The sequence below is a fragment of the Aegilops tauschii genome, chromosome 3 (genome assembly GCF_002575655.3).
Source record: "Aegilops tauschii subsp. strangulata cultivar AL8/78 chromosome 3, Aet v6.0, whole genome shotgun sequence".
Classification (NCBI taxonomy): domain Eukaryota; kingdom Viridiplantae; phylum Streptophyta; class Magnoliopsida; order Poales; family Poaceae; genus Aegilops; species Aegilops tauschii.
In genome coordinates this window covers 507,422,598-507,494,133 of record NC_053037.3, presented here as the reverse complement: position 1 = coordinate 507,494,133, position 71,536 = coordinate 507,422,598, and the positions used below count along the sequence as shown (strand labels likewise).

The following is a 71,536-nucleotide window of genomic DNA, read 5'->3' as shown; positions in this document are numbered from 1 at the left end:
TTCTTCTTTTTATATGCTCAATTGGGGATGGCTCTTGTGGCTGCTTATTGGAGGCAATTATGACATAAACGTGTTAATTATAAGGTAGAAAGGTTGAAGGGTCAAATTCAGATAAGAATAGCAACCTGTCACGGCCAGATATGATATTTGTTTAAACCAGCACAATTATCATTATTTGACATGGTAGAATATGTTGGCTCTTCAAGTTGAGTATAGAAACAGAAGAATGATTGAACTTACCCTACATTCCTTTTTTACCGGAATTTCCAGTACATGATTAGCATTAACATGATCACGATGAGCTTTACTGAATAAGAACAATAAATTGGAGTGTTCACATATTGTCATGGACCATACAGCTAGTACTGTTTCTGCTCTTATCCTCCCTCCAAACTCTTGAAGATTCTTTTGTGTGTGTCTCATTCCCAATCTCCTGATTGGAAATAAATAACATGTTACAACTGTTTTGCCACAAAAAAGAGAGTAAGTGCTACAATCTCAAGCAGTCAACTGGCCAACATAACTCAAGCTTTGTAGAAGCCATACATTACAATGTGTTGTACAGTTAAAAGCTAGTTGAGCGAGTTCATGGGCAGCCGCATTTGTTAATGGATATAGATCGAAGGAAACAAATGCAGTGCCTCTTAAACAAAGAAACAAAGCAGGGACACATCACTCACCTGGTCATCTGATCAAGCACTTATTTCAGTGGAGACACCCTCCCCGCGAATTTAGTCGGACCTGAGCACCCCGCGTGTGGACCACCCAGCCAGTCGCCGCTCACAAAGCAGTGCCTGCCTTGATCACCATGAAAACTGTAGCCTTAGTTGGTGGTTGTGTTCGGCTCCATGCTGCCACCCATCTATCTTTCTCCCAGAGCAAGTGCGTCGACCACATGTCCATTCAACTCGGCTCCCAAGAGGTCATGATGACACGCAGTAGAACTACTTGCGCACCATGATCTTTCAGCGTGTCCTGCACAAGCGGCTCCGCCCGTCGGCCGTGTACGGAGCACCTAAGGAGGAGGGTAGGCGGCATTTCGTCGAACTGATGGCGGGCGGTGGAACGGAGAGCCCAACTTCCAGGCCACCCTTTGCCTTTCTAGTTCTTGTTAGCAATCCGGCGACTCTAGTAGAGGCAGATTATCCTCTTCACCTCCAGCGACAGCGCAGGTAGTAGAGGTAGGCGACTGCGCCGCCACGTTCTTTGACCACCTGCACGCAGCCGCCAGCCAGTAGTGGAAATCCCGTCAGTATCCGCGGCGCATGGGGCGACAGGAGGAGGGATTTGACCGAACCGAACCTGCTGGAAGAGTGGGCGGCGTCGACGCCCTGCGCTATGACGACGAGGAGGCGCGTCGGCGTCGAAGAGGTGAGTCGAGGAGCGCCGGGATGGCGGCTGCGTCGTCGTAGAGGCGCGGGTCCGTGCCCGTCCGCTCCACCACCTACGAAGCTGCCGCGCCGCTCGCCTGCAAAACGAACATTCCTGACTCTCTCCGGCCGCGGCGGCGAGGGTGGTAGGCGGAGCGGATCTCGCCGGCCGTTGTGTCTCGCCCGGGAGACCGTTGGAGAAGCGCGCACGGGAGGTGCCCAGTTCACAAGCTGGGCCGGAATTTCCATTTCCCTCTTTCTGGGCTGCACTAACTAGGCTGGCAGAGGGCCTCGGCACCCATCCGTATGAGGCATTGGACCCCAGGACGCCGTCCCCTCAATTTTTTCTTTAATAATAACAAATGGACCCGGGACGCCGCTGTACACAGTACACTGCCTCTGCCTGTATCATTCGAGCTCTGTGTTTTGATTTCAAGAGAATCTAAATGGTTGATGAAATACGGGACGAGCAATATATGGCCGTCCCTACTCCAACTTCACCTAGAATTCCAATTTCCAAGCTAGCTTCATTTTGAACATATTGTTTTGTCAGAACTAGGGTAACATAGTTCAGTTGTACACCCTCCTTACTTGAAATGCATATCTACTACATGTAATATTCAGAGAGCTAGAAATATGGGGTCTTCTGGTGCATGAAAAGTAGAGTACTAGAAACAGATAGGACATAACCCAATTCCATAGACTTTTAAATGGCTTTGAAATACTTGCTGTCAGAATAAGCACAAGGTGTTCTTGGCTCCTCCTGCGTAGGAGGCTATACACCAGAGCACCAGAGCGTTGTTTCAGAGCAGGTTACAGTTGTGTCAGGTGTGACTCCCTTTCTCTAGAAACAAGAGACCATCTCCCCTTCCCGTCTCCATTTGCATTTGCTTGCTTGAACTGCATTTGTCCTGGCTGGACTTATCATCCATCCAACATTCGGAACATTCTTCCTCATCTCAGGCGCAGAATTGCCCTGCCCTTTCTTCATGGAAATTGTGATGCTTGTCTCTTGGGCAATCTAGACCACCATGAACGACTACATCATCAAGGGTACGCACTGTAATCTCTACATACGCTACGCAGGAGAAAATTCAAGGAGAAGATGAAATGGCTTGTTCACGACGGCAATCATGCTACAGATTGTGACCATTCTGCAGTAATGCCCAGAAATCCAACAACGAAAAAGTTACAAAAGCGAGTACAAGGGGTGAATCATAGACGCCAGGGCGCATTACAAAAAACAGATGAACATTCATAAGTCGGGCTGCAGCGTACAGTAGTTCCACAGACCCCCGGTAAGCAAATCTAAACCTATTTCTAGCCTAGAACAAATATATTGCAGAATTAACAAAGCTTATGGAGAACAACAGGGCACATCATATATTCAACGATTCAGTTGCAGTGCTAAATTTAGAAAAGAGGGAAAAGGTTGAGCTGACATTATCTACTGCAGATATTAAGAACCACATTGCACACAAGATATCATCAGACTTAACAGTGCAGCATCGGGTACATAACGTGTCCTAATTAAGATAGGAAACAGTAATTCCATCACAGAAGATACATCTAAGAGTCAAAAGTAATTCATAACTGCCATCGGATCAGAAGATGCAAAATTTGGCATGATATATTGCTCCCAAAACAATTTGTAACATAACACTTACTGGAGTAAGAATTTACAGCCCAAAAATGGCTAATCCTGCGGTAACATACGCATGCTCAGGTTCTTTTCCATTTGATCTGATAGTTCAATCCCACTTGTCTTTTACAGCTACATCAGGATCAAAATTGTAGTATCATACATAACTGCAATCCTAAGTCTAAGAATTTACAGCCCAATCTTCTGAACCAACTACAACTTGCTTGCATCACTAATCCCTCTATGATTCCTGAGGTTTTCATCACAGGGCCCCCAACCCAATCCTCTGGGCCCATGTGTATCCATGTCGGCAGGAGCTCTACTGAAGCACCATTTCTTCTTCAGAGAAGAAATCGAACATGTCCCACAATCGTGTCAGCAGTTCGGGCTGAGGTGAAGAAGAATTTTATTGAAAGTATCCGTCGTTCCAGGGATCACCTGTGATTAGAGTGTGACTCTCACCCAAGTCTGGTCTATGTTCCAAAGTTCCAGCAGCAAAAGAAAAACACCTGTCAAGCAAAACTGTGTAATCGTCTGAGTCTAGAAAAACAACTTAGAAAAGGGAACTGCGTATTGTGTCAGAAAGTTTAATGTGCGATAGTACTACATATTCTGTAAGATCGTTGTGGAGTAACGGCCAGAAATCCAACAATGAACAACGCCTGTATCCTCCAAACAACATATGATGTATGTTAAAGTGTCAGGCAAAAAACTACTGAATGTACAAGACCCATCTAGAAAACAGCAGCCACAAATTGTGTCAGGATTTTTATTTGGTAAACAAAACACATAGTTAAGTTCTGAGCACATGTAAGATACCAAGCACATCTTCAGTTCACTACAGCAATCGAGCTACAAAATTTGACCATTCTGCAGTAATGCCCAGAAATCCAACAACAAAGAAGTTACAAAAGTCCGGCTGCATTCAGAAAAAACAGATGAACATTCATAAGTCCGGCTGCATTCAGAAAAAAAAACAGATGAACATTCATAAGTCCGGCTGCAGCATACAGTAGTTCCACAGACCCCGGTAAGCAAATCTAAACCTGTTTCTAGCCTAGAACAGAGATATTGCAGAATTAACAAAGCTTACGGAGAACAACAGGACACGGCATGTATTCAACGATTCAGTAGCAGTGCTAAATTCAGAAAAGGAGAAACAAGGTTCAGCTGACATTTATCTACTGCAGAAATTAAGATCCACATTGCACAACACAAGATAGCATCAAACTTAACAGTGGAGGATTGGGTACACATCACGTCCTAGTTAAGATACCAAACAGTAATTCCATCACAGAAGACACAACCAAGAGTCAAAAGTAATTCTTAACTGCCATCGGGTGAGAAGCTACAAAATTTGGCATGATATATTGCTCCCAAAACTGAGCCATGATATAATGCCGTAGAGTATACGATATAGAGTAAAATGCTTATGGTTTGCTTTTAGCAAACAAAGTAAGCATAACAGTAAAGGTAATGACTAGTTTAGTGGTATGATGAGATCTTGAATAACTGAAGCAGTAGAGGCGCCGGAGGTGAACATCTTCAGAGATGGCCGTTTTATGCAAGAACTCTGTTAGGCGCACTGACTTCCATGGCAGGATCCCAGCAGGGCCGGTGCCACTGCCGTCATTGAGCAGGGCAAGGGCGCAGATAGCTCTTCCCAGGACTAGTTCATCTCTGGGTCCGCAAGAATATTCGCCAAGAAGTCGTCTTCCAGTTCCACCACGGGATTTGGTGCGGAAGGAGGGGGCGAGGCAAACAGGACGGGCGACGGCAGATTTGATGGAGGGGGCAACGACGGAAACAGGAGCTGCCGCCTGGCTGCGGGTGATTCGTCCATGGGGGCCTTGCTCTTCTTGGGCGCAGACGCGTGCAGAGATGGCGGAGAAAGCCGAGGGCCGTCGTCAGGCGTCTTCCTCTTGCGCGCGGACGCCGAGTTCTTGGAGGCGGACTTGAGGAACCGCGGGCTCTGGTAGATCTTGCAGAGGCAAAGAACCGGCCCCGGCTGGCCGCCGTCTTCTTGGCCGACGCTGAATTCCATCATGAGCCACTCCGGCGGCTTCTTGTCTTCCTTGGGATTGGGTGTGTAGGTGAACTTCTCGAAGCGGCCGACGGCGTGGCCCTCACCGTCGACGACGTCATTCCCTCGCTCTTGTTTCCATGTGCCCTTGCCTCCTCCGACGATCCGAGACTTGCGGCTATTCTGGGCGCTCTTGGGCTTCACGAGGCTGAAGAAGTACCAGTTCTTGCTCTCGCCTTGAGCCCTCGCCGGGCCTGGCAGGCGGCCGGAGACGAGGGAGGCCGGATCTGTGGCGTATACGTCTGCCTCGTGGAAGAACTGGCTGGTGGCGTCTGGCAGGGGCTGGCCGGAGATTCTTGGGCGGAGGTAGAAGGAGACGAGCTCGCTGTCGGTCGGGCAGAAGGCAAAGCCAGGCGCGGGCTCAGTAGGAGGCGGCGGCGACGCGATGGGTGGAGGCGAGGTGGGTGACGCGCCAGGGGTTAGGAGGGAGGCGGCCGCGACGCCATGGGCTAGGGTTTGCGGCGGCGGCGGGTGGTAGGGAGAGACGCGGCGGCCGGCTCCCTCCCATTCGAACCAAGGGTTCAGGAAGAAGGCGGGTTCGTCCTCGCTTGAGTAGAAGGAGGAAGAGCCGGGCAGCGGCGGCGACGCCATGGGGGCTAGAGTTTGAGGGAGAAGAGGAGGAGGGGAGGGGGACGCGCCGGAGGCAGGGAGAGGCGTCGGCGGCGGTTCCAGTTTTAAGGACGCGCGAGCTGTGTTGGGGGTTGGGGTCGGGGACTTGGCGCGTTTCCTCTGGTGGCCCTCCCCAACTTTTCAACCCAACGGTGGTAACCGGATTTGAAGCGAAATGTTTCCATTCCTTTTTGAGTTAGCTTTGAAGCGAACTTGGAAGGCCAAGTGCGCACGATTCTTGCTACTAGTCGGATTGAGCTTGGGACAATTTCCATTGTTGGAATGGGGGAGGGGGGGGGGGTCGGTGTTTTGATGAAGCTTTTGCCGTGCCGCGGCATGCTGCCATGGAGCTGCAATGGGAGCATCGTCGGGCCCGTCGGTGCTGCCATGGAGTGCTGCCATGTAGCTTGCCATAAGAAACCTCCCATGCTGCAAGGGGGCTAGCCTGCTGCGAACTGGTCGCCGGTAGTGCATCGGTGGCAGCACCAGCGAAGTGACGCAGGTCGCTGAGAACACTGATGTTGCAGTCACCGCCAGCCTCAGCAGACGCCGATGCCGGAAGAAAAGGGGGTCGAGGGCCGCTGCTGTTTGTGGCTGCAATGGAGGGATCAAGGGCGCTGATGTGCTACTTTTTTTAGAGAAATGATGAGAGACCGGCTTTATAGATAAAGCCCACAGATGAGAGTGACCGGTACAACCAACCCAAAAACTTAATAGAAAGAGTCCACGACAGTTAAAGGCTGCACATGCAGCATCACACAAATTGACGGCACGCAGGCCAACTACCTACGCACAAACGATACGAAACTAAGAGAACCCCAACAACAACCTAGGGCACCGGAGGGTTGATCCTGGTTAGAGATAGAAATTGTTGTTGTCCGAATATGCGAGATCAGCAGCTTCGTCGCATCCTTGTCTCACTCCTTAGGGCATTTCTAACTGAACCCCAATAAATAGAGGAGGATACGGTGGAGTAAACCCTTGTGGAGTATATTTACTCCACAAAGATTTGGCCGGACCTAGCCGGTCCCTATATTTAACGGAGTAAATGTTGTTTTTTCTAAACTTTGCAATTCTAATATACATTGCAACTACATATTAGCACACATATAGAAACTAAACATAAATTTAAATGTTCAAGCAAATCACGAATATAGTTTACAAACTGAATTTAAAGTTTACAAACTGAATTATTCAGATTTAAGCACACCGAATGGTCCAAATGTAGCAAATAGCATGTGATAGAACAACTAGGATTCGCTATGATATTGCCAGTGATGCTCAATAAGATCTTCTTGGAGCTGAGCATGAACTTGTCAGTTCTCAATCTTGCGATGCTCTTCAAGGAATGCCAAGTGAAGGAAATATGCCCTAGAGGCAATAATAAAGTTATTGTTTATTTCCTCATATCATGATAAATGTTTATTATTCATGCTAGAGTTGTATTAACAGGAAACATAATACATGTGTGAATACATAGACAAACATAGTGTCACTAGTATGCCTCTACTTGACTAGCTCGTTGATCAAAGATGGCTATGTTTCCTAGCCATAGACATGAGTTGTCATTTGATTAACGGGATCACATCATTAGGAGAATGATGTGATTGACTTGACCCATTCTGTTAGCTTAGCACTTGATCGTTTAGTATGTTGCTATTGCTTTCTTCATGACTTATACATGTTCCTATGACTATGAGATTATGCAACTCCCGTTTACCGGAGGAACACTTTGTGTGCTACCAAACGTCACAACGTAACTGTGTGATTATAAAGGTGCTTTACAGGTGTCTCCGAAGGTACTTGTTGGGTTGGCGTATTTCGAGATTAGGATTTGTCACTCCTATTATCGGAGAGGTATCTCTGGGCCCACTCGGTAATGCACATCACTATAAGCCTTGCAAGCATTGTAACTAATGAGTTAGTTGCGGGATGATGTATTACGGAACGAGTAAAGAGACTAGCCGGTAACAAGATTGAACTAGGTATTGGGATACCGACGATCGAATCTCGGGCAACTAACATACCGATGACAAAGGGAACAACGTATGTTGTTATGCGGTTTGACCGATAAAAATCTTCGTAGAATATGTGGGAGCTGTTGGGGAACGTAGCAGATATTTAAAATTTTCTACGTATCACCAAGATCAATCTATGGAGTCATCTAGCAACGAGAGAGAGGGGAGTGCATCTACATACCCTTGTAGATCGCGCGGAAGCGTTCAAGAGAACGGGGTTGATGGAGTCGTACTCGTCGTGATCCAAATCACCGATGATCCTAGCGCCGAACGGACGGCACCTCCGCGTTCAACACACATACGGAGCGGGGACGTCTCCTCCTTCTTGATCCAGCAAGGGGGAGGAGAAGTTGATGGAGATCCAGCAGCACGACGGCGTGGTGGTGGAAGTAGCGGGATCCCGGCAGGGCTTCGCCAAGCGCAAGCGGGGAGGAAGAGGTGTCACGGGAGGGAGGGAGGCGCCAGGGCTTGGGGTGCTGCTGCCATGCGCCTCCCCACTATATATAGGGGTGGAGGGGGCTGGTTTCTTGCCCTCCAAGTCCATTGGGGCGTTGGCAAAGGTGGGGGAAAGAAATCCCATCATTTCCCTTCCCCACCGATTGTTATCCCCCTTTTTTAGGGATCTTGATCTTATCCCTTCGGGATATGATCTTATTCCTTCTAAGGTGGGATCTTGGTGCGCCTTGACCAGGGGTGTGGGGCCTTGCCCCCACTACCCACGTTCATGTGGGTCCCCCCATGCAGGTGGGCCCCACTTCGGAACCTTCTAGAACCTTCCCGGTACAATACCGAAAAATCCCGAACATTTTCCGGTGGGCAAAATAGGACTTCCCATATATAAATCTTTACCTCCGGACCATTCCGGAACTCCTCGTGACGTCCGGGATCTCATCCGAGACTCCGAACAACTTTCGGTTAACCGCATACTAATATCTCTACAACTCTAGCGTCACCGAACCTTAAGTGTGTAGACCCTACGGGTTCAGGAGACATGCAGACATGACCGAGACGACTCTCCGGTCAATAACCAACAGCGGGATCTGGATACCCATGTTGGCTCCCACATGTTCCACGATGATCTCATCGGATGAACCACGATGTCGAGGATTCAATCAATCCCGTATACAATTCCCTTTGTCAATCGGTACGTTACTTGCCCGAGATTTGATCGTCGGTATCCCAGTACCTTGTTCAATCTCGTTACCGGCAAGTCACTTTACTCGTACCGTAACGCATGATCCCGTGGCTAACTCCTTAGTCACATTGAGCTCATTATGATGATGCATTACCGAGTGGGCCCAGAGATACCTCTCCGTCATACGGAGTGACAAATCCCGGTCTCGATTCGTGCCAACCCAACAGACACTTTCGGAGATACCTGTAGTGCACCTTTATAGCCACCCAGTTACGTTGTGACGTTTGGTACACCCAAAGCATTCCTACGGTATCCGAGAGTTGCACAATCTCATGGTCTAAGGAAATGATACTTGACATTAGAAAAGCTCTAGCAAACGAACTACACGATCTTGTGATATGCTTAGGATTGGGTCTTGTCCATCACATCATTCTCCTAATGATGTGATCCCGTTATCAATGACATCCAATGTCCATGGTCAGGAAACCATAACCATCTATTGATCAACGAGCTAGTCAACTAGAGGCTTACTAGGGACATGTTGTGGTCTATGTATTCACACATGTATTACGGTTTCCAGTTAATACAATTATAGCATGAACAACAGACAATTATCATGAGCAAGGAAATACAATAATAACCATTTTATTATTGCCTCTAGGGCATATTTCCAACAGTCTCCCACTTGCACTAGAGTCAATAATCTAGTTCACATCACCATGTGATTAACACTCAAAGTTCACATCGCCATGTGACTAATACCCAAGAGTTTACTAGAGTCAATAATCTAGTTCACATCACCATGTGATTAACACTCAATGAGTTCTAGGGTTTGATCATGTTATGCTTACGAGAGAGGTTTTAGTCAACGGGTCTGCAACATTCAGATCCATGTGTGCTTTACAAATCTCGATGTCATCTTGTAGATGCAGCTACCACGCGCTACTTGGAGCTATTCCAAATAACTGCTCTACTATACGAATCTGGTTCACTACTCAGAGTCATCCGGATTAGTGTCAAAGTTTGCATCGACGTAACCCTTTACGACGAACCCCCTTTCCACCTCCATAATCGAGAAAATTCCTTAGTCCACTAGATACTAAGGATAAGTTCGACCGCTGTCATGTGATCCCTTCCTGGATCACTATTGTACCCCTTGACTAACTCATGGCAAGGCACACTTCAGGTGCGGTACACAACATAGCATATTGTAGAGCCTATGTCTAAAGCATAGGGGGTGACCTTCGTCCTTTCTCTTTCTTCTGCCGTGGTCAGGTCTTGAGTCTTACTCAATACTCACACCTTGTAACACAGCCAAGAACTCCTTCTTTGCTGATCCATTTTGAACTCCTTCAAAATCTTGTCACGGTATGTATTCATTTGAAAGTACTATTAAGCGTTTTTGATCTATCCTTATAGATCTTGATGCTTAATGTTCAAGTAGCTTAATCCAGGTTTTCCATTAAAAACACATTTCAAATAACCCTGGATGCTTTCCAGAAATTCTACATCATTTCTGATCAACACATTTCAAACAACATATACTCATCAAAAATTCTATAGTGCTCCCACTCACTTCTTTGGAAATACAAGTTTCTCATGAACTTTGTATAAACCCAAAATCTTTGATCATCTCATCAAAGCGTTCATTCCAACTCCGAGATGCTTACTCCAATCCTTAGAAGGATTGCTGGAGCTTTGCATACTTGTTAGCATCTTTCAGGATTGACAAAACCTTCTGGTTGTATCACATACAACCTTTCCTCAAGAAAATCGTCGAGGAAACAATGTTTTGACATCCTATCTGCAAGATTTCATAAATAATGCAGTAACTGCTAATATAATTCTAACAGACTCTTAGCATCGCTACGAGTGAGAAAGTCTCATCGCAGTCAACTCCTTGAACTTGCCGGAAAACATCTTAACGACAAGTCGAGCTTTCTTAATGGTGACACTTACCATCATTGTCTGTCTTCCCTTTAAAATCCATCTGTACCCAACAGCCTTACCACCATCAAGTAGTTCTTTCAAAGTTTATACTTTGTTTTCATACATGGATCCTCTCGGATTTTATGGCCTCGAGCCATTCGTCGGAATCCGGGCCCACCATCGCTTCTCCATAGCTCGTAGGTTCATTGTTGTCTAGCAACATGACTTCTAAGACAGGATTACGTACCACTCTGAAGTAGTACGCATCCTTGTCGTCCTATGAGGTTTGGTAGTGACTTGATCTGAAGTTTCATGATCACTATCATAAGCTTCCACTTCAATTGGTGTAGGTGCCACAGGAACAACTTCCTGTGCCCTGCTACACATTAGTTGAAGTGACGGTTCAGTGACCTCATCAAGTCTCCACCATCCTCCCACTCAATTCTTTCGAGAGAAACTTTTCCTCGAGAAAGGACCCGTTTCTAGAAACAATCACTTTTGCTTCCAGATCTGAAATAGGAGGTATACCCAACTGTTTTGGGTATTCTATGAAGATGCATTTATCCGCTTTGGGTTCGAGCTTATCAGCCCGAAACTTTTTCACATAAGCGTCGCAGCCCCAAACTTTTAAGAAATGACAGCTTAGGTTTCTCTAAACCATAGTTCATACGGTGTCGTCTCAACGGAATTGCGTGGTGCCCTATTTAAAGTGAATGCGGTTGTCTCTAATGCCTAAGCCATAAAAGATAGTTGTAATTCGATAAGGGACATCATGATATGCACCATATCCAATAGGGTGCAGTTATGATGTTCGGACACACCATAACAATATGGTGTTCCAGGCGGTATTAGTCGTGAAACAATTTCCACAATTTCTTAATTGTGTGCCAAACTCGTAACTCAGATATTCATCTCTATGATCATATCACAGACATTTTATCCTCTTGCCACGACGATCTTCAACTTCACTCTGAAATTACTTGAACCTTTCAATAATTCAGACTTGTGTTTCATCAAGTAAATATTCTCAGCATCTACTCAAATCATCTGTGAAGTAAGAACATAACGATATCCACTGCGTGCCTCAACACTCATTGGACTGCACACATCAAATGTATTACTTCCAACAAGTTGCTCTCTTGTTCCATCTTACTGAAAACGAGGCCTTTCAGTCATCTTGCCCATGTGGTATGATTTGCATGTCTCAAGTGATTCGAAATCAAGTGAGTCCAAATGATCCATCTGTATGGACTTTCTTCATGCATATATACTAATAGACATGGTTCGCATGTCTCAATCTTTTCAAAAACGAGTGAGTCCAAAGATCCATCAACATGGAGCTTCTTCATGCGTTTTATACCAATATGACTCAAGTGGGAGTGGCACAAGTATGTGGTACTATCATTACTATCTTATATCTTTTGGCATGACCATGTGTATCACTATGATCGAGATTCAATAAACCATTCATTTTAGGTGCAAGACCATTGAAGGTATTATTCAAATAGACAGAGTAACCATTATTCTCCTTTAATGAATAACCGTATTGCGATAAACATAATCCAATCATGTCTATGCTTAACGCAAACACCAAATAACAATTATTCAGGTTTAACCCCAATCTCGATGGTAGAGGGAGCATGCGATGCTTGATCACATCAACCTTGGAAACACATATCGTCATCTCACCTTTAGCTAGTCTCCGTTTATTCCGCAGCTTTTATTTCGAGTTACTAACACTTAGCAACCGAACCGGTATCTAATACCCTAGTGCTACTAGGAGTACTAGTAAAGTACACATTAATATAATGTATATCCAATATACTTCTGTCGACCTTGCCAGCCTTCTCATCTACGAAGTATCTAGGGTAGTTCTGCTTCAGTGACCGTTCCCCTCATTTCAGAAGCACTTAGTCTCGGGTTTGGGTTCAACCTTGGGTTTCTTCACTAGAGCAGCAACTGATTTGCCGTTTCATGAAGTATCCCTTCTTGCCCTTCTAGAAACTAGTGGTTTTACTAACCATCAACAATTGATGCTCCTACTTGATTTCTACTTTCGCGGTGTCAAACATCTTGAGTTGCTCAAGGATCATCATGTCTATCCCTGATATGTTATAGTTCATCACGAAGCTCTAATAGCTTGGTGGCAGTGACTATGGAGAACCATCACTATCTCATCTGGAAGATTAACTCCCACTCGATTCAAGTGATTGTAGTACTCAGACAATCTGAGCACATGCTCAACGATTGAGCTTTTCTCCCTTAGTTTGCAGGCTTAAGAAACTTGTCAGAGGTCTCATACCTCTTGACGTGGGCACTAGTCTGAAATCCCAATTTCAGTCTTTGGAACATCTCATATGTTCTGCGACGTTTCAAAACCGTCTTTGGTGCCACAATTTTAAACCGTTCAACATTACACACTGAACTATCACGTAGTCATCAAAACGTGTATGTCAGATGTTCGCAACATCCACAAACAACGCTCGAGGTTCAGCACACCGAGCGGTGCATTAAGGACATAAGCCTTCTGTGCAGCAATGATGACAATCCTCAGTTTACGGACCCAGTCCGCATAATTGCTACTATCAACTTTCAACTAAATTTTCTCTAGGAACATATCTTAGGAGAACTAAAGCGTAAGCTACGACATTATTTGCAAAGACCTTTTGACTATGTTCATGATAATTAAGTTCATCTGATTATTTAATGAACTCCCACTTAGATAGACATCCCTCTAGTCATCTAAGTGATACATGATCCGAATCGACTAGGCCGTGTCCGATCATCACGTGAGACGGACTAGTCATCATCGGTGAACATCTCCATGTTGATCGTATCTACTATACGACTCATGTTCGACCTTTCGGTCTCTTGTGTTCCGAGGCCATGTCTGTACATGCTAGGCTCGTCAAGTCAACCTAAGTGTTTTGCTTGTGTTCCGAGGCCATGTCTGTACATGCTAGGCTCGTCAACACCTGTTGTATGCGAACGTTAGAATCTATCACACCCGATCATCACGTGGTGCTTCGAAACAACGAACCTTCGCAACGGTGCACAATTAGGGGGAACACATCTCTTGAAATTTTAGTGAGGGATCATCTTATTTATGCTACCGTCGTTCTAAGCAAATAAGATGTAAACATGACAAACATCACATGCAAATCATAAAGTGATATGATATGGCCAATATCATCTTGCGCCTTTGATCTCCATCTTCGAGGCGCGGCATGATCACCTTCGTCGCCGGCATGACACCATGATCTCCATCATCATGATCTCCATCATCGTGTCTTCATGAAGTTGTCTCGACAACTATTACTTCTACTACTATGGCTAACGGTTAGCAATAAAGTAAAGTAATTACATGGTATTTTCATTGACACGCAGGTCATACAATAAATTAAGACAACTCCTATGGCTCCTGCCGGTTGTCATACTCATCGACATGCAAGTCGTGATTCCTATTACAAGAACATGATCAATCTCATACATCACATATATAATTCATCACATCCTTTTGGCCATATCACATCACATAGCATACCCTGCAAAAACAAGTTAGACGTCTTCTAATTGTTGTTGCATGTTTTACGTGGCTGCTATGGGTTACTAGCAAGAACGTTTCTTACCTACGCAAAAGCCACAACGGTGATATGCCAATTGCTATTTACCCTTCATAAGGACCCTTTTCATCGAATCTGATCCAACTAAAGTGGGAGAGACAGACACCCGCTAGCCACCTTATGCATCAAGTGCATGTCAGTCGGTGGAACCTGTCTCACGTAAGAGTACATGTAAGGTCGGTCCGGGCCGCTTCATCCCACAATGCCGCCGAATCAAGATAAGACTAGTAACGGCAAGCAAATTGAACAAATCATCGCCCACAACTACTTTGTGTTCTACTCGTACATAGAATATACGCATAGACCTAGCTCATGATGCCACTGATGGGGAACGTAGCAGAAATTTACAATTTTCTACGTATCACCAAGATCAATCTATGGAGTCATCTAGCAACGAGAGAGAGGGGAGTGCATCTACATACCCTTGTAGATCGCGCGCGGAAGCATTCAAGAGAACGGGGTTGATGGAGTCGTACTCGTCGTGATCCAAATCACCGATGATCCTAGCGCCGAACGGACAGCACCTCCGCGTTCAACACACGTACGGAGCGGGGACGTCTCCTCCTTCTTGATCCAGAAAGGGGGGAGGAGAAGTTGATGGAGATCCAGCAGCACGACGGCGTGGTGGTGGAAGTAGCGGGATCCCGGCAGGGCTTCGCCAAGCGCAAGCGGGGAGGAAGAGGTGTCACGGGAGGGAGGGAGGCGCCAGGGCTTGGGGTGCTACTCCCATGCGCCTCCCCACTATATATAGGGGTGGAGGGGCCTGGTTTCTTGCCCTCCAAGTCCATTGGGGAGTTGGCAAAGGTGGGGGAAAGAAATCCCATCATTTCCCTTCCCCACCAATTGTTATCCCCCTTTTTTAGGGATCTTGATCTTATCCCTTCGGGATATGATCTTATTCCTTCTATGGTGGGATCTTGGTGCACCTTGACCAGGGGTGTGGGGCCTTGCCCCCACTACCCACGTTCATGTGGGTCCCCCCATGCAGGTGGGCCCCACTTTGGAACCTTCTAGAACCTTCCCGGTACAATACCGAAAAATCCCGAACATTTTCCGGTGGCCAAAATAGGACTTCCCATATATAAACCTTTACCTCCGGACCATTCCGGAACTCCTCGTGACGTCCGGGATCTCATCCGGGACTCCGAACAACTTTTGGTTAACCGCATACTAATATCTCTACAACTCTAGCGTCACCGAACCTTAAGTGTGTAGACCCTACGGGTTCAGGAGACATGCAGACATGACCGAGACGACTCTCCGGTCAATAACCAACAGCGGGATCTGGATACCCATGTTGGCTCCCACATGTTCCACGATGATCTCATCGGATGAACCACAATGTCGAGGATTCAATCAATCCCGTATACAATTCCCTTTGTCAATCGGTACGTTACTTGCCCGAGATTCGATCGTCGGTATCCCAGTACCTTGTTCAATCTCGTTACCGGCAAGTCACTTTACTCGTACCGTAACGCATGATCCCGTGGCTAACTCCTTAGTCACATTGAGCTCATTATGATGATGCATTACCGAGTGGGCCCAGAGATACCTCTCCGTCATACGGAGTGACAAATCCCGGTCTCGATTCGTGCCAACCCAACAGACACTTTCGGAGATACCTGTAGTGCACCTTTATAGCCACCCAGTTACGTTGTGACGTTTGGTACACCCAAAGCATTCCTACGGTATCCGAGAGTTGCACAATCTCATGGTCTAAGGAAATGATACTTGACATTAGAAAAGCTCTAGCAAACGAACTACACGATCTTGTGCTATGCTTAGGATTGGGTCTTGTCCATCACATCATTCTCCTAATGATGTGATCCCGTTATCAATGACATCCAATGTCCATGGTCAGGAAACCATAACCATCTATTGATCAACGAGCTAGTCAACTAGAGGCTTACTAGGTACATGTTGTGGTCTATGTATTCACACATGTATTACGGTTTCCATTTAATACAATTATAGCATGAACAACAGACAATTATCATGAGCAAGGAAATACAATAATAACCATTTTATTATTGCCTCCAGGGCATATTTCCAACAGGAGCCAATATGAGCATCCAGGTTCCGCTATTGGTTATTGACCGGAGACGTTTCTCGGTCATGTCTACATAGTTCTCGAACCCGTAGGGTCCGCACGCTTAAAGTTCGATGACGGTTATATTATGAGTTTATGTGTTTTGATGTACCGAAGGTTGTTCGGAGTCCCGGATGTGATCACGGACATGACGAGGAGTCTCGAAATGGTCGAGACATAAAGATCGATATATTGGACGACTATGTTTGGACACCGGAAAGGTTTCGGACATTTATCGGAGTACCGGGGGTTACCGGAACCCCCCCCCCCCAAACTAATGGGCCTTGTTGGGCCCTAGTGGAGAGAGAGAGGGGCCGGCCAGGGTAAGAGGCGCGCCCCCACCCCTTGAGTCCAAATAGGACAAGGAAGGGGGGGCGATGCCCCCCTTGCCTTTCCCCTCTCCCACTCCTTCCTTCCCCCTCCTTCTTGGACTAGGAAAGGGAGGGGCAAACCTACTTGGAGTAGGTTTCCCCCTCCTAGGGCGCGCCACCCCCTTGGCCGACCCTCTCATCCTCCCCCCTTTATATACGGAGGAGGGGGGCACCCCATAGACACAACAATTGATCTCTTGATCTCTTAGCCGTGTGCGGTGCCCCCCTCCACCATAATCCACCTCGATAATATCGTAGCGGTGCTTAGGCGAAGCCCTGCGTCGGTAGAACATCATCATCGTCACCACGCCGTCGTGCTGACGGAACTCTCCCACAAAGCTCGGTTGGATCGGAGTTCGAGGGACGTCATCGAGCTGAACGTGTGCTGAACTCGGAGGTGCCATGCGTTCGGTACTTGATCGGTCGGATCGTGAAGACGTACGACTACATCAACCACGTTGTGCTAACGCTTCCGCTTTTGGTCTACGAGGGTACGTGGACAACACTCTCCGCTCTCGTTGCTATGCATCTACATGATCTTGCGTGTGCGTAGGATTTTTTTTAAATTACTACGTTCCCCAACAGTGGCATCCGAGCCAGGTTTTATGCGTAGATGTTATATGCACGAGTAGAACACAAGTGAGTTGTGGGCGATACAAGTCATACTGCTTACCAGCATGTCACACTTTGGTTCGGCGGTATTGTTGGATGAAGCGGCCCGGACCGACATTACGCGTACGCTTACGCGAGACTGGTTCTACCGACGTGCTTTGCACATAGGTGGCTGGCGGGTGTCAGTTTCTTCAAATTTAGTTGAACCAAGTGTGGCTACGCCCGGTCCTTGAGAAGGTTAAAACAGCACTAAGTTGACAAACTATCGTTGTGGTTTTGATGCATAGGTAAGAACGGTTCTTGCTCAGCCCGTAGCAGCCACGTAAAACTTGCAACAACAAAGTAGAGGACGTCTAACTTGTTTTTGTAGGGCATGTTGTGATGTGATATGGTCAAGGCATGATGCTATATTTTATTGTATGAGATGATCATGTTTTGTAACCGAGTTATCGGCAACTGGTAGGAGCCATATGGTTGTCGCTTTATTGTATGCAATGCAAATGTCCTGTAATGCTTTACTTTATCACTAAGCGGTAGCGATAGTCGTAGAAGCATAAGTTGGCGAGACGACAACGATGCTGCGATGGAGATCAAGGTGTCGCGCCGGTGACGATGGTGATCATGACGGTGCTTCGGAGATGGAGATCACAAGCACAAGATGATGATGGCCATATCATATCACTTATATTGATTGCATGTGATGTTTATCTTTTATGCATCTTATCTTGCTTTGATTGACGGTAGCATTATAATATGATCTCTCACTAAATTATCAAGGTATAAGTGTTCTCCCTGAGTATGCATCGTTGCGAAAGTTCTTCGTACTGAGACACCACGTGATGATCGGGTGTGATAGGCTCTACGTTCAAATACAGCGGGTGCAAAATAGTTGCACACGCGGAATACTCAGGTTAAACTTGACGAGCCTAGCATATGCAAATATGGCCTCGGAACACTGAGACCGAAAGGTCGAGCGTGAATCATATAGTAGATATGATCAACATAGTGATGTTCACCATTGAAACTACTGTTGGAAATATGCCCTAGAGGCAATAATAAAATGGTTATTATTATATTTCCTTGTTCATGATAATTATCTATTGTTCATGCTATAATTGTGTTATCCGGAAATCGTAATACATGTGTGAACACATAGACCATAACATGTCCCTAGTGAGCCTCTAGTTGACTAGCTCGTTGATCAATAGATGGTTACGGTTTCCTGACCATGGACATTGGATGTCATTGATAACGGGATCACATCATTAGGAGAATGATGTGATGGACAAGACCCAATCCTAAGCATAGCTCTAGATCGTGTAGTTCGTTTGCTAAAGCTTTTCTAATGTCAAGTATCATTTCCTTAAACCATGAGATCGTGCAACTCCCGGATACCGTAAGGATGCTTTGGGTGTACCAAACGTCACAACGTAATTGGGTGACTATAAAGGTGCACTACAGGTATCTCTAAAAGTGTCTGTTGGGTTGGCACGGATCGAGACTGGGATTTGTCACTCCGTATGACGGAGAGGTATCTCTGGGCCCACTCGATAATGCATCATCATAATGAGCTCAATGTGACTAAGTAGTTAGTCATGGGATCATGCATTATGAAACGAGTAAAGTGACTTGCCGGTAACGAGATTGAACGAGGTATTGGGATACCGACGATCGAATCTCGGGCAAGTAACGTACCGATTGACAAAGGGAATTGTATACGGGATTGATTGAATCCTCGACATCGTGGTTCATCCGATGAGATTATCGTGGAGCATGTGGGACCAACATGGGTATCCAGATCCCGCTGTTGGTTATTGACCGGAGAGTTGTCTCGGTCATGTCTACGTGTCTCCCGAACCCGTAGGGTCTACACACTTAAGGTTCGGTGACGCTAGAGTTGTAGAGATATTAGTATGCGGTTAACCAAAAGTTGTGCGGAGTCCCGGATGAGATCCCGGACGTCACGAGGAGTTCCGGAATGGTCCGGAGGTAAAGATTTATATGTAGGAAGTCCAGTTTCGGCCACCAGGAGAGTTTCGGGGGTCACCAGTATTGTACCGGGACCACCGGAAGGGTCCCGGGGGTCCACCGGGTGGGGCCACCTATCCCGGAGGGCCCCATGGGCTGAAGTGGCCTGGGAACCAGCCCCTGGTGGGCTGGTGCGCCCCACCCAAGGGCCCAAGGCGCCTAGGGTTGGAAACCCTAGGGGGCCGTCGCCCCCCGAGGGGGCATGCGCCCCCTTGGTTGGAAACCCTAAGGGGGCCGTGCCCGCCGAGGGGGCGCCGCCCCGGGGCCGCCGCCCCCCCCCCTTCTAGATGGGATCTCGAAGGGGGCATGCACCCCCTAGCCCCTATATATAGTGGAGGGGAGGGAGGGCAGCCACACCCTAAGCCCTGGCGCCTCCCTCTCCCTCCCGTGACACCTCTTCCTCCTCAAGTAGTGCTTGGCGAAGCCCTGCTGGAATCCCGCTGCTTCCACCACCACACCGTCGTGCTGCTGGATCTCCATCAACTTCTCCTTCCCCCTTGTTGGATCAAGAAGGAGGAGACGTTTCCGCTCCGTACGTGTGTTGAACGCGGAGGTGCCGTCCGTTCGGCGCTAGGATCATCGGTGATTTGGATCACGACGAGTACGACTCCATCAACCCCGTTCTCTTGAACGCTTCCGCTCGCGATCTACAAGGGTATGTAGATGCACTCCTCTCTCTCTCTCTCTCTCGTTGCTAGATGACTCCATAGATTGATCTTGGTGATGCGTAGAAATTTTTTAATTTCTGCTACGATCCCCAACAGTGGCATCATGAGCTAGGTCTATGCGTAGTTTCTATGCACGAGTAGAACACAAGTTGTTGTGGGCGTCGATTTTGTCAATTTACTTGCCGTTACTAGTCTTATCTTGATTCAGCGGCATCGTGGGATGAAGCGGCCCGGACCGACCTTACACGTACGCTTACGTGAGACAGGTTCCACCGACTGACATGCACTAGTTGCATAAGGTGGCTAGCGGGTGTCTGTCTCTCCCACTTTAGTCGGATCGGATTCGATGAAAAGGGTCCTTATGAAGGGTAAATAGAAATTGGCATATCACGTTGTGGTTTTGGCGTAGGTAAGAAACGTTCTTGCTAGAAACCTATAGCAGCCACGTAAAAAAATTTGCAACAACAATTAGAGGATGTCTAACTTGTTTTTGCAGCAAGTGTCATGTGATGTGATATGGCCAGAAGGATGTGATGAATGATATATGTGATGTATGAGATTGATCATGTTCTTGTAATAGGAATCACGACTTGCATGTCGATGAGTATGACGACCGGCAGGAGCCATAGGAGTTGTCTTAATTTATTTATGACCTGCGTGTCAACTGAAACGTCATGTAATTACTTTACTTTATTGCTAACCGTTAGCTATAGTAGTAGAAGTAATAGTTGGCGAGACAACTTCATGAAGACACGATGATGAAGATCATGATGATGGAGATCATGGTGTCATGCCGGTGACGATGATGATCATGGTGCCCCGAAGATGGAGATCAAAAGGAGCAAAAATGATATTGGCCATATCATGTCACTATTTGATTGCATGTGATGTTTATCATGTTTTACATCTTATTTGCTTAGAACGACGGTAGCATAAATAAGATGATCTCTCGCTAAAATTTCAAGAATTGTGTTCCCCCTAACTGTGCACCGTTTCTAAAGTCCGTTGTTCCGAAGCACCACGTGATGATCGGGTGTGATAGGTCCTATCGTTCGCATACAACGGGTGTAAGCCGGATTTACACACGCAATACACTTGGGTTGACTTGACGAGCCTAGCATGTACAGACATGGCCTCGGAACACGGAAGACCGAAAGGTCGAACATGAGTCATATAGAAGATACGATCAACATGAAGATGTTCATCGATGATGACTAGTCCGTCTCACGTGATGATCGGACACGGCCTAGTTGACTCGGATCATGTATCACTTAGATGACTAGAGGGATGCCTGTCTGAGTGGGAGTTCATTAATAATTTGATTAGATGAACTTAATTATCATGAACTTAGTCTAAAATCTTTGCAATATGTCTTGTAGATCAAATGTCCCACGCTAATGTCAACCTCAACTTCAACGCATTCCTAGAGAAAACCAAGCTGAAAGACGATGGTAGCAACTATACGGACTGGGTTCGGAACTTGAGGATCATCCTCATAGCTGCCAAGAAAGCATATGTCCTTGAAGCACCGCTAGGTGAAGCACCCGTCTCAGCAAACCAAGACGTTATGAACGCTTGGCAAACACGTGTTGATGATTACTCCCTTGTTCAGTGCGGCATGCTTTACAGCTTAGAACCGGGGCTCCAAAAGCGTTTCGAGCAGCACGGAGCATATGAGATGTTCCAAGAGCTGAAAATGGTTTTCCAAGCTCATGCCCGGGTCGAGAGATATGAAGTCTCCGATAAGTTCTACAGTTGTAAGATGGAGGAGAATAGTTCCGTCAGCGAACACATACTCAAAATGTCTGGGTTGCACAACCGCTTGTCTCAGCTGGGAGTTAATCTCCCGGATGACGCGGTCGTTGACAGAATCCTTCAGTCGCTCCCACCTAGCTACAAGAGCTTTGTGATGAACTTCAATATGCAGGGGATGGAAAAGACCATTCCTGAGGTATATTCAATGCTGAAATCAACGGAGGTGGAGATCAAAAAGGAACATCAAGTATTGATGGTGAATAAAACCACTAAGTTCAAGAAAGGCAAGGGTAAGAAGAACTTCAAGAAAGACGGCAAGGGAGTTGCCGCGGCCGGTAAGCAAGCTACCGGGAAGAAGACAAAGAATGGACCCAAGCCTGAGATTGAGTGCTTTTATTGCAAGGGAAACGGTCACTAGAAGCGGAACTGCCCCAAGTATTTAGCGGATAAGAAGGCCGGCAATACCAAAGGTATATGTGATATACATGTTATTGATGTGTACCTAACCAGCGCTCGTAGTAGCTCCTGGGTATTTGATACCGGTGCGGTTGCTCATATTTGTAACTCAAAGCAGGAGCTGCGGAATAAGCGGAGACTGGCGAAGGACGAGTTGACGATGCGCGTCGGGAATGGTTCCAAGGTCGATGTGATCGCCGTCGGCACGCTACCTCTAAATTTACCTACGGGATTAGTTTTAAACCTCAATAATTGTTATTTAGTGCCAGCTTTGAGCATGAACATTGTATCTGGATCTCGTTTGATGCGAGATGGCTACTCATTTAAATCCGAGAATAATGGTTGTTCTATTTATATGAGAGATATGTTTTTTGGTCATGCCCCGCTGGTCAATGGTTTATTCTTAATGAATCTCGAACGTGATGTTACACATATTCATAGTGTGAATGCCAAGAAATGTAAGGTTGATAATGATAGTCCCACATACTTGTGGCACTGCCGCCTTGATCACATTGGTGTCAAACGCATGAAGAAACTCCATGCAGATGGACTTTTGGAGTCTCTTGATTATGAATCATTTGACACGTGCGAACCATGCCTCATGGGAAAAATGACCAAGACTCCGTTCTCCGGAACAATGGAGCGAGCAACCAACTTATTGGAAATCATACATACTGATGTGTGCGGTCCAATGAGCGTTGAGGCTCGCGGTGGCTATATTTATGTTCTCACCCTCACTGATGACTTGAGTAGATATGGGTATGTCTACTTAATGAAACACAAGTCTGAGACCTTTGAAAAGTTCAAGGAATTTCAGAGTGAGGTTGAAAATCAACGTGACAGGAAAATAAAGTTCTTACGATCCGATCATGGAGGGGAATATTTGAGTCACGAATTTGGCACACACTTAAGGAAATGTGGAATTGTTTCACAACTCACGCCGCCTGGAACACCTCAGCGTAATGGTGTGTCCAAACGTCGTAATCGCACTCTATTGGATATGGTGCGATCTATGATGTCTCTTACCGATCTACCGCTATCATTTTGGGGTTATGCTTTAGAGACTGCCGCATTCACTTTAAATAGGGCTCCGTCGAAATCTGTTGAGACGACACCGTATGAATTATGGTTTGGAAAGAAACCTAAGTCGTCGTTTCTTAAAGTTTGGGGATGCGATGCTTATGTCAAGAAACTTCAACCTGAAAAGCTCGAACCCAAGTCGGAAAAATGCGTCTTCATAGGATACCATAAGGAAACCATTGGGTATACCTTCTACCTCAGATCCGAAGGCAAGATCTTCGTTGCCAAGAACGGGTCCTTTCTGGAGAAAGAGTTTCTCTCGAAAGAAGTAAGTGGGAGGAAAGTGGAACTTGATGAGATGACCCCTCTCGAAACAGAAAGTAGCGCGGCACAAGAAAATGTTTCTGTGGTGCCTGCACCGACTAGAGAGGAAGTTAATGGTGACGATCATGATCAAGTTACCACTGAACTTCGTAGGTCCACAAGGACACGTTCCGCACCAGAGTGGTACGGCAACCCTGTCTTGGAAATCATGTTGTTGGACAACGATGAACCTTCGAACTATGAAGAAGCAATGGCGGGTCCAGATTCCAACAAATGGCTTGAAGCCATGCAATCCGAGATAGGATCCATGTATGAAAACAAAGTGTGGACTTTGACAGACTTGCCCGATGATCGGCGAGCGATAGAAAATAAATGGATCTTTAAGAAGAAGACGGATGCGGATGGAAATGTTACCATCTATAAAGCTCGACTTGTCACTAAGGGTTATCGAAAAGTTCAAGGAGTTGACTACGATGAGACCTTCTCACCCGTAGCGAAGCTGAAGTCCGTCCGAATCATGTTAGCAATTGCCGCATTCTACGATTATGAAATATGGCAAATGGACGTCAAAATGGCATTCCTTAACGACTTCCTTAAGGAAGAATTGTATATGATGCAGCCGGAAGGTTTTGTCGATCCTAAGAATGCTGACAAAGTATGCAAGCTCCAGCGCCCAATCTATGGGCTGGTGCAGGCATCTCGGAGTTGGAACATTCGCTTGATGAGATGATCAAAGCGTTTGGGTTTACACAGACTTATGGAGAAGCCTGTGTTTACAAGAAAGTGAGTGGGAGCTCTGTAGCATTTCTCATATTATATGTGGATGACATACTATTGATGGGAAATGATATATAATTCTTGGAAAGCATAAAGGCCTACTTGAATAAGTGTTTTTCAATGAAGGACCTTGGAGAAGCTGCTTAAATATTAGGCATCAAGATCTTTAGAGATAGATCGAGACGCCTCATAGGTCTTTCACAAAGCACATACCTTGACAAGATATTGAAGAAGTTCAATATGGATCAGTCCAAGAAGGGGTTCTTGCCTGTATTGCAAGGTGTGAAATTGAGCACGGCTCAATGCCCGACCACGGCAGAAGATAGAGAAAAGATGAGTGTCGTCCCCTATGCCTCGGCCATAGGGTCTATTATGTATGCCATGCTGTGTACCAGACCTGATGTAAACCTTGCCGTAAGTTTGGTAGGAAGGTACCAAAGTAATCCCGGCATGGAACACTGGACGGCGGTCAAGAACATCCTGAAGTACCTGAAAAGGACTAAGGATATGTTTCTCGTTTATGGAGGTGACGAAGAGCTCGTCGTAAAGGGTTACATCGATGCTAGCTTCGACACAGATCTGGATGACTCTAAGTCACAAACCGGATACGTGTATATTTTGAATGGTGGGGCAGTCAGCTGGTGCAGTTGCAAGCAAAGCGTCGTGGCGGGATCTACATGTGAAGCGGAGTACATGGCAGCCTCGGAGGCAGCACATGAAGCAATCTGGATGAAGGAATTCATTGCCGACCTAGGAGTTATTCCCAATGCATCGGGGCCGATGACTCTCTTCTGTGACAACACTGGAGCTATTACCCTTGCCAAGGAGCCCAGGTTTCACAAGAAGACCAGGCACATCAAGCATCGCTTCAACTCCATTCGTGAAAATGTTCAAAATGGAGACATAGATATTTGCAAAGTGCATACGGATTTGAATGTCGCAGATCCGTTGACTAAACCTCTTCCACGGGCGAAACATGATCAACACCAGAACTCTATGGGTGTACGCTTCATCACAATATAACTAGATTATTGACTCTAGTGCAAGTGGGAGACTGTTGGAAATATGCCCTAGAGGCAATAATAAAATGGTTATTATTATATTTCCTTGTTCATGATAATTATCTATTGTTCATGCTATAATTGTGTTATCCAGAAATCGTAATACATGTGTGCACACATAGACCATAACATGTCCCTAGTGAGCCTCTAGTTGACTAGCTCGTTGATCAATAGATGGTTACGGTTTCCTGACCATGGACATTGGATGTCATTGATAACGGGATCACATCATTAGGAGAATGATGTGATGGACAAGACCCAATCCTAAGCATAGCTCTAGATCGTGTAGTTCGTTTGCTAAAGCTTTTCTAATGTCAAGTATCATTTCCTTAGACCATGAGATCGCGCAACTCCCGGATACCGTAAGGATGCTTTGGGTGTACCAAACGTCACAACGTAACTGGGTGACTATAAAGGTGCACTATAGGTATCTCCGAAAGTGTCTGTTGGGTTGGCACGGATCGAGACTGGGATTTGTCACTCCGTATGACGGAGAGGTATCTCTAGGCCCACTCGGTAATGCATCATCATAATGAGCTCAATGTGACTAAGTAGTTAGTCACGGGATCATGCATTACAGAACGAGTAAAGTGACTTGCCGGTAACGAGATTGAACGAGGTATTGGGATACCGACGATCGAATCTCGGGCAAGTAACGTACAGATTGACAAAGGGAATTGTATACGGGATTGATTGAATCCTCGACATCGTGGTTCATCCGATGAGATTATCGTGGAGCATGTGGGAGCCAACATGGGTATCCAGATCCCGCTGTTGGTTATTGACCGGAGAGTTGTCTCGGTCATGTCTACGTGTCTCCCGAACCCGTAGGGTCTACACACTTAAGGTTCGGTGACGCTAGAGTTGTAGAGATATTAGTATGCGGTTAACCGAAAGTTGTGCGGAGTCCCGGATGAGATCCCGGACGTCACGAGGAGTTCCGGAATGGTCCGGAGGTAAAGATTTATATATAGGAAGTCCAGTTTCGGCCACCGGGAGAGTTTCGGGGGTCACCGGTATTGTACCGGGACCACCGGAAGGGTCCCGGGGGTCCACCGGGTGGGCCCACCTATCCCGGAGGGCCCCATGGGCTGAAGTGGCGTGGGAGCCAGCCCCTGGTGGGCTGGTGCGCCCCACCCAAGGGCCCAAGGCGCCTAGGGTTGGAAACCCTAGGGGGCCGTCGCCCCCCGAGGGGGCATGCGCCCCCTTGGTTGGAAACCCTAAGGGGGCCGTTGCCCCCCGAGGGGGCGCCGCCCCGGGGGCCGCCGCCCCCCTTCTAGATGAGATCTCCAAGGGGGCATGTGCCCGCCTAGCCCCTATATATAGTGAAGGGGAGGGAGGGCAGCCACACCCTAAGCCCTGGCGCCTCCCTCTCCCTCCCGTGACACCTCTTCCTCCTCAAGTAGCGCTTGGCGAAGCCCTGCTGGAATCCCGCTGTTTCCACCACCACGCCGTCGTGCTGCTGGATCTCCATCAACTTCTCCTTCCCCCTTGCTGGATCAAGAAGGAGGAGACGTTTCCGCTCCGTCCGTTCGGCGCTAGGATCATCGGTGATTTGGATCACGACGAGTACGAATCCATCAACCTCGTTCTCTTGAACGCTTCCGCTCGCGATCTACAAGGGTATGTAGATGCACTCCTCTCTCCCTCTCGTTGCTAGATGACTCCATAGATTGATCTTGGTGATGCGTAGAAATTTTTTAATTTCTGCTACGATCCCCAACAACTACTCCATCTCACGTGATGATCGGACATGGTTTAGTTGATTTGGATCACGTGATCACTTACATGATTAGAGAGATGTCTATCTAAGTGGGAGTTCTTAAGTAATATGATTAATTGAACTTAAATCATGAACTTAGTCCTGGTAGTATTAGCATATCTATGTTGTAGATCAATAGCTCGCGTTTAAGCTCCCTTGTTTTATTTTGATATATTCCTAGAGAAAACTAAGTTGAAAGATGTTAGTAGCAATGATGCGGACTTGGTCCGTGATATGAGAATTAACCTCATTGCTGCACAGAAGTATTATGTCCTTGATGCACCGCTAGGTGACAGAACTATTGCAGGAGCAGATGCAGACGTTATGAACGTTTTGACAAAAGCTCGGTATGATGACTACTTGATAGTTTAGTGCACCATGCTTTACGGCTTAGAACCGGGACTTCAAAAATGTTTTGAACGCCACGGAGCATATAAGATGTTCCAAGAGTTGAAATTGGTATTTCATACTCGTGCCCATGTCGAGAGGTATGAGACCTCTGACAGTACTTTGCCAATAAGATGGAGGAGAATAGCTCAACCAGTGAGCATGTGCTCAGATTGTCTGAGTACTACAATTACTTGAATCAAGTGGGAGTTAATCTTCCAGATAAGATAGTAATTGACAAAGTTCTCTAGTCACTATCACCAAGTTAATAGAACTTCGTGATAAACTATAATATGCAAGGGATGACGAAAGTAATTCCCGAGCTCTTTGCGATGCTGAGATCGGCGAAGGTAGAAATCAAGAAAAGAGCATCAAGTGTTGATGGTTAACAAGATCACTAGTTTCAAGAAAAGGGTAAAAGGGAAGATGGGGAACTTCAAAAAAGAACGGCAAGCAAGTTGTTGCTCCCGTGAAGAAGCCCAAAGCTAGACCCAAGCCTGAAACTGAGTGCTTCTACTGCAAAGGAAATGATCATTGAAAGTGGAACTGCCCTAGATACTTGGCGGATAAGAAGGATGACAAAGTGAACAAAGGTATATTTGATATACATGTTATTGATGTGTACTTTACTAGTGTTCATAGCAACCCCTCGGTATTTGGATACTGGTTCAGTTACTAAAGAGTAGTAAGTCGAAACGGGAGTTGCAGAATGAACAGAAACTAGTTAAGGGCGAGGTGACGATGTGTGTTGGAAGTAGTTCCAAGATTTATATGATCATCATCGTACACTCCCTATACTTTCGGGGTTAGTGTTGAACCTAAATAAGTGTTATTTGGTGTTTGCGTTGAGCATGAATATGATTTGATCATGTTTATTGCAATACGGTTATTCATTTAAGTTAGAGAATAATTGTTGTTCTGTTTACATGAATAAAACCTTATATAGTTACACACCCAATGAAAATGGTTCGTTGGATCTTGATCGTAGTGATACACATATTCATAATATTGAAGCCAAAAGATGCAAAGTTAATAATGACAGTGCAACTTATTTGTGGCACTGCCGTTTAGGTCATATTGGTGTAAAGCGCATGAAGAAACTCCATGCCGATGGGCTTTTGGAATCACTTGATTATGAATCACTTGATGCTTGCGATCCATGCCTCTTGGGCAAGATGACTAAAACGCTGTTCTCCGGAACAATGGAGTGAGCAACAGATTTGTTGGAAATCATACATACTGATGTATGTGGTCCGATGAATGTTGAGGCTCGCGGCGGGTATCGTTATTTTCTGACCTTCACAGATGATTTGAGCAGATATGGGTATATCTACTTGATGAAACATAAGTCTGAAACATTTGAAAAGTTCAAAGAATTTCAGAGTGAAGTGGAAAATCATCGTGACAAGAAAATAAAGTTTCTACGATCTGATTGCGGAGACAAATATTTGAGTTACGAGTTTGGTCTTCAATTAAAACAATGTGGAATAGTTTCACAAATTCGTGCCACCTGGAACACCACAGCATAATGGTGTGTCCGAACGTCATAACCATACTTTATTGGATATAGTGCAATCTATGATGTTTCTTAGGGATTTACCACTATAGTTTTGGGGTTATGCATTAGAGACAGCTGCATTCACGTTAAAAAGGGCACCATATAAATCCGTTGAGACGACACCGTATGAACTGTGGTTTGGCAAGAAACCAAAGTTGTCGTTTCTTAAAGTTTGGGGTTGCGATGCTTATAAGAAAAAGTTTCATCCTGATAAGCTCAAACCCAAATCGGAGAAATGTGTCTTCATAGGATACCCAAAGGAGACAGTTGGGTACACCTTATCACAGATCCGAAGGCAAGATATTCATTGCTAAGAATGGATCCTTTCTAGAGAAGGAGTTTCTCTCGAAAGAAGTGAGTGGGAGGAAAGTAGAACTTGATGAGGTAATTGTACCTGCTCCCTTATTGGAAAGTAGTTCATCATAGAAATCTGTTCCTGTGACTACTACACCAATTAGTGAGGAAGCTAATAATGATGATCGTGTAACTTCAGATCAAGTTACTACCGAACCTCATAGGTAAACCAGAGTGAGATCCGCACCAGAGTGGTACGGTAATCCTGTTCTGGAGGTCATGTTACTTGACCATGATGAACCTACGAACTATGAGGAAACGATGATGAGCCCAGATTCCGCGAAATGGCTTGAGGCCATGAAATCTGAGATGAGATCCATGTATGAGAACAAAGTGTGGACTTTGGTTGACTTGCCCGATGATCGGCAAGCCATAGAAAATAAATGGATCTTCAAGAGGAAGCCGGACGCTGATAGTAGTGTTACTATCTACAAAGCTAGACTTGTTGAAAAAGGTTTTTGACAAAGTTGAAGGTGTTGACTATGATGAGATTTTCTCACTCGTAGCGATGCTTAAGTCTGTACGAATCATGTTAGCAAATTGCCACATTTTATGAAATCTGGCAAATGGATGTCAAAATTATGTTCCTTAATGGATTTCTTAAAGAAGAGTTGTATACGATGCAACCAGAAGGTTTTGTCGATCCTAAAGGTGTTAACAAAATGTGCAAGCTCCAGCGATCCATCTATGGACTGGTGCAAGCATCTCAGAGTTGGAATATATGCTTTGATGAGTTGATCAAAGCATATAGTTTTATACAGACTTGCGGTGAAGCCTGTATTTACAAGAAAGTGAGTGGGAGCACTACAACATTTTTGATAAATATATGTGAATGACATATTGCTGATCGGAAATAATGTAGAATTTTCTGGAAAGCATAAAGGAGTATTTGAAAGGAGTTTTTTCAAAGAAAGACCTCGGTGAAGCTGCTTACATATTGAGCATCAAGATCTATAGAGATAGATCAAGACACTTGATAAGTTTTTTCAATGAGTACATACCTTGACAAGATTTTGAAATAGTTCAGAATGGAACAGTCAAAGAAAGAGTTCTTGCCTGTGTTACAAGGTGTGAAATTGAGTAAGACTCAAAGCCCGACCACGGCAGAAGATAGAAAGAGAATGAAAGTCATTCCCTATGTCTCAGCCATAGGTTCTATAAAGTATGCCATGCTGTGTACCAGATCTATTGTATACCCTACCACTGAGTTTTGCAAGGGAGTACAATAGTGATCTAGGAGTAGATCACTAGATAGCGGTCAAAATTATCCTTAGTGGAATAAGGATATGTTGTTCGATTATGGAGGTGACAAAAGGTTCGTCGTAAAGGGTTACGTCGATGCAAGTTTTTGACACTGATCCAGATGACTCTAAGTCTCAATCTGGATACATATTAAAAGTGGGAGCTATTAGCTAGAGTAGCTCCGTGCAGAGCATTGTGACATAGAAATTTGCAAAATACTTATGGATCTGAATTTTGGCAGACCCGTTGACTAAACTTCTCTCACAAGCAAAACATGATCACACCTTAGTACTCTTTGGGTATTAATCACATAGCGATGTGAACTAGATTACTGACTCTAGTAAACCCTTTGAGTGTTGGTCACATGGCGATGTGAACTATGGGTGTTAATCACATAGTGATGTGAACTATTGGTGTTAAATCACATGGCGATGTGAACTAGATTATTGACTCTAGTGCAAGTGGGAGACTGAAGGAAATATGCCCTAGAGGCAATAATAAAGTTAGTATTTATTTCCTCATATCATGATAAATGTTTATTATTCATGCTATAATTGTATTAATCGGAAACATAATACATGTGTGAATACATAGACAAACATAGTGTCACTAGTATGCCTCTACTTGACTAGCTCGTTGATCAAAGATGGCTATGTTTCCTAGCCATAGACATGAGTTGTCATTTGATTAACGGGATCACATCATTAGGAGAATGATGTGATTGACTTGACCCATTCCGTTAGCTTAGCACTTGATCGTTTAGTATGTTGCTATTGCTTTCTTCATGACTTATACATGTTCCTATGACTATGAGATTATGCAACTCCCGTTTACCGGAGGAACACTTTGTGTGCTACCAAACGTCACAACGTAACTGGGTGATTATAAAGGTGCTCTACAGGTTTCTCCGAAGGTACTTGTTGGGTTGGCGTATTTCGAGATTAGGATTTGTCACTCCTATTATCGGAGAGGTATCTCTGGGCCCACTCGGTAATGCACATCACTATAAGCCTTGCAAGCATTGTAACTAATGAGTTAGTTGCGGGATGATGTATTACGGAACGAGTAAAGAGACTAGCCGGTAACGAGATTGAACTAGGTATTGGGATACCGACGATCGAATCTCGGGCAAGTAACATACCGATGACAAAGGGAACAACGTATGTTGTTATGCGGTTTCACCGATAAAGATCTTCGTAGAATATGTGGGAGCCAATATGAGCATCCAGGTTCCGCTATTGGTTATTGACCGGAGACGTGTCTCGGTCATGTCTACATAGTTCTCGAACCCGTAGGGTCCGCACGCTTAAAGTTCGATGACGGTTATATTATGAGTTTATGTGTTTTGATGTACCGAAGGTTGTTCGGAGTCCCGGATGTGATCATGTACATGACGAGGAGTCTCGAATTGGTCGAGACGTAAAGATCGATATATTGGACGACTATGTTCGGACACCGGAAAGGTTCCGGAAGGTTTTGGACATTTATCGGAGTACCGGGGGTTACCGGAACCCCCCCCCCCGCCCCCGGGGAACTAATGGACCTTGTTGGGCCCTAGTGGAGAGAGAGAGGGGCCGGCCAGGGCAAGAGGCGCGCCCCCTCCCCTTGAGTCCGAATAGGACAAGGAGGGGGGGGCGCCCCCCTTGCCTTTCCCCTCTCCCACTCCTCCCCCCTCCTTCTTGGACTAGGAAAGGGAGGGGCAAACCTACTTGGAGTAGGTTTCCCCCTCCTAGGGCGCGCCACCCCCTTGGCCGGCCCTCTCCTCCTTCCCCCTGTTTATATACGGAGGAGGGGGGCACCCCATAGACACAACAATTGATCTCTTGATCTCTTAGCCGTGTGCGGTGCCCCCCCTCCACCATAATCCACCTCGATAATATCGTAGCGGTGCTTAGGCAAAGCCCTGCGTCGGTAGAACATCATCATCGTCACCACGCCGTCGTGCTGACGGAACTCTCCCTCAAAGCTCGGCTGGATCGGAGTTCGAGGGACGTCATCGAGCTGAACGTGTGCTGAACTCGGAGGTGCCGTGCGTTCGGTACTTAATCGGTCGGATCGTGAAGACGTACGACTACATCAACCGCGTTGTGCTAACGCTTCCGCTTTCGGTCTACGAGGGTACGTGGACAACACTCTCCCCTCTCGTTGCTATGCATCACCATGATCTTGCGTGTGCGTAGGAATTTTGTTGAAATTACTACGTTCCCCAACACCAAGATCCTATTCGAACCATACCCTGGCTCAACCAGAGTCCCGTTGGTGATCTACCGAAAGTTCTCGTGCATATCCCTCTCATCTTCAATGATCATTATATGCATATGATGCAACAAGTCATGATCCGCCATAGAACCTTGGAGCTCCAGTATTCGGAAGGGTGATGAACAATTGCAAAGCTCTTCTGTAGCACACCGAAGGCTCTCCCCACATCTTTCCTAGCAGCCTTTTGACATTGGGCAAAGTGAATATTTTTGTTACCTTTTGGACACGAAATGTCTTGACCAAGGTGACCCATTGTGGATAGATGCCACCCGCAAGGTAGTAACCCATCGAGTAGTTGTGCCCATTAACCGAGTAGTTGCAAGCAGGAGCATCTCTTATAATAAGCCTAGAGAAAAGTTGTGATCTCGACAGCACATTCAAGTCATTGTGAGAGCCAGGCAAACCAAAGAATGAATGCCATATCCAAAGATCCATCATTGTAACTGCCTCAAGAATGACCGTTAGATTGTTGGTGTGGCCTTTGTACTGACCCTTCCACCCTGCAGGACAATTCTTCCATCTCCGGTGCATACAATCAAGTTATCCAAGCATCCCCGACCATCCTCTTGCTTCACTCTCTATCATCAGCCTCTGGGTAACTTCCTCTATGGGTGCTCTCAAGTACTCTGGACAAAATACAACGATCACAGCTTTAGTGAACCTTGGAACGGCCTCCAAGATTGTGTCTCCAACAAGAAATAAAACTACTTTGCGAGAATAAAAAGATAGCTCTGCAAGATAATAAAGAGTTAGATGATGTTTAAATAAAAGGATAATAAAGTAGAGAGTTTTGGAGAACAACGAGAAAATGAATTGTCCCTAGGCACTTGAATATGAGATGATAGTGATAATCATCATACTTATGAGGGAGAGGCCTAAATTAACATACTTTCCGTACTTGGATCACATGTTCTTATGACTAGAACTCTAGCAAGCATCCGCAACTACCAAAGCTTCGAAGGTGACCCACGCTTCGCCTTTCGCGACCGAACCAACCCGGGGCGGGGCGAAGGCCGCCGACTGGCCACTGCTTGCGGGACTCTAAGGTCGAAGTCACCCCATAACAGTGGCCCCAGGTGCGCACGCGGTTCATCCTTCATGGACCAACAAGGCGGGTCGCCCAGGCATGCGTCGTCCGGGCATATTGGACGACGCGAAGAGCCCCGCGGGAAGCCACTGCAAAACGGACGCCTCAGAGGGTACTCTCATCCTCGAAGACCCCCATGAGGCCATACCCCAACATCCGTTATAGGAGTAATTAGTAGCCTCCTTTATTAGGGACTAAATGAATGATTCTTTTGTGAACTGATACACGAATGACTGATTGTTCTTGAATCTAACAAATTTGATGATTGTGTTTTACTGCTGATAGGATATAAAATTCTAATGATTTTTGTATTAAATTTATACTCATCGAGACATGTATGTAAAGATTGCTTGTAGTAATAAACATCCCAAGATTACATTTATTTTAATGATAAAAAACTGGAGCAACAGGGGGAGAAGGCCATGCTGCTTTTTAATTAAGAAGAAGGTGTGACACACATGTGCTCCACGAAATTAACTAGAGTGGTTAATTGTCGCCCACAGATTCAAACATGGGTGGGCAGAGAAGTGCCACTGCACTGTCACCACTGGCTATGAGCCCATCCACATTTATTCGTGAAACAGTGTTTTTTAATATAGCATCGATTTTGGCATTTTTGCATAGAATTCCACGAATGTCATTTTTTTGCGGGTCACGAATGTCATTTCTTTGTGAAAGAAGGTGGAGAGAGAGAATGTCTGTCGTGGGGTTTGGGGGAAGGAAGCTGCGATGGGAATCCTATGGGGAAAGAAGAACGCTCCGGTGGAGAAGACAAGAGGCGTTGGGACGATGAGTCATTTGGGGGGAAAATGACGCATAGAAGAAAAGAAACGGTGCAATGGCCCTTCAGGAGAGGAAAGCAAACGTCACCATGGGAACCTGCTTGGAAGAAAATGAATACCAAACGGGGCAATAGGAAATACCGCAGGGGAAAATGTCAGCAAATGACGTGGCATCACGGACGGACGAATTGTTGTTTGTAACTGAAGTACTGAACTGATGACATGGCACACATGCTGAGGTGTGTTGTTTGTAACTGAAGTGTAACATGGCAATGTTGAAGTGGCAATATGAATGTTGAGAGAATGCGTTGTAGTGGGGATGAACTTCTTAAAAATGTAGGATTGATAGCTTCCTTTATTAGGCTCTAAATGAATGATTTTTTTGTGAACTCATACATGAATGACTGATTGTTCTTGAATCTAAAAAATTTAATGATCGTTTTTAGTGCCAACAGGCATCTAAAACTCTAATGGTTTTTGTATTAAATTTATATTGATCGAGACATGCATGTAAAGATTACTTGTAGAAACTGACATCCCAAGATTACATTTATTTTGATGATTATTGGTGGAGTAGTAAATGTGTTCTTTTTGTGTGGTACAAAATATAAAGGTGAACATGGTTTCATGTGCACCTGCATGAATAGTAAATTAAAAAGAATAGTGGGAGAATTCTAAAATCTGAAATTTTGGGTATCAAACTTGGTCGACCATTCTATTCAAGTGTGAAATTTCATGAAGAAATAACACCCGATGTATTCTTAGTGAAGAAAATACAATCGGGGCCTTACTATTCATCAAACAGTCCTTTTTAATATAGCATCGATTTTGTCGATTTTTGCACATTATACCACGAGTGTCATTTTATTGTGAAACTTCATACACGAGTGTGTGTCACAAGAAAAATCAGATATTTTCTAGTATTTTTAAAATTTACTATTCATAAAGGGTGCGCGTGCAACCATGCTCATCAAATCCGCGCGTCCGCGAAATATGCCCTCTTTATGCCTATTGTCGAAAAGGAAAATGCCTCTTCACAAAAATGAAAAAAGGAAATGCCATTGACTCGTTGCTGTCGGTGCCAAAACAAGGAAGGCAAGAAAGAGGAGAGAATTAGCAGGCGTACGCCGCGTGTGGGCTCTCCTCCTACTCCTACCAACCACGCGACACACGAGCATCGTCTGAAACACGCCGAGCCGAGAACCCGGAACCGCGTCAACACCAGGCACCAAACGCCCGCGGCGCGCACAATAAGGAAAGCCCCCGCTGGCGGCGATGGGGCAGACCCACAGCCAAGCCAAGCCCAAACCGGAGGACAGGCACGCGACTCCACAGCCGCGCGCCGACGACCACCACCAGGAGCACCCAGAAGCCGCCACCGGGAGGCGCCCGCCGGCCGCGCCGGCCATGGACACCTTCTTCCTGTCGCACGGCTCGCCGACGCTCTCCATCGACGAGGCGATCCCGGCGCGGAGCTTCTTCCAGTCGTGGCTGCCCGCGGCCGTCGCGGGCTCGGAGCGGCCGCGCGCCATCCTGATCGTGTCCGCCCACTGGGAGACGGCCACGCCGGCCGTCAACGTCGTCCGCGGCGCCAACGACACCATCCACGACTTCTACGGCTTCCCCAAGTCCATGTACCAGGTCCGTTCCCCGGCTTGCCTTTTCTCCCTTTCTCGTGCAAGATTCCGTCGGGAATCCCCTTCTCGTTTCTGGTTCGACTGAGATGAGATGCGGTCCTGGCTGGTTGGTTGGGTCTGTCAGAATCTGACCGTCGTGTGGATTCGCTGTTCCATTCCAATAGCCAGAACTGGCGGATTGCGCCGTTGTCATGGCAGGGGCGCACGCCAAAATTGGTTGGTAGTATTTCCTTTCCAGAACTTGCTCAAAAAAAGTTGGGCATCTTTTTTTGGGCGTGATCACTTGAATTTTGTGAGAAAAAAAACAGTGTTATATCATGCAACATCGTTAACTTAAAAAATTGTACATATTCAGAATACACTTTGGCGGATGGTTTACAGTTCGTAGTTAGCAACTTAGCACGCATTCGATTGCAATCAGCAGGCCGCTGGACTCGGTGTAGATGCTTAATTAGCATTCGTCAGAGTGGTGGTGAGCAAGGAAAGGGTGCACCCCGTCACTGGAGAGGGTGAGAAGAAGGCCCGCGGGGCGGCAATGGATGCGATGCGGCGTAGCATTGTGGCGGCGCTAAGGTTTGGTGCTTGGTTTAGAGGATTGCTTTTGGGTTTTACTCCCTCCGTCCCAAAATATAAGAACGTTTTTTACACTATACTAGTCCCAGCGAGGCGAGGTGAAAACCGAGACAGCAAAATTGGGGAAGAGAGGATGCGGTTAGAGTTCGGCTAGTGGGGCTAGGTGAGGTAGAAGGGCATGTCACCAGACAAAGAAGAGAAGGAAGAGACCAGAAATTTGACTATGATCTTAGAAGTCGCATATTCGGGCCTCTTTGACTCGTCGAATTCTAAAAGCACAACAACACAAAAAATGTAAGATGCGGTATCATGGCACAATGAACCCTATATGAATTGAAATCATGGAAATTATGTAACGTAAATTGTTTGTTTGCATCACAAGAATCAATGATCTCTTCCAAAACAGTAATTAGGTGCATGCCATAGTTCCCATAGAAACAAATAGTTGTTCCTTTTCTGAATTCCATTCTGAAGTGACCACAGCAAAAATTCTTTTTAGTTCCATTCCAATCCTATAAATAAACCAAACAAGTCACGGAGAAAATAATTATACGAAATACGTAATTCTCCAAAACTCTTACGATATTTCTTTGAACCAACGGCGCCCAAATGTCAATCTGTATTGTGGACTTTGTAGTAGGTTCCTGACGGATAATTCGGTGAACTTGGCATATGGAGCGCCCGTGATAAACACTAAGCCATACTGAATAGAAATTATGATAGACAGATGGAGTAGTATGCAGCATCCACCTAATCTGAGTATCACCACCCCCCTGGCCCCATGTGGATATCGATGGGCTTGCTTGTTAGATAAGGTGTAGGCATGGTGGGCTTGCCACTGTCATTTGAAAAGGTTGATGATTGATCAACAACCACTACAGTAAGACAATTCAGGCGTCAGAGGTGGTCGAAATGAGCATCCAAGATTGATTCCCCACCTACTACTACTTGCTACCGGTCTGATGTCAGTCTTGCATTGGCACACAATTCGATACTCTGGTGAGTGGTGGCGTGCGTGCATACAGCCTTGATCAACTGGGATTCAGCGGCTACCGCTAAACTCTTACGATATCGATGAATTGATAAACACGGTCTCTTTAAAAACAAGAATTAGTTAAACATGTTCTGAATCAATTCATCAGTTTGACGTAAGGATGCATGGTTTCAGCTTCAGCTGTATGGGCATTTGTTTCCAGTCTTCTCTGCTTGAACTAACTGAAGTGTACCATTGGAACCATCCAGCTCAAGTACCCTGCGCCGGGCGCCCCTGATCTGGCCAAGCGGACCAAGGAGCTCCTGGAGCAAGGCGGGTTCGGGCCGGTGAAGGAGGACCGGAGCCGCGGGCTGGACCACGGCGCGTGGGTGCCGCTGATGCTCATGTACCCGGACGCCGACATCCCGGTGTGCCAGCTCTCGGTGCAGCCCGACCGCGACGCCGCCTACCACTACAACCTCGGCAGGGCGCTGGCGCCGCTCAGGGAGGAGGGCGTCCTCGTCCTCGGCTCCGGCAGCGCCACCCACAACCTCCGCAAGATGGGGCCTTCCGGCTCGCCGCCGCCGCAGTGGGCCTCCGACTTCGACACCTGGCTCAAGGACTCGCTTCTCGGCGGCAGGTAATGCATGCTAGCCACCCACGGTGACGACGGAACCTGCAAAGCCAGGAGCCTCTCGTCTCGATCATGGATTCATGGTGCTGCCGCTGCCATTTTTCTTCTTCTGATTCTGAGTTCGTTTGTCTTTTGGCATGGGCAGGTACGACGACGTGAACCGGTACGAGGAGAAGGCGCCGAACGCCAAGACGGCTCACCCGCGGCCGGAGCACCTCTACCCGCTGCACGTCGCGCTCGGCGCCGCCGGCGACGAGTCCAAGGCGGAGCTGATCCACAGTAGCTGGACAAACGCCTCCCTCTCGTACGCCTCGTATCGTTTCACCGCCAAGAACTGACGGCCTCGATCGAGCTGCGTTGGCTGACTCGCGCGAGCCTCGGTGAACTGGTTGGCACTAATAAGCATGTCACGCTAGGTGTGGTGGGCTCGTGGGTCTTGAAATGTGTTGTCAAGATCACTTGCTTTCGTGTTGGGGCGTGGTCCTTGACAGTGTATTACTCTTGCTGTCTTACATGGCATGTTTTACATGATTCTGTTCGTGTATGTAAAAGAGTTTATTTATTTATTTTTTAAACGCGGTCCCTTAGGCCCGATTCATTAAATAAGCTTGAAGAGAATTGCCCGGTTAATAAACGGAAAATCGGGTGAAAACCGTCACAACTGGCCCGCAGAAACAAGGCACACAGGGCGACCTGGCAACCCACACAAGAACGCACACACGCCGCCGAGGGGAAGCGTCGAGGCTTGCGCCGGCCGATGCCAAACAGTCAACCACACGCGCCGGCGACCAGGCAGCTCCGACTGTCGACGAGCATTGCAGGAGAAAAGCGTTGGGTTTACGCCGAGCCAGCGCCAGAGCGGCGACTCCTCGAACACGCCGGAAGAGACCGACTACCAAGAACCATCATCAAACCTGACTCCGCCCGAAGCCGCCATCGTTGCCACAAACAGGAAGCCGCGCAACATCCGCATTGCCAGACGGGCACCTGCCGACCACAATGCCGCGAGCGTCCAGCCCATGAAGCACGCTACCGGGATCCGAAGCTCTTCAAGGCGACGCCCCAAAGAGGGAAGCGCCGATGTCGACGCCGGTCGCCCGACCCAACCGGGCCTTAGGCTTTCACCCGAAGAGCAAGATCCGAGGGTGTAAGAGGATGCCGGACTCCACAACGATGCCTCCAAGGAGGTTAAACGACGTCCACAGACGCCGACGCCGCCGGCCAGCAAGACCAGCCAAGCTTTCGCCCAGAGTATCCCCAACACCACCAACACCCTCACGCACTGCACCTTCACTGACCCGCCCACCTTCTCGCAGTGCCACCGCGCCAGCAGCACCAGAGAGCCACCAAGCACTTCACCTCCCTGCCGGTCAAGAAGACGCAGACGGGCCAGATCCGGCCGATCTGGCATCCCACCAACGCAGCGCCAAACAGGAGCCACCCGAGGCCAGCACGCCACTGGCCCGACCAGGGACGCGCCCCACAAGGCAGGCGAGGGGCCGAGCCCGCCCCGACCGCCGGAGAGGAGCAGCTAGCCAAAGACCAGTCGCCCGTCCACGACGCAGCCCGCGACCGCCACCCGCGAGAGCCGCTGCCAGGGAGCCGTCCCGTCGGAGAAGAAGCTCGGAGGTCCACCGGCGACGCAGCCAAAGCCTCGAACAGATCCAACTCTCGACGCAGAAAGGGGATCGAGCCTCCCCACCCCGAGATCCCGCGGCCTGGCGAGAGGAAGCCGACCCCGCCGCCACCGTCCGCCGCCCAGGCTTAGCCCGGCGGCCTCCTTCGGCGACAGCGAGGGGAGGAAGGGGGGGGCGGGAGGCCGGCCCGGCGGCGCGGGCTGGGATTCGCCCGTGTCGCCTCAGGCGAGACGACGCGGGGGCAGAGAGGCGGGTATTTCATAAAAGAGTTTATAATTTTTCAACACTTTGATCGAGGTGCCTTGAAACAACACAACAGCAACGGTAAGTCACACACTCTTTTAGTGAGGGAACGAGCACACGATCTTTATTTTAGGAGCTTTGCTAGACACATCGGGTTTTACGGGCCAATCAAGAATCAATGGTCCTAATTTAATTAGGACACTGATAAGTGCCACACGTGTGGCACGAATACATGGCAACTCCGAACGTATTTTATGGCAAGTTTAGTGACACGAGGATGACAACTTTAATTGTCAAGCATGGTAACTTCTTTTCGGATGGCAAGTTTAAGTTTTTTTTTCTTTTCGGATGGCAACTTTAGTTGTAAAAGACGTCAGGCTCGGAGTGCTTCGTGTCACATGTGTGGCACTTATCATTTGGGTTTAATTAAGCAGGCCCACCAGTGAACTTCGTAAGGTCCATTGAAGATTGCCCGCATTTGTAGTATAATTATCATTCGGGCCTCCTTATACTCAGTCGACTGAGATTTAACCAAGTCTCAGTCGACCTTGCATCATTTTGTGTCATCGTTTGCAACATTTTTTCCTACCGGTTGTAACAACCGTCTTGCTGGTTGTACCATGTCGTCCCTCATCGGTTGTAGCACGTCATCTCACTGGTTGCAACATCCTTCATTGACGGTTGTAGTATTTTAGTTAGAACAGTTGTAGCATTTGTTGTTGTTACTTGCAATACCATCACAATATTTTTCATCGCCATTTGTAGCATCCAGCCGTGTCGCTTGTAGCAAAAAAAAAAAACACGCTGACGTCACTCGGCTGGGACTCATTAAGTCTCAGTCGACTGAGTTCTTGACACACCCATTGTTATTTTAGTGACGGGAGTGCACACTCACAAGAGTGACGAAACTTTTTTTACACGTTGACTTCGTCGTTGCCCTCTCTGCTTCCCCACCGACTCGATTTTGCCTTGCCCCATGTTAGAGTCAGGTTTTGGGGTAGCGTCCCTCGCCACACATCTCCTTAGATTAATGCCCTTTATGGTCTTCAAGCTTAAAAGGCCCACAATGGCAATAGGTTAGGTAGGAAGTAGCAACAACATCCTCAAATGTGGGTGGAGCCGTGGAGGAGAACAATAATGGCGAGATCGACTACAGGAACAATGGGTGAGATCGACTAACATACCCTCCCTAGAACATTGAACTTGGGTGACAGCAAGATGGCAGAGTAGGGGCGATGGAGGAGAATATAATGGAGACAATAAGTTGTTAGTTGGTCATAGGTCCAAGATAAGAAACTGCATACCACAAATTCAATGTAACGTAGTAGCAATATTTTTCAGAGGTATGTAGTTGACATACCTAGCACCGGGTACATGAGACATGACCAAGAGAATCATCAAGCTTATTGAGGACGATAGGTTCACTTGTAAGCGAGCACCACAACCTGTGGCTCCCACTTTTGCTCGTACACTTGGGCGCAAACATCACGTTGTGCAAGCTCTCCCTACAGACGGATCGAGTCGACACCTATCCCACCGACCACACCCCTCGGCGCATATAGCCCGATAATTTTTTTCTGCTTTTCCTTCTTATTAAATTTTTCCTAGCTGAAACCTAGTAGCTTGCTAATTGTAACTACATGGTTATGGGGATGGAAGCTAGGACTTGATGGCACAAATTCGGATTTGTTGAGTTGAAAGTTGGGGATGTGAGAGTTGGGTTGGGATCTTGATTATTTAGAAGTTGATATTGTGAGGGTTGAAAGTTGAGGATTTTTAGATGAAGTTAGTGACGTGAGAGTTCATAGTTGGTGTTCGTCGTTAAACATTGGGATTTTGCTTATTCGCGGGTAGCATAAGACTTGAAAATTAGGACCTAGAGTTGAAATTAGGATTATGATAAGTTGAATGGTTTTTTTGGAACATAATTTGAATGTTGTGGAAATTGAGTTACATTGGATGCTATTTGCCATCTAGGGAGAACTATTTTTTTTTGCGATTATTGAAAGTCAGTAGCATGTTAGTTGAAAGCTATGATGTTGTTGTTGAAAGTTTACTTTTTATATTAGCCGAGACGACTTCAATCTCTAGCTACGACACATGCAACAACGAAGAAGGGTGTAGAGGCCTCGTGCCAACATAAATGGTGCATGGATCATATCTTCCATGAGATTTGGACGTTACCCCGACATGGAGTGTCCATTACTTGACTTGGCAGCACAACTTTTTTAATTACTTGTCCCCTTTGAAAATTTGTGTGAGTCGGCTACCCAAAGATCTTTTTTAACGCGGTACAACGAAGATGCCCACATACATGCACACGCATATTCATAGTCGACGGGAATATCTTCTCCCAGTGAACGAACATTGCCGGAAAGACTGAACCAAGTCTAGGACTTGAACCCTGGTGGCTGGTTCCACCACGGGGAATCTAACCATCTGAGCTACGCTCAGTTCGGTGGTACCCAAAGATTTGATAATGTTAAATTTTTAAACGCAACAGTTATCAGTAACAAACACCTTCAAGACAAGATGATGAATTGTTGCTTCATCGTTAGAAGAAGAACAAAAGCAACAACAAAATAAACTGCCACTAGCCATTAAGTTAGACTGAAACGGTAGACGACCATAGTTACTAGCCATATTAGTCATGTATATGCTGGTAAGCAGACTAACTTGATAAAGACGGTTATGCTTACTTATTAGACACCATGATCACCCTTTAGTTCTCTTTTTCCCGATGGATGGCCTTATAGGTTAGCTGCCGAGTTCTTCTCAACGAAGTAATCAAGGGGTCAAAACATCTACAAAGTAAACCTAGCGATTCCTTTCATGGATATTTTCTTCAAGGGGTCACGTGTTCAATTACAATAGAATAGGAGATCAACTCTCGACTGCATTAGTAGTCTTGCGAGTGTACACTCCTGGAGTAATTTTTATGTCTCACATAGTGAATCTATTGACTTCCTTTCCTTGCAACTGTATTTTATTCAGACAGATTATGTCAAGGACTCCAACCCAACACAACACACGAGAATGTCAAAAGGAGAAGTGCTGAGAAAGTCACCAAGTCAGAAGAACTCCATCAACCACCACGCTCGCAGCGCCCATAAATAGAGGGACTGCCGGTGATGGATGGGACAGAGCCAAGCCAAGCCCAAACCAGAGTACCATACCAAACACCGCCGTCGTAGGTTGCCATGGACACCTTCTTCCTGTCGCACGGCGCGCCGACGCTCTGCATCGACGAGACGATCCCGGCGCGGAGCTTCTTCCAGTCGTGGCTGCCGGCGGCGATCGCGGGCACGCAGGCGCCGCGCGCCATCCTGGTGGTGTCGGCTCACTGGGAGACGGACGCTCCGGCGGTCAACGTCGTCCGCGGCACCAACGACACCATCCACGACTTCCATGGCTTCCCACACCAGATGTACAAGGTCCGAGTTTGGCCGCCCCTGTCGACGTCTCCTCTTTCCTACTGCAAATGCGTCACGAATGCAAGTTGACATTGCTCGGTCGCACGTATGCGTACGCAGCTGACGTACCCTGCGCCGGGCGCGCCTGACCTGGCCGAGAGGACCAAGAAGCTCCTGGAGGACGCCGGGTTCGGGCCGGTGAGCGAGGAGCACGGCCGCGGGCTCGACCACGGCGCCTGGGTGCCGCTGATGCTCATGTACCCCGACGCCGGCATACCGGTGTGCCAGCTCTCCGTGCAGACTGAGAGGGACGGCACCTACCACTACGACCTCGGCAGGGCGCTGGCGCCGCTCCGGGACGACGGCGTGCTCATCATCGGCTCCGGCACCGCCACGCACAACCTCGCCAAGATGGGGCCTCACGACGCGCCGCCGCCGCAGTGGGCCTCCGACTTCGACACCTGGCTCAAGGATTCGCTCCTAGACGGGAGGTAAATATTGACCATGGCTATGAGCGAGCCTCTGACGAACTTGATTGGAAATTCGACCGCCGTCGTGGTCGTGCTGATTTTTGTTTCTACGTTTTCATTCGTCATTGGCATGGCCAGGTACGAGGACGTGAAGCGATACAAGGAGAAGGCGCCCCAGGCTGAGGTGGCGCACCCATCGCCGCATCATTTCTACCCGTTGCACGTCGCGCTCGGCGCCGCCGGGGAGGAGTCCAGGGCGGAGCTGATCCACCATAGCTGGACCAACACCAGCATCTCCTACGCTTCATACCGTTTCACCACGAAGATATAACGGCCTTGGGTTATTTGGTTTGTAATAAATTGGTTGAGACCATGAGGAACTGAACCTTTTGTGTGTGATTGTATTATCTTCTACAATAAGAAAATTGGTCATCTCTATTTAAAAATGTCTATGTTCTCACGACTCTGCTTCGAAACTTGAGGATTTGTAGTTGAAAGTTAGGAATCTAGAGTAGACACTTAGGGTCCGTTCGGGAACACTCCGGCTCCCAACTCCGTGGAGCTGAAATGGTGGAGCGGAGCGGCACGCAATTCATTTTTGTGGAGTAGCTATTCTGTCGCTCCTCGTTTCCAGCACCGAGCGGAGCGGAGCTGCGGGAGTGGTCCGTTCCCGAACGGGGCCTTAGATTATTATGATAAGTTGAAAGTTGTGGAGTTAGGACATGTTTGACAACGCCCCGACTCCGCCGGTGGAGCCAGGCTGAATTGGCTAACTCCTCGAGCTGAATTCGTGACGCATTTGCAGTGTCAAAACCTGAAGGTAGGCATTTGAGAATTTCGAGGATTCAGCAGACGCGGGGTTGGGGTAAATTTGCCCCCACTCTGCCACGTCCTAATAAAGTTTTAGCATACTAGTTCATGTCGATAGGCTTTCTCTTTCTCCTCGATTATCACTCTCTCCCCCTGGCTTACCATTCTCCAAGCCATAGGCGTTGCAACGGTCCACACCCTCTCAACCAGGCTCCTCCATTGCTCCATCTCCAACTCGCACTTGATCTCATTGACGATGAACTAGTCATGGTTCTGAAAGGTGTGGCGTGCTCATTGCTCCAAATGAGTCTGAGGTAGTCCATGGTTAGTAGCTCTTGGCGTCGGAGAGTTCAAGGCTATCCACGTCCAAGAGGTGATGTTGGTAGTGCGAGTGCACGGCGGGGCTCGGCCAGAGCAGGCCCTCGTCCATGGTCACCACCATGATGTGCTTCACCATGTGCGAGATGTTGAGCCTGACGCGGGAGCTCTCGAGGAACAAGACAAGCAACGACCCTAACACAACTGCCTGGCCCACGCCTTGTTTACCGATGGGATGATCACCATCTAGTTCTCCATCCCCATTCGCCGTTGTATCCCCCGAAGCAGGTCATCGTCATCTTTCGCGCAATCGTGGAAGCAGACAAAACCTCCCTTCGAGTTGGACTCAACCTAGCCTCCTTTCCTCTCCCTAGTTGGGTTGAATCACACACGAATTGGCTATAGTTGTGCCTAGCGACAGGAATCTAGAGTGGTCTTCCCAAAGGCTTTTTCGGTCGCTTCTTCTCCCGCATGGGGCGGAGAATCGACTCAAGAAGCAGGAGTCGAGGAGTTTAGAAACTAGAGAGCTACCGAATAAACGTAGACACATCATGCATGACGTGTGTGTATGTCCTTAGAATTCAAGTGCATTTACTAGCGGATGGTCAAATATAGTGTGAAGCCACTCATTTGACTTCGAGCTTGGGAGTTATATCACTCTATTCCAACAATGTATTCATTTATCAGGTGTGGTTGGTTACAGGTTGATGCTCTGACTCAGTTAGATTGGGTAAGGAAACCTTTGGACCACCCCTATAGGATGTTGTTTCTCGATGTAGGGGGAACAATGTGATTGCATGCTCTGGGCTCTCCGAGAGGATATCCGCCGGTTTGAATGAGTTATGAATCTTGGCCTACTATTTTTTGGATGATCAAATACAATGTGAAGCGACTCATTTGACCTAGAGCTTGGGATTTATATCACTCTATTCCAACTGTGTATTCATCTATCGGCTGTGGTTGGTTACAGGTTGTTAGATCGAGCGAGGAAACATTTGGACCATCCCCGTCGGGCGACGCTTCTTGATGTAGGGGGGACAATGAGATTGAATGCTCTGGGCTCTCCAAGTGGATATCCGCCAGTTAAGGATTCATGGGGGCATGTCTCGCATGAAAACTAAACGTTATCCTAACATGGATTGTTCGCACTTCACTTGACAGCGCAACTTCTTTAACTAGTTGTTACCTTTGAAAGTTTGTGTGAGTCTAGTCACCCAAAGATGTGATAATTACCCGAAATTGCGAAAGCCATCATGGCCGATGAGAAGTCTCATGCAAAACAAGATGACAAATTGTTGGTTGAAAGAAGATAAAAAAAGGGGGCAACCAATGCGGTCTGGACAGGCACATTATGTTGTAAGACCATCTTCAATCATGAACCAACCTGTGATCGGATGATTAGGAGGACAGTGGTATCCCCAGCCCACCAGAGTTTAATTCTTGATGCTCGCATTTATCCTAAATTTATTTCAAAATTTCCGGCAATACGCTTTCGATGGAAGGAGTGCTCCCGTCGACTACAAGGTTGTACGTGTGTCCGTTTATAGAGGTGAGTGTATACGCATATATATGAGCGTTTGCGTCTGTATTATGTTGAAAAAACATCTTCAATCAGAGCACCTATTTTTTTTTCCATACTTGAACAGAGCTCGGGCGGGAGAGAAGAAAAAAAGCTTACCTAAGTAAACCCTTCATACTCAGTCTATTTGATTGGGATTGGTTTTAGGGGTGTTTGATCCCGCGTGCATGCTGTGTGCTGGTCACCGTGCTCATGAAGTTGTGTGCGTGTGTGCTGGCCACCGAGCTCGTGCAGCTTGTGTGCATCATCCGTGTGGTCTTCACAGCGCCCGAGCGTGCTTTGCGCGTGCTTAGGCGGTGTAGTATGCGACCTGTTCGTTGAAATGAGTAAAAAATTGAAGAATAATTTATAGGGTGTGATTGTGTGCGTGAACAAAGGGGGGTTTGCCGCGCATACCCTCAGGCACTGTCCAGTTGTGTCCGTGACATATAGAGGGCAAATTAGCCAATTGTGATTGGAGATGCCTAATACCCAATCTTTTTGTCATGAAGCCAAAGTTATGTAGCTACATTATTTACGTATAATGGAAAATTAGCTAACATGACAAGATGCTTATATATATGACCATGCATCGCCCTTTAGCTTTCTTTTGCGATGAATGACCCTACAGGTTAGCTGGTGAGTTCAGTAATCTACTAAATGCTCGACTTCAATAGCCCACATATTCCATCTACTCCCTTCTTTCCGATTTATAAGGCTCAATCAAAAGTCTCATCAACCAAGAGAGATGGTGAGTGGTGGAATACCTTTTGTAGTTTGCAAAAGCACCCAATTAATGCTCTTATTTTCCTCAAAAAAGTATGTTTACCAATGCATTAATTGCAATGCATGCATGCATAAATTACATGCATTGATCAATTTTCTCTTAATACTTGCATGCAATGATTTAATGCATCTTGTAATCTGAACATGTGTTGGGGAACAACCAAATTGAACCTTATAAAATGAAAAAACTAAAATTTTGAGATAAGCCCTATAAACCGGAAAGGAGGGAGTACTCGTCTTTTCATGGATAAAATTTTGAGAGAGGTTGGCTCCAGTTCAACAAACACTATGGGATAACGGAAAAAGACACGTGGATCTGCAAGATGTACGAGCTAAGAAAGAAGTGGTCTGCAGCCTATACCAAAGGGAGGTACTTCCTGGGCATGAGAAGTAATCAAAGGAGCGAAAGTCTAAATTCTACGCTTCATGTGCAGCTGGACAGGAGAATGAGACTTATTGATTTGCTGCAACACCATGAGCATTGCATCTCAGTTATGCGAAGGAATGAGGCTGCAATGGATGCCGTGGCCTCACAGACGGTGCCCTTCACTGAATTAACAGCTGACCCACTGGAGAAAAATGCGTCATATATCTACACCCCTATAATGTTCGAGAAGGTTAAGGGGGAGATCGTGAGGTTATCAAAATGGCAAGTCGAGGAGGTGAACAAGGAAGATAGTTTGACGAGGTTTGCAGTTGTTCATAAAGAGCGCAGGCAAGTAAGATTTGATGTGAGGTGTGTTTATGTGGGCTCGGTGATAGCGAGTGTGTACTGCCAATGCCGGAAGATGGAGAGTGAGGATATTCCATGCACACATATATTTGCTATTCTGAAGTGCGTTGGGTTAGACACCATTCCTAGTTGTTGTGTTGCTAAAAGATGGACGATGAAAGCCAAGCCTGCCTTCGATTCAGACAGGAGTGCCAGTACGCAGCGATGGTCAGAACGGATGGATCGTTTCCATGAGCTCCGTAACGATGCAAGCGTTGCTTTTTTTAAGGCTTCGAAATCCGCAGCGCAATCAGAGAGGGTGATGGCATTTCTCAACAGTATTATTGATGAGGGTGAGAATGACGAGAATACTAACATAGCATCATTTGGTCCTTTGCCGGCATATTTTTCTGGGGCACGCCAAACCTTCACAACTAAAGTTCTGGATCCAATACCAATTATTCCAAAAGGTGCTCCATCGAAGGGCAGGTTGAAGCCATTCCAGGAGACTATGAAGAAAAAGAAGCCCAAACATGAGTAAGGACGCGCTGTTTTTTCAGTGATATTTCTAACATTTGGCGCAGATAAAATAAGTTATGTTTCCTCATAGAATGTGTTGCCCACACTTTCCATCTAATGTATTTTCTCTATCCATTCTCATCAGCTGCGGGCAAAGTTGGACAGGCGTTAATTATGCTGAAGAGCCACACATCAGTTGAATCAGCTATCTACTTGTCTAAACTTTTTAAAAGTGTCAGGATTTTCAAGTGTCTTGATGTAATTTTCCCTTTGGATATTGAACATTTTCCTTTTTGGCTCCATGCGTAGGACATGATGATTGTAATATGGCGGTTTTGGCTGTATCAAGCATTTACTTAATTCTGCAATGCCCTTTTGTCAATCTTTGACCACCTGTGATATTCGTTGTTCTGGTCCTTTGATTATATAATCGTTTTTAATAATGGTCTAATAAATCTTTCGAGCGTTATAACCAAGTTGCTGTTTGCCTGGCTAATAATGGTCTAATAAATCTTTCGAGCGTTATAATCAAGTTCCGTGATTGCGCTCAGGCACGTCATGTGGAAGGCGGTGGTTTCGGTATGGGCGGAATGGACCCTCGGGTGTATGTCTCTCCTTCGCATCCGCCAAACAGCATCATTTGTTTTTCGTCGGCTGCAATGACCATGGAAAGCACGCATGCCAAAATTTATCGCGTTTCGGCACTGTATGGATTTTCTATGATTTTCCGGGCCGAAAACCCTAAAATAGTGCCCGGACGTGACGCAACGTGCGTTCGGTGTCGGATTTCGTTCATTTTTGGCGTCGGGTACCCGGGTGGGGCCTCACACGCCCTGCCAAAAGTTGGGTAGATTCCGTGATTGCGCTCAGGCACGTCATGTGGAAGGCGGTGGTTTCGGTATGGGCAGAATGGACCCTCGGGTGTATGTCTCTCCTTCGCATCCGCCAAACAGGATCATTTGTTTTTCGTCGGCTGCAATGACCATGGATGTAAAAGAGGCCGAGGATGAATCCCCAAACCTTTTCCACAAATCTGAGGTAAGCTCACATACGAAATTAATTATTTGCAAGTCCAGTTGTTTTCTGTAAATATAATACCTCTCTTGCATGCTACAAATCAAGTTCTCTGTCAATATAATACCTCTCTTGCATGTTACAGAGTGTTGCGAAGACCGCTGATAAGATGCCAGTCCGTATGAACCAAGTAGCTAAAGATGTAGCCGAGGAAGACTCAATTGGGTACAGAATCCGTAAAGAAGGAAGGAAGTCTACATCCTTTCAGAAAGATGATTTTCTGTATTACGACGCACCGAAAACAAGAAAGACTAGGAAGAGTAAAGTCAAAAATGACAGCTTTGTGTCTGAAGGCAACAAGGATGAGCTTGATGTTGACAAAATCAGAGATTATATAAATGAATCACCCATTTTTGATGATCTTGTTCACATTGATGACGTTTATCTAGAGCAAAGGCATCTAAGTGTCTTAACCAGCGACAATGTTACCCGAGAAAGTGACAAGTGGTTGGGAGAACAGGTATCTTTACTTTGTGATTTTAAAGGAAAAAAATTCATATTGTTGGTTTAAATTGAAATCTTAATTGTGTGTGTTTTTTCAAATAAAATAGCTACTTGATGCTGGCATCGAGTTGCTTAGGGCCAGCAAAGTTGAAGATGTGAGGAAGGATGGAAGGGTCTATCTCGAAAGATCAATCAAGACCCAACTTCTGAAGCGTGATGGGCTTCCTAACATGCAGAAGGAGGTTCTGTCTGGAAAATATGGTACAGAGCAAGGGGACAATTACCTTGCTCATGAGATGGTAAGAACCACCCTACACAAAACATAAACATATGAAAGCCGAAAACTAATTGTATTTTTTTAGATATTCCTGCCTATGAATCTGCAGAACCCGCACTGGTATTTGGCCATAGTGAACACACACAAAAGGGAGATCCAGATCCTTGACTCCATGATCGATCACGAAGACCGCCTAGAACTGCGCCAAACCGTGAGTTGCAATATGGATATTACTAAATTGTTATATGATTTAACTGTTAGACAATGACAAAATATCATATTTGACACTCCGTTTTGCAGCTGCTAGGTATGGAAGCACATGTGAATCTATCTCTAAGAATGAAGGGGGCCCAAAATAGCAACTGGCCTGACTCACTACTGTCAAAATTGCCAGTTTTTGTGAAGAAGACCCCACAACAGTCAGATGGGTACATACACAATTGTCAAATTTTGTTTTCAAACTAAATTAGTAGGACTGCGCACTAACAATTATCTTTATTTATTGCAGTTGTTCATGTGGGCTATTTGTTCTTAAAAACATGGAATCCTGGACAGGAGACGAGCACACTGACGAGTTCAAGCAGGTAAAAGCACACAACATATTCATATGCACTAGCAGTTTGACCGGAACTAACTTTTCCTCTTGCATAGGTTCACATTGACAAATTCGGAAGGGAACTACCTGCTATGCTGGTCAGCTCGCCACTTAACAAGTTGAGGAAGCGCTACCTTGAAGCAACAACCAAGATGGACGAAGACTCCAAGATGGACCAAGACTGAAGACATACACGCGTCCAGGAGTCCCTTTTGAGTCGTGCCATCTAGTTTCAGTCCTTTTCCGCGTTAGCAATTTTTAGGGAATAATATCGCATGAAGACAATTCGTGTTTTGCGGTTTCATTTTTGTGTGTTACCAAACTATTTTTACCATACTCTATTTCTTATGGAGTAATTCGACAGATTTCAATAAAGTGTTAGCAAACTATTTACTATGATGCAATTATGTGAGGAATCTATTTTCTTTGTGCATAGCTTCATGATGGAGCAGCGATGTTGTCTTTCTTCAAATCAAGCATATTATCTGACAAGGATGATAAAAACATCCCAAAGATGCATAGTTTATACTAGTACATGCTTCTACACTGAGAACACACAGAAAGAGAAAGCTTTCACTGTACTTATCTAACAGAGACGCTGATTTCAGTACATGTCATTCACATGTTTGCTATCTAAGTGTTAGAAATCTATTTTCTAATATTTATGTTTTCTTTAGTGCGTGCCTATCAATCATCAACATCAATCTGACATTGAAGTTCTTCACTTTATTTAAGGCCTTGCAGCACAATGTGCTTCTCGGCAACAGATTGCCGCTGAATTCACGTCTGCCATGAGAGGCCGGGCTAAAATGGAAGCAGGATTCTATGGTTACCAGTGAACTGCATACTTTTCTCTTTTTCCATGCTGAATTTGATCAAGCCAATATAAACAATTTCTACCCTTTATTTGCTACATCCAAGTAAGAAAGCTTACTATAGAGAAACTTTTACAACGACCAGCTGCAGCAAAGTTATTCCTTTTATAATCTGCATTTCCAAATTCATGCAAGGAACAGAGCTGAACAGCAGAAGGACTGTTAAGATAAACTAATACCATTGCAACAGCCTTTTGCTAAGCAATCAGTTATTCAATTGTATGAATTATTATTTCATACAAGAAGTATGGAAAAAAATATTAACGAAAGGATTGGTTCTGTTATAGAAAAACTGAGAAGTGGTGATCTAGCAATAGTTTTCCTAATGTTCACTGCCACATCCCTAAGCCACCTTTTCTGTCTGTAACAAAGACTTGTTTGCAATTCCCCAGTTTCCACTCAGTATTTCCCTATTTCAAATCTTTTTTTCTTTTGATTAGAAGGGAGTTAACAGAATTTAATTCAACAATTTCAAGTATCTTGTTATAGAGTTGACAGAAACTTGAGATTCAAAAGATCAAATTTCACTTCCAACTGCAATTTCTCATCATGCCGGTGTGCTCCACTTTCTATGAACAGAGGAGAGGACAGAGACATACGTCTTCGGTGGGTGATGATCCTCGTCGACGGCCAGCAGCTAGAGTGCACGCACATGGGGGAACACCTTTTTTCATCCACTCTTGAAGCGACGCCAGGTGCTTGCCGTACCTGCCTTCCACCAGAGCCGACGCCGCAATTTCTCCCAGATGCTTCTCCTCTGCTGATACGGCAGGAGGCAACTAGGCGGCCGCACCTTGCTCCCCCCGCCACCGCTTGCCGCCGCCAACCGTACTTGTCCAACGAGCGCCACAGAAGGGCCGGGGTCCGCCCTCCATAGCATCCATCTTGGCGGGCGCCGAGGTGCGCCGCCACCGCCGGTCGCCGCTGGACGACGACGACCTCCTCTCCGAGATCCTCCTCCGCCTCCCGCCGCAGCCGTCCTCCCTCCCGCGCGCCTCCCTCGTCTGCAAGCGCTGGCGCGGCCTCGCCTCCGGCCCCGGCTTCTGCCGCCGCTTCCGCGTCCACCACCGCCGCAACCCGCCCCTCCTCGGTTTGTTCGACAGCCACCCCATCGTCCCCTTCCGGCCCACCCTGGATCCCCCCAACCGCGTCTCGCCGGGCCGCTTCTCCCTGCAGCTCAGCGACAGCAGGCACGTCAGATCCCTTGGATGCCGTCATGGCCTAGCACTGTTCTTCGACTGCGTGCTGCCCCAGCTCCTGGTGTGGGACCCCATCCACGGCGACCAGCGCCGAAGACGCCCACTTCCAGTTCCAGGTCGTCTTGGTAGGAGCGCTAGATGACGCCGCCGCCGCCGCCGAGGGGCAAATGATATCTGTCTTCACCTCGTTTACTTGTCAGAGATTGGAGCATGGGGAAATCTCTTCTCAACAATGATTACAGCGGAGTCTTATGTTAGTCTGGGACCTGCTGTGCTGGTTGGGGACTCCGTTTTGCGCCGCCGAGCGACTGGTGGTGTGTGCGGGAGAAAATTAGATGGATCGGGGCTGAACCCTAGCCGGGGTGGGCAAATTTCCATCTTCCCAAAATACCCTTTCTGTGTGCGGGATTTTATTTTTTATTTTAATCTCGTGCGGGAGGCGTTTTTTCCCTCTGCCCATTTTGCCCTTCGGAGAAAAAATACTACTCCTTCGCTGGACAAGTATTGATCACGTTGGACCATCAGATCTACTGATTGGATGGCTGATATTTCTTCGTCCTTACCGTAAAAGGCCTCTCTTCTTAGTATCCTCCAATCCAACACGACACGCGAGTGTCAAAAAATGGAATGCGATGACACGAGTGGAGTGACGAATGCGACCTCCATCAACGACCATTCGCGGCGCCATAAGTAGAGGCGCCGCTGGCAATGGGGCCAAGCCTAACCCAAGCCACCGGAAGGGTCTCACCGTGCACGCGGCCGCAGCCGCCATGGACACCTTCTTCCTCTCGCACGGCTCGCCGGCGATCTGCATCGACGAGGCGATCCCTGCGCACGGCTTCTTCAGGTCGTGGCTTCCAGCGGCGGTGGCGGGCACGCAGGCGCCGCGCGCCGTCCTGGTGGTGTCCGCGCACTGGGAGACCGACACTCCGGCCGTCAACGTCGTCCGCGGCACCAACGACACCGTCCACGACCTGCCGGGCCTCCCCGACGAGATGTACAAGGTCACCTTAAATTCTTCACATCTCTGCTAGCTCGCTGCGACTGAGTGTGTGTGTCACGAACACGATTACACAAGTTGACATTGCTTGGTCGCGCGCTATGCATATGCAGCTGAGGTACCCTGCGCCGGGCGCGCCGGAGCTGGCCAGGAGGACCAAGGAGCTCCTGGAGGGCGCCGGGTTCGGGCCGGTGAGCGAGGAACACGGCCGCGGGCTCGACCACGGCGCCTGGGTGCCGCTGATGCTCATGTACCCGGAGGCCGACGTCCCGGCGTGCCAGCTCTCCCTGCAGACCGGCCGCGACGGAGCCTACCACTACGACCTCGGCGCGGCGCTGGCGCCCCTCAGGGACGAGGGCGTGCTCGTCCTCGGCTCCGGCACCGCCACGCACAACCTCAGAGAGCTGGGGCCTCTCGACGCGCCGGTGCCGCAGTGGGCTCCGACTTCGACGCCTGGATCAGGGACGCGCTCTTGGACGGGAGGTACTGTTGGCCATGGCAAATCCGATCGCCGTGCCTTGATCGTTTTTGTTCCTAAATTGAGTTTTATTCGTCGCCGGCAATGGCACGGCCAGGTACGACGACGTGAAGCGATACAAGGAGAAGGCGCCCTACGGTGAGCTTGCGCACCCTTCGCCGGAGCACATCTACCCGCTGCACGTCGCGCTGGGCGCCGCCGGGGATGAGGCCAGAGCGGAGCTGATCCACCGCAGCTGGACCAACGCCACCTTCTCCTACTCCTCGTACCGTTTCACCAAGAAGATTTGACGGCCTTAAATTGTTTGAGTTGGAGTAATAGATTGGTTGTTGCATGAGGAGCTGAACTTCTATTTCAGAAAGTCCAATATCTAGGACATCGACTTGTGGTCACACAGATTGGCTAAAGCAGTGTGACAAGGATGGCGTCTTCTGTTATTCATCTCCTCACGCATTCACGTGCCTTTTTTTTCATGATAATATGTGTCTCGTTCATATCATAAAGATCAAATTACAAGTCACGTAAAGACCGACATGACAAAACTGAAAAGATAACAGAACATCGTTAAGCTTGACACCAACGTCCGTCACCTGCCTCCGGCACCACCATAGCAGCCACCAAAGGAAAAAAATGACGGATCACCTCCTCACCCGAGTTAGACGCGGCTCCATCGCTGATATGCAGCTTTGCGGACCTCCAAGGTGGCTCACCAAAGATGAAGCCATTGCCGTTGAACGAATCAGACCGGTGCAACACCTCAGACACGCCATCGAACTCCAGATCTGACACCCCACAACGACTAAGACACCGAAGTAGGAAACCATACCTGCCATCCATCAACCACGAACCCAGCACATGTTCTGTCTTCCAGATGTCGTCGATGCATATCACAATCTGCATCCGCTCCCGAACTACCTCCCAAGCTCTACGCCGATGCTGGAGCAGACGGCGTCGCAACGGCGGAGCCCGAGGACACAAGTCCACCACAAAGATGCCGTCTCCGCCATGATATCCCCGCTTGAACAGAATGGTTCTCAAATCCATCACCGGCCATAAAAACGATCATCTCGCCGGAGAAGAATCTGGAGCTTCTTTATTCAGCATGGCCGCCGCCGCCGCCGAAGCCAAGACGTCGAACGATCTAAAAATCTAAGCTATTAGGGCTCTAAACCTAAAGCAAAAACGATCCGCACGCACGGGATCGGCGACCCACCTCACGACCGACGACCAAAAGGTCACCGGCGGAGAGCCGCCGAAAAACGGCGCCGGAAAGTTGGCCCTCTTGGCGGTGGCGGCTAGGGTTTTGGCCGCTTGTTGCCTCTTGTGTGCCCGCAGCACTGTTAGGCCAGGAAAGACGTCGGACTCCTGTTACGCATTCACGTGCCTACGGACTTGTATTCCGCAGCTTGCCGTAGTACTTTTTTTTTAGGTTTGCCGTAGTACTTTTTGAGTAATATACTCCTTCATTTTGGGATGGAGGGTGTACTTATTCAGATGGAAAATTCCCCCAACCCCCGTACCCAATTGTAAAAATACAAAAAAAAACACATTCTTAAGACCTTCGCAACTTTGTGTTACCTTTTTTCTTTCAGAAAAGGAGGATGACCCCCGGCCTCTGTATCTGGAAGATGCATGCGGCCACTTTATTGATTATTCTCAAGGACCTTATAAAGTATTACAACAATATGCCTGAATCTGCCATCTTGGCAACATATGCCACTACTCCTATCCATATGGTGAAGGGGTGCTAGCTGGGCCAAATACCCAAGCCTATCATCAAAAGCCAGAAGCCACAGCCGAGCCACATACCGGGTCTGGGGCATAAACTGGTCTGATGCACTCACATGTGTCGTCGCCGCCATCTTCCACAGGTCCGTCTTCAGAGCAGATATTGAGGCTTCTACCTTGTCAGGCCACTCGGCCATCGACGCCACCATGACGCCAGACAGCTACCTCCTTCTGCGCGAGTCCATCACCGCGCATCGGGCGCCGAGTCTCCACCGCGCCACGCCGCCGAGATCCGCCGTCATCAATGTGTAGGATGAAGCACCGCTCCACCAAAAAAGCCGTCCACTGGTCCCTCGATCCCGTGGACGCCTCCAAGAATGACGCCCCCAAGGAGGAAACGACACCAACGCGCCGCCATCATCTGATCTACTGATCTAGGGTTTCCCCCAGAGGTAGCGGGTAGAGGTCTGGAGCTTCTCCATGGCGATGCCTTCAGGAAGGTAATGACACAAAAGAGTGTCGCCAATGCCGGTCTTGGCATCAAGCCGAGAACTAGGTTTTCACCCGGATCCGCTCGAGGAACCTCCATCAAGCATCGTATGCACGGGTCGCCGCCGATCTGAGCCGCCGCACATCGAGCAGGTCGCACCGGCCAGATCAGATCTGTCCGGATGGCAAACCACACATGGCGCCGACCCAACCACCAGGCCCTCCATGCCGCCACCGCCGATCCGAGCTCAGATGGTCCGTCGCCGCAGACCCGGCCGCCGCCGCTGCCCGAAGCAGGGCCAGCCGCTGCACCCATCACCATCCGCCCTAGGCCGAGGCGGCGGCCGCCGGTCAAGGCAGGTCCGCCACGCCACCAAGGCCAGATCGGCCGTGCCACCACACGCCGCGGGGCTCCGCACCGCCCCCATGGCGCAGGAGAGAAGGAAGCCCCCCGCCACCCCCGTCAGCCCTCGGGCTATAGGTCGGCGGCGGCGGAGGGAGGGATGGACGGACGGGGAGCCCCCGACGGGTAGGGTTGCGATCCCGCCCGAGTCGCCCGAGCGGGGGCGGCGCGGGGGGGGGGGGGTGCGGAGAAGGGGCGGTCGACGCCAACTTTGTGTTACCTTGAGACAAGACAAGAGTAATAGAGCTTCTCGACACTAAAACAATTTTGCATTTTGGCCTTTCCTTGCTATTTAGTTTTAGGTGTTTTCTATCGATGGATAAGTGTCTAAGTTTAGTCCAATTATTAGCTGAGGAGAGAGAATAACAGGGTATTAGGGGGGGGTGTCACTCACCTCCTTGAAGAATGAGAAAATAAATCGTGCGACTTGCTCTCTCGTGTCGCCACAAAGTATGAGTCACATGCAGAGCTTGCAAAAAATGAAATAATTGCCGGCTAGAATAGAAAATTTATCATCAGTCTTTGGTGTAGGTGGAGCTAGTAAAGCTACACCTACGTAGGGATTCTTATGTTCCTTACGTAATTGCTAATTTGGCAGTTTTTTATTTGTCATTAGTTGGGGTACAGGCCCACCCTGGAATTCCGAGGGGGAGGGGGTTGATTAGTGTTTTAGGGATTTACATAGATTACGTAAAAATTGCTCATTGGTGTAGCGTTTTGGGGGAGCTAGAGGGTGGATAGGATGAGTCATGGCCCACCATAGAATTTTCAATTAGCATTTATATCATGGCAAGATATTCAAAAAATATATATTTTAAGGACGTGACTACCTGGCGCCCGAGCGCCAGTTCACGGGAGCGAGCGCTCTCCCCAAAAGGAAGGGCCAGCCACGCGGCTCCGTCAGGACAGCCCAGAAATGGACCACGATTATCCCATCTGCATTTATTAGAGGATCAAAAACTTCAAAAACTTGTAACTTTTGATTAGAATGTCAAAATTCAAATCCGTTTTCACCGTTGGGTTTCTCATGACGAGTTGTTCAAAACTAGATCCCATATGAGTAGGTTTCGACGAACTTTTTTTTTCGAGCAACTTCATGTGCTACGGAGGCAACTTTAGTGCTATGGAAAAGCAACTCCTTTTCCCCCTAGTATGACTACCTATCAACGGAGCATCCTCTCTAAGTTGGTTACCATGACTACCAATTGACTAGTTTCACCTCTAAATCGCCTACCATAAGGACAACTCCAACGTGGATCATCAAAATCACCCCAAAAAATGTCGGAATAGACCTGTCTGGACACTGACGGTCACCTAATTTGTTTGAACAAGTCCGTATGTCATAAATGTTGAAAATATGCCCTAGAGGCAATAATAAAATGGTTATTATTATATTTCCTTGTTCATGATAATTGTCTATTGTTCATGCTATAATTGTGTTATCCGGAAATCGTAATACATGTGTGAATACATAGACCACAACATGTCCCTAGTGAGCCTCTAGTTGACTAGCTCGTTGATCAACAGATAGTCATGGTTTCCTGACTATGGACATTGGATGTCATTACTAACGGGATCACATCATTAGGAGAATGATGTGATGGACAAGACCCAATCCTAAGCATAGCACAAGATCGTGTAGTTCGTTTGCTAGAGCTTTTCCAAATGTCAAGTATCATTTCCTTAGACCATGAGATTGTGCAACTCTCGGATACCATAGGAGTGCTTTGGGTGTGCCAAACGTCACAACGTAACCAGGTGGCTATAAAGGTGCACTACGGGTATCTCCGAAAGTGTCTGTTGGGTTGGCACGAATCGAGACTGGGATTTGTCACTCCGTATGACGGAGAGGTATCTCTGGGCCCACTCGGTAATGCATCATCATAATGAGCTCAATGTGACTAAGGAGTTAGCCACGGGATCATGCGTTACGGTACGAGTAAAGTGACTTGCCGGTAACGAGATTGAACAAGGTACTGGGATACCGACGATCGAATCTCGGGCAAGTAACGTACCGATTGACAAAGGGAATTGTATACGGGATTGATTGAATCCTCGACATCGTGGTTCATCCGATGAGATCATCGTGGAACATGTGGGAGCCAACATGGGTATCCAGATCCCGCTGTTGGTTATTGACCGGAGAGTCGTCTCGGTCATGTCTGCATGTCTCCTGAACCCGTAGGGTCTACACACTTAAGGTTCGGTGACGCTAGAGTTGTAGAGATATTAGTATGCGGTTAACCGAAAGTTGTTCGGAGTCTCGGATGAGATCCCGGACGTCACGAGGAGTTCCGGAATGGTCCGGAGGTAAAGATTTATATATGGGAAGTCCTATTTTGCCCACCGGAAAATGTTCGGGATTTTTCGGTATTGTACCAGGAAGGTTCTAGAAGGTTCCGAAGTGGGGCCCACCTGCATGGGGGGACCCACATGAACGTGGGTAGTGGGGGCAAGGCCCCACACCCCTGGTCAAGGCGCACCAAGATCCCACCTTAGAAGGAATAAGATCATATCCCGAAGGGATAAGATCAAGATCCCTAAAAAAGGGGGATAACAATCGGTGGGGAAGGGAAATGATGGGATTTCTTTCCCCCACCTTTGCCAACGCCTCAATGGACTTGGAGGGCAAGAAACCAGCCCCCTCCACCCCTATATATAGTGGGGAGGCGCATGGGAGCAGCACCCCAAGCCCTGGCGCCTCCCTCCCTCCCGTGACACCTCTTCCTCCCCGCTTGCGCTTGGCGAAGCCCTGCCGGAATCCCGCTACTTCCACCACCACGCCGTCGTGCTGCTGGATCTCCATAAACTTCTCCTCCCCCCTTGCTGGATCAAGAAGGAGGAGACGTCCCCGCTCCATACGTGTGTTGAACGCGGAGGTGCCGTCCGTTCGGTGCTAGGATCATCGGTGATTTGGATCACGACGAGTGCGACTCCATCAACCCGTTCTCTTGAACGCTTCCGCGCGCGATCTACAAGGGTATGTAGATGCACTCCCCTCTCTCTCGTTGCTAGATGACTCCATAGATTGATCTTGGTGATACGTACAAAATTTTAAATTTCTGCTACGATCCCCAACAATAAATCCTCTAAAACCGAACGACAAGGGGGTGTTCACAGGGCTCCTTAGCGCCAATTGCTCCCTCCAACATGAAGCCAGATCCCATCTCCTCAGTCGACAAGAGGAGCAGAATTCGCCCCTCCTAGTTGAGGCCCCCACGATGGACAAAGAGTCCGCACTACAAATGGAGATGCTAACCCAATGGTCAACCACCAACCACTATCTGACAATGCCCTCTCTGCTACTCCCGAGCAAATACGAAGTCCAAAACTAGATGCCGCCTAAAGGAGGAGACGTTGTCCGTCCCCACTGCGCCAACCATTTCTGTTGTAACAAGGAGGTGGCAACAAAGAACTTCGAGTATTGATAAACGCAACCACATATAAAAAAAGACTAAGTTCACCCAACAAACCCCGTTGGGGTAGAAAAAGAAAAACAACCATATGACGTATATGCACTGGAGTTGTACTTAAAAAGCCAGCAACTTTTGGGGTGTTTTTGTGCAACTTCAATGCATTCACCAGACAACTCGTGTGTAGTCTCATCCTGACTGGGTATCTAGATAAAGCTGCCACATATAGAAAATACTAAGTTCACGAGGCAACTCGTGTGTAGTCCAAGCCTGAGAAACTCCACAGTTTTTCTTGCACACCTAGGCAATAGCAGAGGAGAAAAAACACACACACACGCGCACACACACATAGTCAGGCGCCTCATATCTCTAGCTAGGAAACCTGACCGGTTCCACCCGCTCCCTTCTACGATCGCACTAAGAGATTCCACCCGAGGAGAGGAAAATCTTGACTACACCTCTATGACACAAACTTAATTACAGGTATCTAAAACCTTTAGATATTTACCAAATAATAATGGTCTTGATAAATGTTTCTGTTCATGAGGATTGGGCAACTGGATACATGGTTTTAGGCAAACTATTTGCTGATCGTGGGCAACTCGATACTTGGTTTTAGGCAATTGTATGATTAATTGTGGGCAACTATATTATCTTTCATGTATTGTGCATAAAAAAGGATGCAAACTATGTAGAGCACCTCAGAGTATTCAGTCTAGCACAAGTTAACTAGGAAATAAAAAAAGAGAAAAAACATAGCAAACTATGTTATCTTTCATGCTTTTAGACAACTGTATGGTTGATTGTGGACAACTGGATATATGATTTTAGATAACTATACAGTTGATTGTCGACAACTAGATACATGGTTTTAGACAACATAAGGGTTGATTGTAGGCAATTATGACACCTAAAAAGGGATAAAGAACGTAGACATGTTCCTTTTTGGAGGGGGTCACAACTAAACTTAATCACTTGAAAACACTTTGTGGTTTTAGTTATGTCTCCATGACCAGCTCCACACCGCTTCCCCTATATGATCATTCACCTAGTATTTACAATCATACCAAGGTCCAACCCCGAGGATATGAAATTCTTGATGTGTCTATATGACACAATCTTAATTGAAAGGTATCTAAAACCTTTACATATAAGCTAAATTAAGGTCTTGGTAATATTTCCGTTCATGAGGGTTGGGCAACTGGATACATGGTTCTAGGCAACTGTATAGCTGCTTATGGGCAACTATGACACCTGAAAAGGATAAAGAACATTCACATGTTTGCTTTTTTAGGGGTTCACATATAAACTTAATCTCATAAAAATTCCATGGTTTTAGTTATGTCCCCATGACTAGCTCCACCCCACCATCCTCTATGATCATTCGCCAAGTGTTTACGATCATAACAAGGGATCCCACCCGAAGAGAAGAAATTCTTGACACACCACTATGACACAAACTTAATTGAAAGGTATCTAAAACCTTTAGATGTTGGCCAAATCGTGGTCTTGATAATGTTTTTGTTCATATGGATTGGGCAATGAGATACATGCTTTTAGGCAATTGTATGATTAATTGTGGGAAACTATGTTATCTTTCATGTATTCTGCATAAAAAAGGATGCAAACTATGTAGAGCACCTCAGAGTATTCAGTCTAGCACAAGTTAACTAGGAAATAAAAAAAGGGAAAAAAACATAGCAGCTCTAAGTGTTTCTGACCAAAACAAAAGAAAGCAACTATAAGCTAATTTATGTGCAACTCATGTGTATTTCCCAAACAACTTAGCTGCCGGAAAAAAGCACACAGACAAAAGAAGACATGATCTTTTTACCCCCTCCCCTGCCAACCCCGTCGCTCCATCGTGATCTTGTTAAGCCCATGTACGCCCTTTCTCCTATGGATAAAAGTGTGATATGTTTGTGTTAACCTAGGATAAAAACATGTGTGGAAAAACTAAGAAAAGAAAGAAAATGAAGCATACCACAATAAAACCGTCCCCTATAAATTGGAGCAACTTATGCTAAAAATTGGAGCAACTAGTTGCGAACAACGATTTTAGGCAACTTTACCAGTGATTTTAGGCGAATCGTGTTAAAATTTGAAGCAAGTATTATCAGGCATGTAAAAAATGACTGCTACCCATATCAAAGAAATTTCCTTGTAGTAAATATATCATGCATCCCCTATGCAAAAGTATAAACATGCAGCAACTTTGCTTGTGATTTCAGGCAAGTCATACTAAAATTTGAAGCAACTAGTGTTGGGCATTAAAAAAGGGATTGTTGCCCCTATAAGCTCCTTGATGCTGGCCCACCAGTTTGGTTAGTATATTCTAGCAACAGATCAGCGTGAAGATCAGCATGAAGCCCACCACAAATTAAACACATCAGAGTGATCAGCGTGAAGCCCACCACAAATTCATTGGGGGAATAAGCCATGGAAAACAAGACTCTAATGTTTTCCTACATTACAACTTCCTGACTGAGCTTTAGCCACATCAGTCGGTCAGAGGAATACATCGCAGAAACAGAAAGCTGACAGCTTTTAAAATTGAAACATGATTCCCTACCCGATTGATTCTAAAGCTTTCAAGGATCAAACAAGATTTGGAGCCATAAAGTGGAGCTATATACGACAGCATCTTCATACATACAGACAATTAAGCTAATCTTTTTCTACCGAACCAACGGTATAAGCTCGGCATTGTGCTGTTAGCTCTTCGCTGCAACCTCTCCTCCCTCGTCAGACTTTTTTGAGCAACTCTTACAGCCGTTGTGAGATACTACTAGTCCCGTGAATTACAACTTGTGCAGTTTACCTCCTCAGAAGCATGCCAGCCGTGCTCATCTGCTCGAAGAGTAGACACAGCCGGTCCAGACCTCCGGGTGCACCCTCGTGGACACACACTGGGGACTCGTTCACCCCGACCAGCAGCGCGGCAACGCTGATGTCGCTCCTTTCATTGCGCTCCATCCAGGACCCCGACGGAGGGAGGTAAAACGGATTGGCGACCTGTGTCGCAGGGGACCAAGGGAGCAGGCCCACCGGGCACGGCGTGGATCCCCAGGAGGAGGCAGGAGGAGGGGTGGTCGGGCGCGTGCCGGCCGTGGCGCTCGTCGCCGGGAATAGGTAAGAGGAAGAGGCGGCCGGGGGTTTGCTTGTTGGGCGCGTGCCGGCCGCGGCGCTCGTCGCCGGGAATAGGTAAGAGGAAGAGACGGCCAGGGGTCTGCTTGGCGCGAGACGCGTCGAAGGGAGGAGGACCAGGTGGCAGCTCTGTAGGCGAGAGGAGGAGCGCGGCGGAGGGGCGCATGGCCTGGGGGAGGAGCGCGGCGGCGGTCGCATCTCACGGAGGAGGCGTCAGGCGGCAGGTGTGGGACGAAGTGTGGATGGTGGGATGAGTGGATAAGGAATGAGAGTCGGGCGACTTTGTCGGTAGCGCGTGCGCTCGAAACGACCCGAAAGCGCAGCTGCGTTTTCTAGAATTTAGGATATTCTAAATGATAGTTTCACTGCTGGCCCACCCTGACCCATTGGGCTAGATCCGTCACTATTTAGGTGGTGACAAAGAAGTGAAGAGAATACCAATGTCGGACACACTGGCCCATATGTTAGCATCGGACAAAAGCACAGGCCTCAAATTTCTATATACGGCTAAGCTATAGCAAGTAGTTAGATGGGGATGGATCAACGCAAAGTCCTTTCTAGATGGGGAGTAGTCAGGGGTCCACTCTATTTGTAGGACTATTTGTGTGTTGTTAGCCTACCTTTTGTGAGTTTAAGACTATATATGGCCCTACCTTATCAGACGTACACACTAGTATACATGCATGACCGGAAAAGGGCAGAAGCTCTCTCTCTCTCTCTCTCTCTCTCTCTCTCTCTCTCTCCATCTTTACTAATTTAAATAATTTATATCTTCTAAAAAAATTGATTTGAAAACTTTTTATATACTTAAACTCCTGCAGTGGCGGAGATAGGCCTACGGCAACTGAGGCTATAGCCCTAGACGTAATAACAATATACTTTACAATTCTTTCTTGTACATTATGCAGAACCACAGGAGTGCATCACCAAAGCTAGTTTAGCCCTAGGCGTAATCCGTTGCTAGCTTCGCTACATACTCCTGGCGCAAGGAACTTTAGAAGAAGTCCCCAATACGTATTGACTAGTATGAATTTTATTATTTGAATCTTATTTCCATTTCAGATATATTTTGAATAGTGAATCCTGCTTTTTGAAATAAGTGGAATTTATTTTTTGGAACAAGTGAAATCCGTTTTAGACATGATCAAAATTATCTCTTTAAATTGTGAAATCAATGTTTTGAAATGAGTGAATTCATTTTTAAAAATGAGTAAAATCTGTTTTTGAAATGAGCAAAATAAGTTTATAAAATGAGTGAAATCATTTTCCATATATGTGAAGCAGATTTCATGTGAAACAATTCAAGTGAGTGAAATTATTTATTTCAAATGACTGTGGTCATTTCTTTGAAATCGGTGAGACATGTACTCTGAAAATGAGTTATATATGGCATTTGAATTGAGCGAAATATATTTTTATAAGTGAAATTATTTTTTTCGAAATGAGTGAAATCAAATTCTTCAATTGAGTGAAATTAGTTTTATAAAATTAGTGGAATTGGCTTTTGAAAATTATTAAAGACATCTTTTAAATGAATGAGTGAAATCTGCTTTTTGAAATGAGTGCAGTCGGTTGAAATGAGTAAAATCAGTTTTGAAATGAGGGATTTTTCGGGAATGAGCGAATTAATTTTTTGAAATGAGTGTCCAATTTTTTAAATGTAAAACTAGTTGAAGCAGGGAAATTCAAGCTAGCCAATAATTGAATTGAGTTTTTGTGAAGTTGCTTATTTCACTGAGTTTTTTGTTAAGTTTAATAATTGAACCTATCTTTTTTGAGTGAAATTGGTGTTTTAAAGTGAGTGAAATAAGATTTTGGAAATGAGTGAAATCTATATTTTAAATAAGTTAAATTTATATTTTTAAATAAATTGAACTTTTTTCTTAATTAACAGAAATTATATTTTCTATAATGAATGAAATCAATTTTTAAAAATGAGTGAAATCAGTTTTTTGAAAACTAGTGAAACCAATCCTTTGAAACCACTGAAGTATGTGTTTTTACATGAGTGAAATCGGTGTTTTAAAGTAAGTGAAATCATCTTTTTGAAATAAATGAAATCAGTTTTCCAAAATGAGTGAAATTTGTTACTTGAAATGTGAAACTAACTAAAATAGTGGAATTCAAACTAGGCAAAATGTATCCAAGATCGGTCTTCTTTTAAAGGTCTTATCGACCTGAATTCAGAAATATAATTTTTAAAAAATGGGTATTTGGTTCAAAAGTTATCAATCATTCAAAAATGTGACAATGAAATAAAATACATATTTTTTGTTTGGGGAGAGAGAAGGCATGAACCTGCCCTTTTCCCACTCCATCACTCTCTCTCGTACCTAAAGTTACACCACCTGACATGCACTAGTTGTATTCCCATGCACCACTATTCGTATTGCACAACAAATCATTTGTTAATTTATACACAAAAGGTTCTCACGGATCTTGAAACAATCTTCCAATGTCCGATTCTTCGCCGCTACATACCCTCACCATTAGAAAAAAATCAACACATCTCGAAGGAGGAAGATGGTCAGAACTCAAAGGATTAGTATAATTCAATTTACTTGCAAAACTATCAAGGGTTCATCCAAAGAAGTATGTTGGTTGTGACACGGTGACCATGCGTTCTATATATGAAAATGTGTTTTTATTAACTCATAATGAAGCATCAAGGGGGCGGTGAGCATACCTAGGCCGAAGAGGATTAGTACACAACATTTCGTCTCCCTGGGTCATGTCTTCTTTTTCATTTTTCAGTTAAGCTATACTATACACTTCATTTTACTTGGTGGGCCATCAAGATGGGCATCTCCAATTGGGTTGGGCTATTCTGACCCCTCATATGTCCCGGGGAAACCTCATTAGACTTGAAACTAAGTGTATTAGTTCTATCCAAGGGCTCTAACCATCTAAGTTATTGTCAATTCGTGACCAGAATTAAACACACCAAAAGACACAAATCACTCTTTACCCCAGGTCGCATGAACTCGGGTAGGCAGTGGATTGGGCCAAAACCGCTGCCACATTGAAATCAGTCTCTCTATTTTCGTGTTCACCTCGGGACCCAAATGGGCCGGGCCAAGCCCATTTGGACTCGAGATGCCATAAAATAGCGGGGAAACCCCCTAAAAACATAGCGGGAAGGAGAGAGCCGACAACTGGAGATTTACCCAGTCCCCTCGCCTTCGGCTCCCACCTTGGCGCTGAGAGGTCAAGGGACCTCGGATCTGAGAGTTTTACGGTCTTCGACAACATCTATGTGGTTTTTACAAATAAATTTCTCTCTATACCATGGTGATACCATGAAACCAGAGAGGTTTGTGTCCTCGCAGATCTATTTATTTGGATATGATGAGTTTATGTTATTGTGACGTATTGCCTCTCTCAGTTTGATTCTTTGTGAAATTGGAATCTTTCCTCAGCACTATGGTAAAGATCTTGTGATTAAACAACCTGCACTTGTAGGGGATTATCCCGGGTCCAAGTCCGTTAATCGATATTGGCTTCCATACATTTGGATGGGCTAAGGGGCTTTCATAAACCTTTATTAGTAATCATGTTTGCTTGTGAACAAGTGGCAATCTTGCCTTCGATCCAATTTCAGTCTCTTTACTGATGTGTTACAATTAATTCATCTTGCAAAGATATACCACAGAGAATATATCTCCAAAAAAATATTGTTATTTTTAGTTGTACTCCTTCCGTCCAGAAAAAGTTGTCTCCGTCGACGTTTTACGAAAACCCCTCCCCTTTCTTCCGACAAGCCACGTAGCCCATCGCGCCTGCTCCATCGCCTCGCCACGTGCTGGCGGCCTGCTCCGCCGCCTTGCTGTTGGGGAACGTAGCATGCAATTTCAAAAAAATTCCTACGATCACATAAGATCTATCTAGGAGATGCATGGCAACGAGAGGGGGAGAATGTGTCCACGTACCCTCGTAGACCGAAAGCAGAAGCGTTAGTTTAACCCGGTTGATGTAGTCGAACGTCTTCACGATCCAACCGATCTTAGTACTGAACGTACAGCACCTCCGAGTTCAGCACACGTTCAGCTCGAGGACTTCCCTCGAACTCTTGATCCAGCAGAGGGTCGAGGGAGAGTTCCGTCAGCACGACGGCATGGTGACGGTGATGGTGATATGATCCGCGCAGGGCTTTGCATAAGCACTACGAAGCTATGACCGAAGGAGTAAGCTGTGGAGGGGGCACCGCACACGGCTAAGAGAACAATTGATGTGCTATGGGGTGTGCCCTGCCCCCGTATATAAAGGAGGGGAGGAGGATACGGCCGGCCAGGAGGGGCGCGCCATGGGGGGGGGTCCTACTAGGACTCCACTCCTAGTAGGATTCGCCCCCCCCCTTTCCTTTCTTGCCGGAGGGGAAAAGGAAGGAGAGGGAGAGGGAGAGGGAGAAGGGGGCCGTGCCCCCTCCTCCTTGTCCTACTCGGACTCCCTTGGAGGGGGCGCGCGCCACCCCCCGCGGGCTTCCCTCTCTCTTCCCTAGGGCCCATGTAGGCCCAATACTTCCCCGGGGGGTTCCGGTAACCCCTTGGTACTCCGGTAAAATACCCGAACCACTCGAAACCATTCCGATGTCCGAATACTACCTTCCAATATATGAAGCTTTACTTGTCGACCATTTCGAGACTCCTCATCATGTCCGTGATCTCTCATTCGGGACTCCGAACAAACTTCGGTCACCAAAACACATAACTCATAATACAAATCGTCATCGAACGTTAAGCGTGCGGACCCTACGGGTTCGAGAACTATGTAGACATGACCGAGACACATCTCCGGTCAATAACCAACAGCGGAACCTGGATGCTCATATTGGTTCCTACATATTCTATGAAGATCTTTATCGGTCAAACCGCAATAACAACATATGTTATTCCCTTTGTCATCGGTATGTTACTTGCCTGAGATTCGATCGTCGGTATCATCATACCTTGTTCAATCTCGTTACCGGCGAGTCTCTTTACTCGTTCCGTAATGCATCATCCCGTAACTAACTCATTAGTCACATTTCTTGCAAGGCTTATAGTCATGTGCATTACCGAGAGGGCCCAGAGATACCTCTCCAATACTCGGAGTGACAAATCCTAATCTCGATCTATACCAACCCAACAAACACCTTCGGAGACACGTGTAGAGCATATTTATAATCACCTAGTTATGTTGTGACGTTTGATAGCACACAAGGTGTTCCTCCGGTATTCGGGAGTTGTATAATCTCATAGTCAGAGGAATATGTATAAGTCATGAAGAAAGCAATAGCAATAAAACTTGACGATCATTATGCGAAGCTAACGGATGGGTCTTGTCCATCACATCATTCTCTAATGATGTGGTCCCATTCATCAAATGACAACACATGTCTTGATGGGGAACGTAGTAATTTCAAAAAAATTCCTACGCACACGCAAGATCATGGTGATGCTAGCAACGAGAGGGGAGAGTGTTGTCCACGTACCCTCGTAGACCGAAAGCGGAAGCATTAGCACAACGCGGTTGATGTAGTCGTACGTCTTCACGATCCGACCGATCAAGTACCGAACGCACGGCACCTCCGAGTTCAGCACACGTTCAGCCCGATGACGTCCCTCGAACTCCGATCCAGCCAAGTGTTGAGGGAGAGTTTCGTCAGCACGACGGCGTGGTGACGATGATGATGTTCTACCGACGCAGGGCTTCGCCTAAGCACCGCTACAGTATTATCAAGGTGGACTATGGTGGAGGGGGGCACCGCACACGGCTAAAAGATCAAACAATCAATTGTTGTCTCTAGGGTGCCCCCTGCCCCCGTATATAAAGGAGCAAGGGGGGGTGCGGCCGGCCAGGAGGAGGCGCGCGAGGAGGAGTCCTACTCCCACCGGGAGTAGGACTCCCTCTCTTCCTTGTTGGACTAGGAGAGGAGAGGGAAGGAGAGAGGGGGAAAGGAAAGGGGGGCTCCGCCCCCCTCCTTGTCCAATTCGGACTTGGGAGGGGGAGGGGCGCGCGGCTGCCCCTTGGCCGCCTCTCCTCTTCCACCAATTGGGCCCATGAGGCCCAATAACCTCCGGGGGGTTCCGGTAACCCCCCGGTACTCCGGTATATATCCGATAACCCCCGGAACCATTCCGGTGTCCGAATATAGTCATCCAATATATCAGTCTTCATGTCTCAACCATTTCGAGACTCCTCGTCATGTCCGTGATCACATCCGGGACTCCGAACAACCTTCGGTACATCAAAACATATAAACTCATAATATAACTGTCATCGAAACGTTAAGCGTGTGGACCCTACGGGTTCGAGAACTATGTAGACATGACCGAGACACGTCTCCGGTCAATAACCAATAGCGGAACCTGGATGCTCATATTGGCTCCCACATATTCTACGAAGATCTTTATCGGTCAGACCGCATAACAACATACGTTGTTCCCTTTGTCATCGGTATGTTACTTGCCCGAGATTCGATCGTCGGTATCTCAATACCTAGTTCAATCTCGTTACCGGCAAGTCTCTTTACTCGTCCCATAATACATCATCCCACAACTAACTCATTAGTTGCAATGCTTGCAAGGCTTAAGTGATGTGCATTACCGAGAGGGCCCAGAGATACCTCTCCGACAATCGGAGTGACAAATCCTAATCTCGAAATACGCCAACCCAACAAGTACCTTTGGAGACACCTGTAGAGCACCTTTATAATCACCCAGTTACGTTGTGACGTTTGGTAGCACACGAAGTGTTCCTCCGGTAAACGGGAGTTGCATGATCTCATAGTAATAGGAACATTTATAAGTCATGAAGAAAGCAATAGCAACATACTAAGCGATCGAGTGCTAAGCTAACGGAATGGGTCAAGTCAATCACATCATTCTCCTAATGATGTGATCCTGTTAATCAAATGACAACTCATGTCTATGGCTAGGAAACATAACCATCTTTGATCAACGAGCTAGTCAAGTAGAGGCATACTAGTGACACTCTGTTTGTCTATGTATTCACACAAGTATTATGTTTCCGGTTAATACAATTCTAGCATGAATAATAAACATTTATCATGATATAAGGAAATAAATAATAACTTTATTATTGCCTCTAGGGCATATTTCCTTCATGTCTATGGTCAGGAAACTTAACCA

The 71,536-nt window shown here is 46.8% G+C and overlaps 5 protein-coding genes and 1 pseudogene across 9 annotated transcripts in view; 4 read left to right on the top strand and 2 right to left on the bottom strand.

Annotated features, from left to right (window-relative positions):
* Nucleotides 1-1,618, bottom strand: part of LOC120961806 (probable jasmonic acid carboxyl methyltransferase 2) — a 5,970-nt gene extending 4,352 nt beyond the window's left edge. For all 5 annotated transcript variants that reach the window (XM_073510918.1, XM_073510921.1, XM_045235066.2 and 2 more), the window contains exons 1-3: nucleotides 1,303-1,618; nucleotides 681-1,214; nucleotides 241-433 (exon numbers count right to left, since the gene is read on the bottom strand). The gene's annotated coding sequence lies outside the window, so the exon portion shown is untranslated. The remainder of the gene's footprint in view (nucleotides 1-240; nucleotides 434-680; nucleotides 1,215-1,302) is intronic.
* A 3,063-nt stretch (nucleotides 1,619-4,681) lies between these two features.
* Nucleotides 4,682-5,686, bottom strand: LOC109744225 (uncharacterized). Its single transcript, XM_020303318.1, has one exon. It carries the CDS (start codon nucleotides 5,684-5,686, stop codon nucleotides 4,682-4,684), a length of 1,005 nt encoding a protein of 334 aa, XP_020158907.1.
* A 30,474-nt stretch (nucleotides 5,687-36,160) lies between these two features.
* Nucleotides 36,161-39,424, top strand: LOC109744220 (extradiol ring-cleavage dioxygenase). Its single transcript, XM_020303313.4, has 3 exons — nucleotides 36,161-36,642; nucleotides 38,454-38,824; nucleotides 38,964-39,424. Exons 1-3 carry the CDS (start codon nucleotides 36,277-36,279, stop codon nucleotides 39,154-39,156), a joined length of 930 nt encoding a protein of 309 aa, XP_020158902.1. The 5' UTR covers nucleotides 36,161-36,276; the 3' UTR covers nucleotides 39,157-39,424.
* A 4,209-nt stretch (nucleotides 39,425-43,633) lies between these two features.
* LOC109744222 (extradiol ring-cleavage dioxygenase) lies at nucleotides 43,634-45,027 on the top strand. The gene is made up of 3 exons (XM_020303316.4): nucleotides 43,634-44,132; nucleotides 44,232-44,602; nucleotides 44,720-45,027. The coding sequence occupies exons 1-3, from the start codon at nucleotides 43,899-43,901 to the stop codon at nucleotides 44,910-44,912; spliced, it is 798 nt and encodes a 265-aa protein (XP_020158905.1). The 5' UTR covers nucleotides 43,634-43,898; the 3' UTR covers nucleotides 44,913-45,027.
* A 3,302-nt stretch (nucleotides 45,028-48,329) lies between these two features.
* LOC109744223 (protein FAR-RED ELONGATED HYPOCOTYL 3) lies at nucleotides 48,330-49,666 on the top strand. Its single transcript, XM_020303317.4, has 2 exons — nucleotides 48,330-49,302; nucleotides 49,430-49,666. The coding sequence occupies exons 1-2, from the start codon at nucleotides 48,377-48,379 to the stop codon at nucleotides 49,482-49,484; spliced, it is 981 nt and encodes a 326-aa protein (XP_020158906.2). The 5' UTR covers nucleotides 48,330-48,376; the 3' UTR covers nucleotides 49,485-49,666.
* Nucleotides 49,667-54,463: 4,797 nt separating this feature from the next.
* On the top strand, nucleotides 54,464-55,663 carry LOC109744224 (extradiol ring-cleavage dioxygenase-like; annotated as a pseudogene).
* Nucleotides 55,664-71,536: the final 15,873 nt, after the last annotated feature.

Bases quoted from the DNA above. Each gene is read 5' to 3' on its own strand.
- LOC109744225 (XM_020303318.1), bottom strand. From the start codon at position 5,686: ATGGCGTCGCCGCCGCTGCCCGGCTCTTCCTCCTTCTACTCAAGCGAG.
- LOC109744220 (XM_020303313.4), top strand. From the start codon at position 36,277: ATGGGGCAGACCCACAGCCAAGCCAAGCCCAAACCGGAGGACAGGCAC. The intron at 36,643-38,453 runs GTCCGTTCCCCG...GGAACCATCCAG, and splicing joins TCCCCAAGTCCATGTACCAG to CTCAAGTACCCTGCGCCGGG. The intron at 38,825-38,963 runs GTAATGCATGCT...TGGCATGGGCAG, and splicing joins GACTCGCTTCTCGGCGGCAG to GTACGACGACGTGAACCGGT.
- LOC109744222 (XM_020303316.4), top strand. From the start codon at position 43,899: ATGGACACCTTCTTCCTGTCGCACGGCGCGCCGACGCTCTGCATCGAC. The intron at 44,133-44,231 runs GTCCGAGTTTGG...ATGCGTACGCAG, and splicing joins TCCCACACCAGATGTACAAG to CTGACGTACCCTGCGCCGGG. The intron at 44,603-44,719 runs GTAAATATTGAC...TGGCATGGCCAG, and splicing joins GATTCGCTCCTAGACGGGAG to GTACGAGGACGTGAAGCGAT.
- LOC109744223 (XM_020303317.4), top strand. From the start codon at position 48,377: ATGTACGAGCTAAGAAAGAAGTGGTCTGCAGCCTATACCAAAGGGAGG. The intron at 49,303-49,429 runs GTAAGGACGCGC...CATTCTCATCAG, and splicing joins AAAAAGAAGCCCAAACATGA to CTGCGGGCAAAGTTGGACAG.